Genomic DNA, 72,089 nt, shown 5'->3' with positions numbered 1-72,089 from the left:
GTACAAATTTTAATTTCACAAACGGAGCATTTAAACACATAATTTTTTTTCTTTCTTTCACCACAAGGGCCTCGTCCTTATATGACATCTACCGCATCTTGTAGCCCGATTTAAATATTTCACATAATATAAAATACAAGGATCTCATCCTCAACTCTGTACCACAAGTAATATGCACATCGTGCCAAATTGGAACATTCCATTTTCTTCTTTTGAATAATTTTCCGTTTAACAAAATCACAACACATAATGATAGACATAGCCATCTCCATCAAATCTCCCAACAGGAGTATTCACATAAGCAGGTTTCAGAATTACGAAGCTCACTCATAAGTGGAGTACAATAGGAGGACTTGCCTCGATACTTAGAACCGAATCAAGTTAAGATAATTGTTGCTTTATAATAATTCAAGACCGTACGTGTAATGACACCATCTGGTGTTGCGACCTAAGCCATACCATAGAAAATATATCAACGGGTTGGGTCTCCACCTCTAGGAGTCTCACCTTCACCTCTAACATCCTGACCCCTACCTCTGTCTGGTCATTTAAGTGGAGTAGTAACTGCAATGGGGCGCGTAGCCTGAGTGCTTTTAAAAATTACGTTTCTCCCAAGTCTAGGACAATTTTCCCATGATGTGCGTAGTACTACCACATTCATAACAATCCCTTTGAGGGTTCAGCTGCTCATACTGAGTCTATGCTAGATAACTGGAATAACTATTATACGAAGCTCGTGTGGGTAGTGCATTAAAAGAACTTACTGGAGCATCCTGAGTAATCAAATATATTGACTGTGCTGGCCGGCTACCCGAACCCCTATCATAATGATTTGTAGTTGTAGAGTAGAATCTGCTGAATCCTTTAAAACCTTGAGACCTATTGGTCTCCTTAGCTTCCTCTTTTCCTCATCCAGAACACATTCTAACATTATGGCAATTTATACCACTAGCCGAGATGAAGCATCAACTTGTAGCTTCCCGAGTTATACAAAATTTCAAAATAATAATTGAGTCATTTAATGAGTCTGTGGACTCTCTCTCTGGCTATAGGAACTAAGGTAGGAGTATGACGGCTAACTTATTGAACCTGATGACCTATTATGACACCGTCATGGTGACGTGACACAACCGTTCGGACCCCATATACCATATATTACAGAGAATTCGGGAGACAACCTCCTTCAAAGAAACATTTTTGAGAACTAAGCCATGTAGGTGGTGTTGCACTGGCTAGTCTGCCCTCTTCATAGGCTTGCCACAAACACCGGCGGTTAATTTCTTCTTTTTCTATGTTGACTCAACACTGCTGAGCTAACCTATTTATTCATATACGCTTCGATTCTTCTTTGGGGTAACTCTTTCCCCTAATTATGCACAATAATCACAAAAGTATAGCTCCATCAAGATAAATCTTGGTACGAACTAAATAGTCCAGACGATCGCCAACCACTGTACTTTCTCTGAAGCACCCCAAAATCTTCAACCTTGACTTCCACACTGAGCAAACCTTCTGTAAATGTAAAGCTATTTTTTTTCTAACTCCTTTGAAACTGAAGTATTGGAATATTAAGGAGGCAGACATACCACAAGTCCTAACCTTATTCCCTGCATGTCTCAGGCCTTAAATATGTGTAAATTATTGGGGAGCCTTTCAGTACCATATATATATATATTTCAGGTCAAGATTGATATAACATATGACCATTCCATCCATTCATTGATAGTAGACATCCCCATTTGGTGCAAAGTCATGGGTCACAACGTCCAATAATCCACAATGTTGACCTTTGTAACTCATATAAATCAACCAGACGCCAAGGACCATTGCACCCCTGCATGATTCACTAGTTAATCTCCTCAATGCGTCTACATCTTCAGACAGAACCATAACGGGTCTAGTAAATACGTAATCTTTCCACCACCTCTTGGCAGAACCCGTCATCTGAAACATAGTAAAATCAACCCCCATTGCTTTCAACTATTCCCGTGTTCTACGATACTTCGTAGCAGCGGTCGAGAAAGTCATGTTGGTCCTCAAAAGGTGTACCACTGAAATGGACTGGAAATAACTTGGTAAACTTGTCCAATCTCAGCAAAGCCTCAAAAGACAAGGCATGCCTGTTATCGACCCGTGCTGCAATAACTCGTTGAGCTGCCCCAACTGGATTAGATTAAGCTAAATCCTTCATAAGCTAATGCAACACAACCCATCTAACTCCTGAAACCATTTGCAAATCTTGCATTCACCCTCATAACAGTCAAGCCCACTCTTATAAGAGATCCAAACTCAAGTTGCAACACGTATATTTCACTGGTAAAAGAGGACTGCCAACCAACAACATAAGGATCACACAAACTTCAGAACGTCCCACAGGAGATAATCCACTTGCTTAGCCTCTAACTGGTATCTCTCTATACTCTTCCATAATCATAAATATTACACAATCACTTAACCCCACTCTGAGTCTGAACTTATAACACAACATGAAGATTTACTCCGCTCCACTACTAAACTGTATGAGAGGTCCTTCAACACACCCACAGCTCGAGGCCATATGCCAACTCAAGACAGAAGTCAAACACCTAATAATTCTTGCTACATCCTCAGCAAACTCTTCCCGTCATATTTGAATAATTTGAACACATCTCGCAATCAAATCATAATCACCCCTAGTCATCTAGTCACAAATCCCACCAGTAAGGACACAAATGGACATATAAGTCCCAAATGCACGTGCTCACACAATCGAAATCTTAGTACTCAAGCCACAGACAAAACCTGGCCTCAAGTCCTCCAGACTGGCCCAACATCATACATAGAAATCATATCTCGCACCTCATCCAGGGAATCACAAGCTGTCGATGCACAGCAGATACCGAGCGCTCATGTGCGCACACAAATGCGTGGAAGGAATTCAAGGAATTACGCTTCAAGTTTAATCAATGTCGCACGATAAGAATTCAAGAATGTGGAATTTATTAAAGGGATCTACAGCCTCTCGAAGATAAGTACAGAAATCTCCGTACCGATCCGCAAGACTCTAGTAAACCTGCTCATGACTCGTGAGACCTATGTAACCTAGTGCTTTGATACCAACTTGTCACGACCCAAAATCTCACTTGTCGTGATGGCGCATATCGTGGTACTAGGCAAGCCTCAACTCAACATCTCAACACAATAGAACTTTTAAATAAAGGCGGTAGCAGTTAATATTAAATAAAATCTTTTAGAATAGAATATAACTCCAAAAGTACTAAACAATCCATCCCCAAAATCCGGTGTCACTGAGTGCATAAGCATCTAAATGGTAACAACATCCGACTGATAAAACACTGTTTGGAAATATAGAACATTACGACATGAAAGGAAAGGAGAGTCAAGGTCAGCGAACGCCATGCAGCTACCTCAATAGTCTCCTGAGTCTGACTCCTCAATTAGCAACCGCCGTGACCAGAAGTGCCTAGATCTGTACACAAGGTATAGAGGGTAACGTGAGTACACCAACTCAGTAAGTAACAGAAATAAATAAGGAACTAAGAAGTAGTGACGAGCTATGCAAATACAGTTATCTCAATAACTTTCAAATAAGAATAGTCATACTTTCAATTTAACAGTTTAAGTCACATCAGTACGTACTCAATAAACCAGATATCAAATTTGACTGAGAAGTAAATAATATCTTCCAATAATTTTCAAAACAGTGATATGACATCTGTGATGCAACAATAATGAAATGTATTTTCTCAGAATAACAGTCACTCTGTCCTCCCATTCACTCCAACCTTACAATCACTCATTCCTCACGTTCACTCATTCCTCCCAGTCGCTCAACACTCGGCACTCGCACTCAGCACTCGCACTCAGTAGGTACATGTGCTCACTGGGGGTATGTACAGACTTCGGAGGGGCTCCTTCAGCCCAAGCGCTATAACAAGCCACCTCGTAGCATAAATCACTCAGGCCCTCGGCCTCACTCAATCATAAATCAGAAACAACATGTTGCGGCGTACAACCCAATCCCATAAATATCCTCACAGATCAGGCCCTCGGCCTCACTCAGTCATAAATTAGTAACAACATGCTGTGGCGTGTAGCCGGATCCCATAAATATCCTTACAAATCAGGCCCTTGGCCTCACTCAGTCATCAATCAGTAACAACATATTGCGGCGTATGATAAGTCGGGATTTTAACGTATTTTATCCCCCTACTTACCTATGCTGTGATTATAAACTGCTACAAAATAGTCCCAAAATGCTCAAAAATTGTGCTTGATTGTAGGTTTGAGCGAGAAATTGACAAAATGTCAAATATCGGCTCAAAAAGGAGTGAAACCTGCTCCAGTATCAAGACCAAGTGAATGGAGGAAAAATGGGCCTAGTGCGGACCGTGCAAAAGCATCGCGACCGCACTAGGAAGTTTAGAGAAGGGAACAATTAGGCTAAGAGCTATGCGGCCGCGGTACCATTTACGCGGTCCGCGTTCAGGCTTCGCGGCCGAGGTACCATTTACACGGTCCGCAGAGCAGAGGTTTAGAGAAATGCACTTTTGGTCACACTGTCCACGGTCGCGCCTGCGCGGACCGCGCCAGTAGCCATCGCGACAGCGGTACCCTTCCACGCGATCCGCGTCCCCCAGTTCAAGTTATCAAACAGTTGAAATCCATGAGCCAGTACGGCCACGGTCCATTTTATGCGGCCCGCACTGACCCCGTAGGGGTATTTTTGTCCAGTTTTTCCAGCCTAGTATAAATAGAACATTTTACTATTTTTTAGGGATCTCTTTTATCGGTGAACTTCAGATGATAGCCGCGCTCGGTGTTGTAGCTATATTTGGCATATTTTGCTTTACATTAACCATAGATTATTGTAGTTTTTTCTAGTAATCAATTATTATGTTTAGTTCTTCATCTATTTCTTCAATTTCTGTATTTAGCATGAGTAGCTAAACCCATTAGCTAGGGTTGTGGCTCAACCCTAGTGTGGGTAATTGATGAGTGTTGTCATCTAGGGTTAGATTTATATTGGGTGTTTGCTATTTGGGTTGATTTTATGTTTTTCTTCAAGAATTGGTGGTTGCAAACACTGATTCAAGCTTAGTGGGTTTAACTCTTCTTGAGAAAGAGAATCTATGATCCCAAAATTGACCCAACAAGGAATTGGGATGGACCCATGAGAAATGGTAGTCCCAATTAATGGGTTAAATCTCGAGAGAGTAATCACCCTACTTGAACCTTAGTTGCATGGTCTCATTGGCCTACCCAATTAGTCTCGAGAGAGTCAATTAGGCAAAATCACTCTCTCTACCGAGAGGTGTGAGAGTGGGTGCAATTGTGCAACGGTTATAGCATAATCCCCAAATATGTCAATCTGTCCTTAGTAACATCTACCCGTCAATTAGCCACCTAGGTGATGCTACGACCCTAGTGCCCTTCTTCCCATTAATTATAACTTAGCAATATCCTCTTAGCATAATTTAGCTTTAATCCTTAATTTTATAATAGTAGTTATAAATATAAAAACTCGAAAAATGTTTGAAGTGACATTAGAAGCACAACCGCAAATCTAGGTTAGACAGAAAATACAACTCCACTATTAGCTCCCTGTGGAAATTCGATCCCGGACCTCTATTCGGGTAAAAGCTATTGCGACCTGCTCTTCCTACCATAGCGTAGTGTTGAGTTGGCAGCAATCACTTTTTGGCGCCGTTGCCGGGGACTTACGGTGTTGACTATCTGTTTAGTTAGTTTTGTGTTTTGTTTCCCTTTCCTTCTTGTTTACTAATTTTGTTTGTGTTGATCAATCAGGTACAATGGCTCTTAATGCAAATGACCCTCTCGGTAATGTGATAGCGGGGGAGGAGGTAGAGGATCTAGAACAAGATGAGGTCTTACCTCAAGTCCACGGAGAGGCCGAAATGCCAATGTAAATGCAAATGAGAACAACAACATTCCAGACCCTCCTCCGCAACCGCCGAGAGTGGCTCCCAGAGTTCTACCAAATCAAGGATACGCCAGTGCTATTGTTCCTCCCCGAATCCGGGCGGGGAACTTTCAAATCACAAATGTTATGCTGACCTTGCTCGAGCAACGAGGTTATTTCACGGGTGCCTCCGATCAAAATGCCTACAAGCACTTGAAGGGGTTCGTGGATACTTGTTGGGGTAGCAAGCAGACAAACGTGTCCGAGGATGCGTTGAGATTGAGGCTTTTCCCGTTCTCTCTTCGGGGTAAAGCATTGGATTGGTTAGAAAGTCTCCCCAATCATTCTATTACAACATGGGATGAATTGGCGGACAAATTTATTGCCAAGTTCTTTTCTCCAAGTCATATGGCAGCTCTTCGAGATGAAATTCTAGCTTTCAAGCAAGAGCCGGCGGAACATTTGCACGAGATATGGGAAAGATATAGAACAATGGTGAAAGAGTGCCCTAATAACGATATGACCAAGGCTATGATTCAACAAACCTTTTATCAGGGCATCAACACCATGAATCAATGCATTGTGAACCAATTGGCCGGAGGGAACTTTATGAAACTTTCTTACCTAGAGGCATGCGATGTACTTGATGAAATGGACGACACCTCTTCGGTATGGCAAAGCCGAGCAAATGTGCCCCAAGGTGACCCCACGGTCATCCATTTCCACAAGGAATTGCACGATCATGGCCAAGCCATCTCCGAGCTTACAACAACTATGAATCAATTAGCAAAGGCTCAATTGCAACAAGTCCAAAACCCGTGTCAAGTCAATGCAATGGAAGGTGTTTCTATGTTGTAAAGGAGGCAAAGAGGACAACAACTTCAAGGTAATTGTGAACAATATGAAAACAACAATGATGGTGGTGGTTATTCAAATGAGTGCTATGATGATCAAAGCGAAGAGGTCCAATATGTCAATAACTACCAAGGGAATAGAGGCAAATCTTCGAATCAACAATGGCGTCCTCAAGGAAATTGGGGCAATCAACAACAAGGCGGAGGTAATTGGAATAACAACAACCAAAACAACAATTGGGGTAATCAAAGCAACCAAGGGAATTGGAATGGTAATAACAATAATTGGGGCAACAAAAACAATCAAGGAGGGTGGAACAATAGCGGGAACCAAGACAACCGGGGGCAAGGCTTTCAAAGGCCCCCCATGCACCAACAATCGAACAATCCACCCCCTTTCCTTCTCAAGGTCTGAGTTCGTCCGGAAGTGATATGGGGAGAATTGAAAGCATGTTCGAGCAAATAATGAAAAAGAACCAAGATTCTGAGGCCCAATTAGCTTCGCATAACACATCTATCCGGAACTTGGACGTGCAATTAGGCCAAATATCTCAAGCATTGAATACCCGTCCCAAGGGTACTCTACCAAGTGATACGGTGGTGAACCCGAAGGGTGGAATAATAATCATGTGATGGCGGTTACAACAAGAAGTGGGAGGCGGTGATGTGAATGCCTCAATGCAAAAGCAAGTTATGGATGAAGATGTTGAGTTTTGGGATGATGATGTACCTTTGATTGTTGATGATGTGGTTAATCAAAATGTGAACAATGATGTGCATATTGATATTGATGATGAAGCCGAGGTAGAGACTCAAGATGCCGTGAACCCGTCTCAGGAACACGTGATTGTCATGCCCGAGCCGGTTGTACAAAAGGCCAAGGCACCTTTGCCTAGGGCACCTCCACCTTATCCTCAATGGTTAGCAAAGTAAAAGAGTGACAATCAATTCAAAAATTTCATTGACATGATGAAGAGCCTCACAATCAATGTCCCTTTGGTTGAGGCACTTGAGCAAATGTCGAGGTATGTGAAGTTCATGAAAGATTTGTTACAAAGAAGAGGTCGATAGAGTGTGAAACAATTAAGATGACCATCAAGTGAGTGCCATTGTGCATTCAACGCCACCCAAGCTTGAGGATCCCGGAGCTTTTACTATCCCGTGTACTATTGGAAGTGCGGATTTTACCAAGGCCCTTTGTGACTCGGGGGCTAGCATTAATTTGATGCCATACTCAGTCTTCAAGACCTTGGGAATTGGTCAACCTTTACCTACCTCAATGAGACTTCAAATGACGGATCGATCGATGAAGCGACCTTTGGGCATAATTGATGATGTTTTTGTCCGTGTTGATAAATTCATATTGCCAGCCAACTTTGTCATATTAGATTGTGAGGTGGACTTTAAAGTGCCGATTATTCTTGGGAGACCTTTCCTAGCTACGGGGAAGGCATTGGTTGATGTTGAAGCGGGTGAGTTGACATTCCGAGTGGGAGATAAGAAGGTGGTATTCCATGTTTGCAAATCAATGAAACAAAACAATAGCACGGAGGTGTGTTCATTTGTGGACATTGTCACAACTGTGATAGTGGATGACACAAGTTCCATGATCCATGTCGAAGATCCCCTTGAGGTCGTGCTTCTTTATATGGATGTCAATGATGATGCTAGTAGAGTGGAGTGTGTGAATGCGTTGCATGGTATGGGTTCATATTCTTATGAGCCTAGAAGGCTATCTCTAGATCTTGAAAACCGCAAAACTCCACCAACAAAGCCATCGATTGAGGAGCCACCGATGTTGGAGTTGAAGCCACTTCCTCCACACCTCAGGTATGAATTCTTGGGTTCAAATTCTACTTTACCTGTTATTCTTTCTTCTTGCCTTACTAACATGCAGGTTGAGGCCACCTTGGCAGTTCTTCAAAAGCGAAAAAGGGCAATCGGATGGACTCTAGCTGATATTCAAGGTATAAGCCCCACCTTTTGCATGCATAAAATCATATTGGAGGAGGATACGAGGCCTTCACTTGAGCATTAAAGAAGACTAAATGAGGCTATGCAAGAAGTAGTAAAGAAAGAGGTTATCAAGTGGCTAGATGTTGGGGTTGTTTATCCTATTTCTGACAGTTCGTGGACTTCTCCGGTGCAGTGTGTGCCGAAGAAGGGTGGTATGACCAATGACAACAATGAGATCATTCCCACTAGAACGGTCACTGGGTGGAGATTTGTATGGATTACAGCAAGCTGAACAAGGTGACTAGAAAAGATCATTTCTCATTGCCATTCCTTGACCAAATGCTTGATCGTCTTGCGGGCCGGGCTTTCTATTGCTTTCTGGATGGTTACTCGGGGTACAATCAAATTCTAATTGCCTCGGAGGACCAAGAGAAGACCACCTTTACATGTCCGTATGGCACATTCGCTTTCTCTAGAATGCCATTTGGATTGTGTAATGCTCCGGCGACCTTCCAACGTTGCATGATGGCTATTTTCACCGACATGGTGGAGGATATCTTAGAGGTCTTCATGGATGATTTCAGCGTGGTTGGGGATTCTTTTGAGGAATGCTTGGTAAACTTGGATAGAGTGTTGGCTCAGTGTGAAGATACCAACCTTGTTCTAAACTGGGAAAAGTGACATTTTATGGTAGAAGAAGGTATAGTATTGGGTCACAAGATTTCGAAGCGAGGAATTGAAGTTGATAAGGCCAAGATTGAGGTTATTTTGAGGCTCCCTTCCCCTACTTCTGTCAAAGGGGTGAGGAGTTTCTTTCGGCACGCGGGTTTCTACCGAAGGTTCATAAAGGATTTTTCTAAAGTGGCACATCCATTGTGCAAATTGCTAGAGAAAGATGCAAAGTTCTTGTTCGATGAGAGTTGTATGCAAGCATTCGAGCTTCTCAAGCTCAAGTTGACTTCTACCACTATCATTACCGCACAAAATTGGAGCTTGCCTTTTGAGCTCATGTGTGATGCTAGTGATGTTGCAGTTGGGGCTGTTCTGGGCCAAAGAGTCAACAAGATGTTTTATCCGGTGTACTATGCAAGCAAAACCATGAATGAGGCTCAAAGAAATTATACAGTCACCGAGAAAGAATTGTTGGCTATTGTGTTTATTGTGGAATAGTTTCGACCTTAGCTTATGGGGGCTAAAGTTATAGTGCACACCGATCACACCGCCCTTAGGTATTTGATGACCAAGAAAGACTCCAAGGCGAGATTGATCAGATGGGTGTTACTTCTTCAAGAGTTTGATTTAGAAATTGTTGACCAGAAGGGTAGTGAGAATCAAGTGGCGGACCACTTGTCCCGTTTGGAGGAGGAGGGGAGGCCTTGTAACGGCCTTGAGATTAATGATTCATTTCCCGACGACCAACTCCTTGCGGTATCAATGAATGGGATGCCATGGTTTGCCGATGTTGCCAATTACCTTGTGACCGGAATAATCCCGTGTGAGCTCTCTTCTAACCAAAGGAAAAAACTCAAGCGGGATAGTTTAGATTTCTATTGGGATGAGCCATACTTGTTCAAGATTTGCATGGATGGTGTGATTCGTAGATGTGTCCCGGAGGAGGAGCAATTGAGTATCCTAGAGGCTTGCCATTCTTCACCCTATGGTGGCCATTATGGCGGGGCGAGGACGGCCTCAAAGGTACTTAATTGCGGATTTTATTGGCCTACCTTGTTTAAAGATGCCGGTGATGTGGTCAAAAGATGTGATGAATGCCAATGAGCCGGCGGAATTTCAAAAAGGGATGAGATTCCCCTTAATACGATTCTCGAGGTAGATATTTTTTATGTTTGGGGCATCGACTTCATGAGTCCTTTTGTGAGCTCTTGTGGAAATACTTACATTCTTGTGGCGGTAGATTATGTCTCCAAGTGGGTTGAAGCCGTGGCTTTGCCCAACAATGAAGCCCGGAGTGTGGTAGCATTTTTGAAAAAGAGTATTTTCACAAGGTTTGGCACTCCTCGTGTTATCATCAGTGATGGGGGATCTCACTTTTGCAACAAGGCTTTCAACACGTTGCTCTCTCAGTACGGTGTCAATCATAAGGTTTCACCTCCCTATCATCCTCAAGCTAGTGGCCAAGTGGAAGTCTCCAACAGAGAAATTAAGAGTATCTTGTCTAAAACGGTCAATGCTAATAGGACCGATTGGTCGAAAAAGTTGGATGATGCTCTTTGGGCTTATCGGACGGCTTACAAAACGCCGATTGGTATGTCTCCGTATTGGTTGGTGTTTGGGAAAGCTTGCCATCTTCCGGTGGAATTAGAGCACAAGGCCATGTGGGCCTTGAAGAAGTTGAACTTAGAATGGGATGTTGCTGCAAATCTGAGGGTTGAACAACTTAATGAGCTCGATGAGTTTAGATTCTATGCTTACTCCAGCTCGTCCTTGTACAAGGACAAAATGAAGTACCTTCACGACAAATATGCTCGGGGGCAAGGAGTTCAAAGTTGGGAATATGTTTCTCTTGTTTAATTCCCGGTTACGTCTATTTCCGGGTAAGCTCAAGTCAAAGTGGAGTGGGCCATTTGAAGTTGTGTTCGTGACCCCATTTGGTGCTCTTGATCTCAGGAACAAGAATGACGAAATGTTCAGAGTCAATGGGCATCGTGTCAAGCATTATTTGGAAAAGTTCGATGACAGCCACGTGGTGGCACTCATTCATCTGAAGTGATGTGGTGGTAGCATATGTCGTGTCGCGACGTTAAATCAGGCGCTTCTTGGGAGGCAACCCATGTCTTTTTTTTTCTCTTTCTCTTTGATTTTCTTTGTAGCTTAGGATTTTAAACTAATTGTTTATGAGATGTTGCAGGGATTGTGTAGAAGCAGTGCAAAACAAAGTAGAAAAATTGCAGTCTCTGAAATTTGCCAGTGCGGCCGCGGTGCACTTTGTGTGGTCCGCACTGGCATGAGCTGTATAAGATATTTTTAGAAGTTTTCCAACGCGACCGCGGTACTAGTTACACGGCCCGCGATGGGCCTCCACGGCCGTGGTGTGCTTTTGCGCGATCCGCGGAAGGCTATCTGTTGATGCTCAACTTGACGATACCCAGCGCAGTCCGCGGTCACTTTCGCGCGGCCGTGCTGGTAGGTGAGTATGGGGGCCCCAGCCTTTTCTATAAATAGAACCCACGGGCCTCATTTTACACTTTTCGAACTTTGAATCCTCAGAGACATAAAACTACTGTTCATACTATCCCTACTCGTAATTCTTGATTGCTTGGATTAATTGAACATAATCTTCACACACCTGGTAAATATTTCCTACATTTTGATTGATTTAATTCATATTTTCATCTTATTGGCTTGCCAAGTAATATTAGCTTCTTCTTTCTTCTCATAATTTCTTCCTTTTTATTTAATTATTAGCGTAGAGTAGTGTTTATTGCTGGGTTTATGTTCTTGTCATGCCTAATAGATGGGTAAATTGAGTAGGGACAAATTAGGTGAAAAATTTGAACTAAATTTAGCAAAGAATGAAACCCTACTTAAATGTCTGTAAAATATTGACCCAGCGCGGCCCGCGGTCGCCTTAGCGCGGTCCGCGGTGCCCTAACGCGGTCCGCGTGACACTTCCATGCGGTCCGCGGTGCTTAATTGACTAAGAAAATACCTGTGCCCAGCGTAGCCGCGGTAACTTTTGTGCGGTCTGCGACACCCCCAACGTGACCGCATACCCATTTTACGCGGACCGCGGTGCTTAGATTCAGAGAAGTTTTTTTATGGGGCTTTGTTCAGTGCGGCCCGCGATCATCTTAGTGCGGTCCGCGGTGCCTCCAACGCGGCCGCACTCTTGATGGTGCGGTCCGCGGTGCCTAGTTCTGCAGCAGTGTTTACAACAATTTTTTTTGCTGTCTGCAACTTTAGTTCATTCACCTGCTTCACTGCATGTGCTTAAACTAACAATGTTAGAAGCGTTTGCTTGCATACAATGGTAAAACAACGAGGAAGAGGTGCCAAACAACCCGACCGAGGTGACCCCTCCCGGGGAGGAAAATGGAAACAAGTTAAACTCACTCCTCGACCTAAACTGAAAAAAGGAAACAAGTTGTTATAGATGATGACCAATCGGGGAGTAAGTAAGTACCCTCTCAAGACCTCTCTTCTGACTCGGGGCCAGATCCCTCAGTCCCAGCTTCACATAATGCCCAAGCTCCACAACGTGTACCTTCTGATTCATCTGATAGCTCAGCAGTAGGCAGCAGTGAATACTCCACCTCCCCCACAGCTTCAGTATCTGGGGAGAGTGAATAAGGTGGGACTAATAGTGATAATGAGGTACCGAACAGTGGTGTGCCCCAGGTTGGGGGTGTTGAATGAACTAGAAAACCTGAAGTTTGGGAAGATCGATTTGTCAGCCAGGTGGCGTTCCACAAGTTTAGGGAATGGTGGCCATCACGAAAGTTGATTCTTGAGAGGAGCTTCATTGACAAGGACCTTCTACCCCTACACCCCAATGTGCATAGACAGTTTCAGGCTCGAGTGTGTTGGGAGTTCTTTAAAGACAATTGTGTGAAGGCGAATGAGCATATGGTCAATGATTTTTATAACAATGTGGCACATATCTTGAAGGGCACTAAGGTGACCAAAGTGAGAAACAAAAATGTGGTATTCACTGGGAAGGCACTGAATGAATACTTGGGGTTCAATGATGAAGATGAGTCCCTTTACAGTGAAAAGTTAGCAATGGGCGAGGAGGTTCGTCTGTGGTTAGCTTCATACCTGGCAATCCTGGGTACGGTTCTAGAATGGTTACAAGCAGGGGCCAAAATACTTCAGAGAACGTTCAAATTCGAGGCTAGATGGTGGTTGACCTTTGTGTGCAGTCGGCTCGACCCAACTACATGATCAAACTATTCCACTTGCTCGGGCGGTTCTTGTTGCTTCTATTATGGCAGGATATCCTATCAACATGGGCAATGTGATGTCCCGCATCATTTCTTGCAGTAGGGGTTGAGCATGACCGGAACTACCCTTTTCCCAGTACCCTCACTATGTATTTCCGGGACTTGGAGGTGGAGAAGAAACCGTTTGACGTCAAGGTCAAACCTGTGGCTCCGTTCTCCTGGTACAGTTTGAAGGGGCCAGACAACCCCAAGGACAAAAATTACAAGTCGCCTGCTTCTACCCCAACTGGTCAGTCTAAGGAGCCAGTTGCGGTAGAGTCTTCTGTTGAGCCCTCCACAGAGCCTTCCACCATGCCTGCTGCCACCACTATTGATGATTTGCCTCCAGGACCCTCCTCTTCTACTGGCCCCAGTACTTCAGCTGGCTCGGGGGTTCCTTCATCCCAGACTCATCCTTTCACGGCCCATCAGTTGAGCCGGACACTAGCCAGTTTGAACAACTGGATGTTAGCTGTGACATCCAAGTTGTCTACATTGTCTGTTACAGTTGAGGCCCACTCAGCACCTTCCACTGCTCAGATTCCTTAGTCCATTGAGGATACACTGAAGATGCTCCTGGACAATCAGGAGAAGATTATGAGGACTCAGGACGCCTTGACTAAGGCAGTGGATTCACATGGCAAGGCTTTGATGGAGCTTGCCAAGGAGCACAAGAAGATGAGGAAGTCAAGGGCTTCCAAGGAGTCAGTGAAAGTGCTAAGGACTGATGTGGACAAGCTATTGGCAGACCAGATGCCTTTAGACTTGCTATTCGGGGATCTAGCCCCAACAGCAGCACCAGTGCCACAGCCACAGCAGGAGCAGAGCAGGCACCCAGGCCTCCAAGGAAGAAGAGGAAGCTCCCCAGTTCAGTTAGTGCAGTTATTGAGCTAGCAGACCCACAGGAAACCCCTTCCAGTGATGCACCTATCATCCAACCGGTCCAGGAGCAGGCCCCAGTCCCAGTAGCTGTGCAGTAGGAGATCGGGAACCAGTCTGAGGTTCCCGTACATACAGAGGACTTGGGGACCACTGATGATCCCATGCAGATAGACCAGGCCTAGGGAGCTCCTATATCCTTTACTTTGTTTTTTATGCTTATTTTGTTAGTTGGCATTGAGGACAATGCCAGCTTTTATTCGTGGGGGTGCGCCCTACTTTTATCTAGATGACTGTATATGTAGATTCTTAGTCTATATTTTGTTGATTTTCTATTTTGGGTTGTATATAACTTCACATTTAGCTACTTTTATCGTACTTTCTACTTTTTATTCTCTCTTTTGGTTTGTATATAAAGTTACATTTCTATATATATTCATCCCCCGTTGTATATTCTACTCCCCTATTGTACATATTCATTCTATTTTCTATTTTCGCAAAAACAATTTCGTTTTTAGCGTTGTAGTTAGGCTCGTATCCTCTTGTTTTGTTTTTGACGTTCCAATAAGCCCTTGGTTTTCTTAATGCCACGGTTCTTTCCAAGGGTAGAGTATTGTGCGAACCGGGTGGCTCTTCCTAATGATAGATGGCGTGACAACCTTCTTAAAGGTTTGAGTCTGTTTCTTTGATTTTTCTTTTGTTTTTGATAGTTGTAGTTAAGGGTACCTCAAGCAAAGTTTCACTTGGGCCTAGCACATTTGCCTTTGATCCTATGGTCAAAGACATAATGGTGTGTTCAGGATGGTGAAAGTCGTGGCTTTGAGACTCTTACGTTGACCAAACAATCATCATGTGCTCTTTTCGGATCATTGTGTGCTTGAATCGTAACTAAGGTCGTGGTGGGCCCTCGACTCGATGTCTTTAGCAATCCCCTAGCGTGTGTGGTGAGGAATCAAAATGTGAGTCCAAGTCCCGAGCCAATGGTCTAGAACTTGCCCTGAATGTTTGTTGAGGCGAAATCCTAGGTGAAATTTGACTTGAGAAGTGATTATAGGCTCTCCTTGATCCAAATGTTAAGTTGAACAATTCCATAGCCTACCAATGAGATGATCCCTAGTTAACCCTTTTGAGCCTTAAACCTTTTTCTTTCAAGAACCAATGCTACAAGCCTATACCTGTTCTAAATGATTACCCTCTCTTGGCACCCAAATCTTCCCTTGAGTAATGGCAAATGTCTAAGTTTGGGGGGAGAGACAAGAAAAGAAGCAAAGTGGTAAAAAGGTACAAAAGCAAAAGAAAAGGAAGGCAATGAAAAAGCAAGAAAAGAAAAAGACAAAAAGAAAGTCCAATGTGAACAGGAATAAAAAGGGATTCAAGGAAAACAAAAAGTGAAAAGGTGTGGAAAAAGTAGAAAAAAGGAGAAATTTTTTGAATTGCATAAGAAAGAGTGACAATGTGTCTCTCTAACCCCTTGTAAAAAAGTGAAATACTCAAAAGAGTCAAGAGAGTTGTGTCAAAATGAATCAAAAGAAGTGCTTAAGGGAAGATCGAACCAACTTGAATAAAAATATGTCATACCCTTACCCAAAAGCCTTCACAATGACTCCACAAAAGCCCTATTTGATCTTGAGTTGAAGGGAGCCTACATTAGTGGATACTTACATAAGGGGCAAGCATATGGTACTTAGAGCCGAACTTGTGACCTTCTTCTTGAGAGAGATGAGTGAAATTCCATTAACCTTGGTTTGTGTGTCAATATTTAAAAGGTGAGGTTCGCTTAGGGAGAGTTGAGGATGTGGGAGTTTGGGTTCCACAATGACCAAAGTAATTGAGAGAAGTTCTTTGATGAAATGTGTCAACTCTTGATGCTCTTGTGTCACACTTGATCCATAGTTTTCAAAGTTTAAATGTGTTAATGATGCATTCGTATTGAGGGCAATTGTTAGTCCCAATTGATGCTTGTTGAGGTTACTTTAGGATAGCTGGAATTACTTGGATTTTCCTTTAAGGGGTGGGTCTTATTTTGTTTTCTTGAGGACAAGCAAAGGTTTAAGTTTGGAGGAGTTAATAAGTCGGGATTTTAAAGTGTTTTATCCCCCTACTTACATATGCTGTGATTACAAATTGCTACAAAATAGTCCCAAAATGCTCACAAATTGTGCTTGATTGCAGGTTTGATCGACAAATTGACAAAAGGTCAAATCTCGGCTCAAAAAGGAGTAAAACCTGCTCCAGTATCAAGACCAAGTGAATGGAGGAAAAATGGGCCTAGTGCGGACCGCGCAAAAGCAACCGCGGCCGCACTAGGAAATTCAGAGAAGGGAACAATCAAGCTAAGAGCTATGCGGCCGCGGTACCATTTACGTGGTTTGCGTTCAGGATTCGTGACCGCAGTACTATTTACACGGTCCGCGGAGCAGAGGTTCAGAGAAATGCACTTTTGGTCACGCGGTTCGCGGTCACGCCTGCGAGGACCACGCCAGTTTCCATCGCGGCTGCGGTACCCTTCCACGCGGTCTGCATCCCCCAGTTCAAGTTATCAAACAGTTCAAGTCCAAGAGCCAGTGCGGCCGCGGTCCATTTTGTGCGGCCCGCACTGACCCCGCAGGGGTAATTTTTGTCCAGTTTTTCCAGCCTAGTATAAATAGAACATTTTACTATTTTTTAGGGATCTCTTTTATCGGTGAACTTCAGACGATAGTTGCGCTCGGTGTTGTAGCCATTTTTGGCATATTTTGCTTTACATTAACAATAGATTATTGTAGTTTCTTCTAGTAATCAATTATTATGTTTAGTTCTTCATCTATTTCTTCAATTTCTGTATTTAGCATGAGTAGCTAAACTCATTAGCTAAGGTTGTGGCTCAACCCTAGTGTGGGTAATTGATGGGTGTTGCCATCTAGGGTTAGATTGATATTGGGTATTTGCTATTTGGGTTGATTTTATGTTTTTCTTCAAGAATTGGTGGTTGCAAACACTGATTCAAGCTTAGTGGGTTTAACTCTTCTTGAGAAAGAGAGTCTATGACCCCAAAATTGACCCAACAAGGAATTGGGATGGACCCATGAGAAATGGTAGTCCCAATTAACGGGTTAAATCTCGAGAGAGTAATCACCCTACTTGAACCCTAGTTGCTTGGTCTCATTGGCCTACCCAATTGGTCTCGAGAGAGTCAATTGGGTAAAATCACTCTCTCTACCGAGAAGTGTGAGAGTGGGTACAATTGTGCAACGGTTATAGCATAATCCCCAAATATGTCAATCTGTCCTTAGTAACATCTACCCGTCAATTAGCCACCTAGGTGATGCTACGACCCTAGTGCCCTTCTTCCCATTAATTACAACTTAGCAATATCCTCTTAGCATAATTTAGCTTTAATCCTTAGTTTTATAATAGTAGTTATAAATATAAAAACTCGAAAAATGTTTGAAGTGACATTAGAAGCACAACCACAACTCTAGGCTAGACAGAAAATACAACTCCACTACTAGCTCCCTGTGGAAATTCGATCCCGTACCTCTATTCGGGTAAAAGCTATTGCGACCCGCTCTTCCTACCATAGCGTAGTGTCGAGTTGGCAGCAATCAGCGTGCAACCCGATCCCATAAATATCCTCACAGATCAGGCTCTCGGTCATCAATCTCTCCAGTCTCTCGGGCTCTAAAAAATCATATAAACAGCCCAAACAGAGGTAATGTCATGTATCAACAATGAACAGCAAGAGACGGAGGCATAATAAGCAAGAAAAGCTATGACGGAATACAAAACAACAATTAACAGCTAATTTAGTAAGTACACGACCTCGCAGGTCTCAACAGTGATCACATAAGGCCTAAACATGATTTCTAACATGAAGTACAGTCAATTTCTATGAAAGCAGAGGGAATATGTATTAAATAGTAGGCCAATTAATTCCACAGTCTCGCGAGACGGGCTAAGTCACAATCCCTATGGTGCACGCCCACACGCCCGTCACCTAGCATGTGTGTCACCTCCAAAATAGTCGTACGACCCAATATCCGGGGTTTCATACCCTCAGGACCAGATTTATAACCGTTATTTACCTCAATTCGCACAAAATCATACTCCGCAATGCCTTTTCCTCTCAAATAGACCTCCAAATGCCTCGAATCTAGCCACAATAATTCAATTCAGTCAATAAAAATTATAGGAATTAATTCCACATGGAATTCTACATTTTCCATTAAAAATCCGAAATTGCACTAAAAATTCGCCTGTGGGGACCACGTCTCGGAATTCGATGAAAGTTGTGAAATATGAAATCTCATCTAACCCCGAGTCTAACCATACCAAAATTACTAAATTTCGATAATATTTCGACCCTCAAATCCTCAAATCTATCCGAGAGGGTTTTCAAACTCTTCCAACTAAATTAACAGATTTTTTAATGCCAAAACTAGTAATAGATTCGGGTAATCTAACCAAAATTAAGTTAAGAACACTTACCCCTTTGTTTTCTCTGAAAATCTCCCAAAAATCGCCTCTCCCCGAGCTCTAATTTGGTAAAAATGGAAAATCGAACTTAACATTCTGTTCAGATTTTCCGCGGTTACTGTTCACGCGCGGGGTACTGTTCGCGGTACTGTTTACAGACACTGTTCATGGGTACTATTGACGGGTACTATTCACATGTTGTAGAAAAAATTAGCAACTGTCCAAAGAGAAAATTTCGACAGCTTTTTTTTATATCCGTTAACCTTCCGAAATCCACCCGAGGCCCTCGGGACCTCGACAAAATGCATCAACCAGTCCTAAAATATCATACAAACTTAGTCGAAACCTCATATCACATAAAATAACGCTAAAACCGCGAATCACAGCCCAATTCAAGCCTAATGAAACTAGAAACGTCCAACTTCTATATTCGATGCAAAAACCTATCAAATCAAATTCGATTGACTTCAAATTTTGCACACAAGTCATAAATTACATAACGAAGCTATGAAAATTTTCAGAACTGGATTCTGACCCCAATATCAAAAAGTCAACCCTCGGTCAAACTTTCCAAAAAATCTTCTATTTTCCAACTTTCGCCAAAATGCGCCGAATTATCCTACAGACTTCCAAATCCAAATCCGAACATGTGCCTAAGTCCAAAATCACCATACGAAACTATTGGAATAATCAAAATTCCATTCCGGGGTCTTTTTCTCAAAAGTCAAATCTCCGGTCAAACTTAAGAAATCTTTAGCCTTAGATTTCTAGATTTTGTTAAATGGTGATAATTTGATCTAGGGACCTCCGAATTTGATTTCGGGTATATGACCAAGTCCCAAATCACGATACGGAACTGACGGAATGGTCAAAACTTTTATCCGAGTTCGTTTGCTCAAAATGTTGACCGAAGTCAACTCAATTGAGTTTTAAAGCTCTAGTTCACAATTAAATCCATTTTTCACATATAAACATTCCGGAAAAACAAATAAAAGCCCTTAGATCATGCTAGACCAAATGTTCCAACTCCTACTTCGTCTAGTTCGCAATTATCTAAAAGAACTGCGGGCATAAAAGCCCTTAGTTCTTGGACGGAGTTCACGGGTCAAGGTGATAATATTGGTGATAGTTCACAACTAAATGAGATTCAAGTTTATTTGTGGCAGGGACTTAAATCAGAGAATCCCAATGGCTCCTTCGATGTTTTGGAATGGTGGAAGGACAAACAAAATACTATCCGGTTCTTTCAAGAATGGCTCGAGATATTTTAAGTGTTCAAGCTTCAATAGTGGCACCGGAGAGCGCTTTCAATCAAGCGAGACTCCAAATCGGCGATCATAGAGCGTCTATGAGGGAGAGCTTGGAAAAATCAGTACTCTTCAGAGATTGGATCCGTTCGGAAAGAAGAAATTTTGGACTTGCAGAATCACATCCGGATATAGATGAAGCTTATGAAGAAATGCTAGCGGAACTTGCGCAGGATGCTGCTTCGCCTGAAAGCGGTGATGAACAAACTTCTTTTCCTCAACCACCAACGGAAATTCCTCCGGACCTTGAAGAATTTATGAGATTTGTTAGAGATAATACATAGACTAATATGTAACTTGTATTTTGGCACATCTTTCTTATTTTTTTTCCCTTTTAATGGTGGTATTAGTACCTTGTTGTGCTCATTCCATTGAGGGGAGGAAGAGTAAGAAAGATATTGCAATTTTTTGTTAATGTCGTAATAATAAAAATTATAAGACATTCCCTTGAATATTTCTTTACAATTTATTTTGTGTTTAAATTTGATATAGTATATATATTATATATCTAATACATATAAACTATATATATATATATATATATATATATATATATATATATATATATATATATATATATAGTTTACAAGAAATTGCCTTAGATAAAAAAAATAACCCGGAACACTTAGGCCCGTTTAGGCCCGCGGGCCCGACCTATTTAGCCCGAGACCATGTGGGCCGGTTCCACCCATTTGGACCGTTAGGCCCGGGACCGCCAAAGCCCGGGACCATTTGGCCTCGCCCGTTTAGCCCATTTAGGCCCGGGCCCGGCCCAGAATATAGCCTTACTCCTGCTGCACCAACTATTTTTGTTGCTGTTTTTGGTGGAGATAATTTTAACTGCAAGCACGTTGTTGTTGACAAAGGAAAAGAAATTGCTACTAGAAGCAGCCTTGTGGAGGAGAACAACCGTAAAAGAAAATCAAGTAACAGGTATGATAAAAGAAATGGTTATAAACCCAAAACCAACAATCAAACCTTCAAGGAAAAAGGCAATTGCTTTGTGTGTGGCACACCTGGCCACTATGTTGCTCAATGCCGAAAAAGGGTTTGGAATGACAATCCCACTAAGGCTAAAGTAAATTTGACTGAAGCCAAAGTGGATGATATAATTGTTGCAGTTGTTTCCCAAGTGAACCTTGTGGCCAATGTGAAAGATTGGGTGTTAGATTCTGGAGCCACTAGGCACATAAGTGCTAACAAAAAAGACTTTGTGTCTTACACCCAAGTTGAGGAGGGAGAAGAAGTTGTCTATCTTGGTGACTCAAGAACTACTCAAGTTCTTGGAAAAGGCAAAGTTCTTCTCAAACTCACATCTGGCAAAACTTTGACATTAAATGACGTGTTGCATGTTCCTAGTATCCGAGCCAATTTGGTCTATGCGGGATTATTAGGAAAAGTGAGGGTGAAGGTTTCTTTTGAATCTGATAAGGTCGTGTTGACCAAGAATAATAATTTTGTTTGCAAGGGTTATTATAACCATGGCTTGTTTATACTCAATATTATCAATGAAAATGCTAGTACTTCTGCTTACTTGATTGATTCTTTTAATTTATGGCATGCTAGATTAGGACATGTTAATTTATCTTATATCAAAAAAATGCATTCTAAAGGTTTTATTTCAAATATTGATAAGTGTGAAGTTTGTGCAGAAGCTAAAAAAACTAAGAAATCATGTACTTCAGTATTTAGAGAATCTGAATTATTAAGTTTAATTCTTACTGATTTAGGAGACTTGAAACAAACTATGACTAGAGGAGGGAAAAAATATTATGTGACTTTTATAGACGATTTTTCTAGATATACAAAAGTTTATTTGTTGAGAAATAAAGATGAAGGTTTTGATAAGTTTTTAATTTATAAATCTGAAGTAGAAAATCAAAAAAGTTAGATCCGATAGAGGTGATGAATTTATTTTGTTGAATGATTATTATGAGAAAGAAGGCATAATTTACGAGATAACTCCGCCATATTCTCCACAATCAAATGGTGTAGCGGAAAGGAAAAATAAGACCTTAAAAGAAATAATGAATAGCATGATTGTTAGTTCTGGTGCTCCGGATAATCTTTGGGGTGAAGCCATTTTATCTGCTTGTCATTTACAAAATAGAATTCCTTATAAGAAAACGGGTAAAACTCCTTATGAATTGTGGAAAAGGTATCCACCTAATTTGAAATATTTGAAAGTGTGGGGATGCCTTGCTAAAGTTATGTTGCTTGATCCTAAGAAAAGAAAAATAGGATCTAAAACATCTGATTATATGTTTATTGGGTATGCTGAAAATAGTGCAACATACAAATTTTTAGTAGTCAAAAGTGATGTACTTGAAAACAATACTATTGTTGAAACAAAAAATGCTGAATTTTTTGAAAATATTTTTCCTTTAAAATTTGAGAAAATTTCTAATGCTCCTATTATTTCAAGTGATAATATTTCACATGTTCCAATTGCACAAAATGATTTTGGAAGTGAGGATTTAAGAAGAAGCAAAAGACTGAGGAAAGAAAAATCTTTTGGTAATGATTTTTATACTTATCTTGTGGATAATGATCCTTTAACATATTCTGAAGCTATTTCTTCGTATGATGCCTCATTTTGGAAAGAAGCTATTGATGTAGAATTAAATTCAATTTCACAAAATAAAACTTGGATTTTAGTTGATTTACCTCCGAGAGCTAAACCTATTGGTTGTAAATGGATTTTTAAGAAGAAACTCAATCCGGATGATTCCATTGATAAATACAAAGCTAGACTTGTTGCAAAAGGTTTTATCCAAAAGCAAAATGTTGATTATTTTGATACTTATGCTCCTGTAACTAGAATTTCCTCAATTCGTGTTTTACTTGCCTTGGCTTCTATTTATAAACTTTTTATTCACCAAATGAATGTTAAAACTGCATTTTTAAATGGTGATTTGGAAGAGAAAATTTACATGGAGCAACCTAAGGGTTGTATAGTATCTGGCCAAGAAAATAAAGTTTGTAAATTGCTAAAATCTTTATATGGTCTAAAGCAAGCACCTAAACAGTGGCATGAGAAATTTGATCAAGTATTGATTAATGATGGTTTTTCATCAATTGAAGTAGATAAATGTGTTTATACAAAATGTGTAGATGGTACATGTGTTATTATTTGCCTTTATATAGATGACATGCTTATTTTTAGTTCTAGTCTTGATTTGGTACATAAAACCAAATTTTTCTTGTCTTCTAATTTTGAGATGAAAGACATGGGAGAAGCTAGCATTATTTTAGGCATGAAAATTATAAGAGATGGCAATAGTTTGATGTTGACTCAAAAACATTATGTTGAAAGAATTCTTAAAAAAATTATTAATTTTGATGTGGTACCTGTAAGCACTCCTTATGATGCTAGTAGTCAATTAAAAAAGAATAAGGGAGATACTGTAGATCAAAATAAATATGCTCAAATTATTGGTAGCCTAATGCATTTGATGAATTTCACTAGACCTGATATTGCATATGATGTATGTAGATTGAGTAGATATACTCAAAATCCAAGTCATGATCATTGAATTGCATTAGTAAGAGTAATGAAATATTTGAGAGGTACCATGAATTTCTACTATACTAGAAGGATACAGTGATACTAACTGGATCTCTGATTCAGATGAAACAAAATCCACTAGTGGTTATGTGTTTACCCTCGGTGGGGGTGTTGTGGCATGGAAATCAACTAAACAAACAATAATAGCTAGATCTACCATGGAATCTGAGTTTGTGGCATTGGAATTGGCTGGCAATGAGGCCGAGTGGTTAAAGAACCTTTTGGCGAGTATTCCACTAGGAAATAAACCGACACCTTTTGTGTCGATGTATTGTGATTGCCAAGCTGCAATAGCCATTGCCAAAAATAAATCTTTTAATGGGAAGAGTAGACATATCCGATTGAGACATAATGTGATAAAGCAACTGCTGAGAGACGAAATTATTTCCATAGATTATGTGAAGTCAGAAGTAAATTTGGCCGATACTCTGACTAAACCTTTGGAAAGAAAATTAATATCTGAAACATCGAGGGGAATGTGACTTTTGCCAATTTGAGTTATATCAACTATGATGGTAACCCAACCTATGTGATTGGAGATCTCATGAAGTAGGTTCATATGGGTAATAATAAGTCATTAGTTGATCAAACGTGCACTATTAAATTATATCTCTTCTTATGGTGTATGTGTGTATATAGTGCAAGTCTGCAAGGAATGAGAGGTTGAGTTATTAAACTCTTAATCTATTAATCCATAGCCTTTTATAGGTAGTGTATTGTGCTGCAGAATACACTTGATGGATGTACCTATATGAGTGTGGAGTGGGGCCGCTCCTATGAAATTTGTGGCGAAATTTCTAGAGCGCTCATGAAAACCAGGCGCGCGCATGGCCTATTAGTACAAAACCGCGTCAAACAACAAAGTGTGTGTGGGTATAATGTGATAGATAAGACACTAAACTTACAAAAGAATTTTTGGTTCATAGAAGTTTAAACTTCACCAATTGTTCTGTAAGTTTAATCTTATTTTATCTAGGTCTGGTTCATAGTCCAAGAGACAACAGATTCGACGCATTATGCTCATTTGTGAAACCCAGCAAAATATTTTATTATTTTATTATTATTATTTTTTATATTCTTTTGAGATATGTGGGGGATTGATAGAAAAATACATTTGATATCTCAAAAAGAAATACTATAAAACTATGTCTGGATTTATTTTCTTGCTATTATATTAATGGGTCTTTATAATAATAATTATTTTAAATATATTTGTAAAAGAAATCAGTTTAATGTTAAATTAAGTTTGGGACAAATAATCTGACCAATGGATACTCATTAGTGTGAAGCGTTTCAATCTGACCTTTAAATTCAATAAAGTATTTCTTTCAATTCTTTAAGAGCCTTAATGGCCTTAAGTTTCTAACGGTTGCCAACAATCTGATTTCATAGTTATAATGTTTTGAAGCTTACATTTTTGAAAAGTTAAAAAGCCTTTATGGCTTGGACATGATTTTAACGGTTTTTGAAGCTTACGTTTCTGAAGTTTTTAAAAAGCCTTTATGGCTTGGACAGTTTCATATCAGAGTGTGCATTTTCTTTGCACTATATATACTTCTTCGGTTTTACATGGAAGAGTAGTGTGAAAATAGTAAAAACTTTTCTTCTTCTTTCTTTGTGCTGGATTTTCTTCTTATAAATCTTTGTTGTTTCTGCTCCTAGTTATACTAGAAGAGCTTGTTGAATCCTGGGGATACTTCTAATATTATTTATCTCGGTGTGGGCGAAATATCCTTAAGGACAATGTCTTTGACACGCCTCAAGCTAAACCTTTTATTCTCCATAATCATCCAATTTTTCCAACAATCTTAAGGATAATTCACATTGTTCTTTTGATTGTTTATTTAAAATTGATTGTATTGTATTGTTAAATCCATTGTTTCGGAACAACGAAAAGCCCCATTTTACGAAACAACCGATTTGGTGTGGTGCGATTGTTTCCTATTTTTTTTTTCAATTATACCCTTGGTTGTTACTTTATAATTCTATACTTTTGTATTCCTTCTGCTGTCGTCCAAATTTTGATTCGTAAACTTTGTTCTTTTTTCCCCTGTTCGTTCATCAGTTTCTATTCACTTGAATGACTTCCCGCATTGGCTGCAAGAATATAACTTTTACCATTTGAATGATAATTATAGAGTATTCTAAACTGTAAAATCATTAACTCACATTATGAGTTTTAGCTTGGAAGAAGCCAAATTACGTCAATGAGTGTTAATACTTAGGTTTGCTTCATATTTAGTGGAACTTACGAGCAATTGGGGTCCTTAAAAGGCATGGAAGCAGCAGAAAAATTTATTACATATCATTTCCTTTACTTTTCAGAGAGATTATATGTTCCCGTGCCTTTTAAAGAACAAATAACAGTAGATAATTTCAATATACTTTTGGTCAATCTATGTTCTTTGAACACCTTTTGCTAATTTTAGTTTACCATTTAATTTTATTAGAATTTGTATGAGTTTAATTGCATAATATATTTACACTACATAATTGGTGATAAATTAGCAGAAAATTTTTTAAAATTATTTTTATGAGTAATTTTTGATAAATTTAATATTTAAAACAATTAAGGGTATTTTGGTAAAGTTATCAGTCACAGTACAGTATAATACAGTCAAACTAAATACAAAAATGTGACTTAACAACAGCTAATGATGCAGTCTATCCAAACATTGTATCCATAAAATGATACAATACAGTACAATACAATATATTATAAAACGATGCGTCATAGTGATCCAAACAAAGTGTTAGGTAAACGGTGTAAGGTTAGATCAAATGAAGGACTTCATATGGAGGTTCCACGAAACTAGCCCAAATTATCTTCTGCTGTCTATATTCGAGCCAACTGACCTCTATGAAATCCAGACTTGGGCTGGATAAAAATTTTGGGTCCAACTGAAGCGCATATTTTTCTCTTTGAACTGATTAGTTTCTTTTTTAGGCCTATTTTTTCCTAACTTATTGAGAAGATAAACCCGTCTTTTATGGTCATGTTTCTATATTCGTTGTGAAAGTTCTATTTAAAGGGTAAAGTATTTCATATTATAAAAGCTTGTATTATCAAAGCTCGAACTCGAGATATTTGACGGTCACTTATATACTTCGACCATGTCAACTATTCTATAAAAAGAATGGAGTACCATTATTTAACTTAAAATTGAAATTAATAAATTGCGTGATCGCATTTGAATTACTTCTTTACGAACCGTTATTGGAGTAAATGGAATGAATATCAAATCCTCTAATTTTAGATTAATAAAAAATGGAGATTCAAGAAAACTAAAAGAAAGAAAATTAGGACGAATCAAAATCCGAAACGTGGTATACAACGAAGATTAGGACGAATCTGTGCTCAAAACTTCACTCAAAAAAGTATCTTCACTCCATTGTTTACTCTCAAATTATTGAAATTACTGTACGAAATCTTACCAAGTTTTGAAGTAGTTCCAAAGGAAAAATACAACAAATTTAAAACGGACATATCTATATGAAAATGAATATTGCTATCATAGTACCAGTCCTGAGAAAATATTAGTGAATATCAAATTAGAAGGGCAGTCAAGACGCAAGTATAACAAGAATACAAGGATAATCCATTTAACAAAATGATAGTCCAATATATTATTACGATATAAATCAGCTTAATTAGAATCATATGAAGGAATTTGAAGTTAAAGACCACAGGAGGACAACTCCAACAATTGCTTCTAGTCCAAACCATCTCTTTCCAATATGACAACCATCATTAGATTTAGGAGCACTTGCTGCACCAGCAGGGATACCCGTGGGACTAGATCCAACTGCTCAAATTTCAAAAAAAAAAAAAAAAAAAAAGAAGGGAAAATTGTCAAAGCTCCTTCCAAAGTTTTACACGATCAATATATCTTTAGTTAATTGCAGCAGGTAAGCTGTCTTATTTCTAGATTACTAATATCATTTTTCGAGTGCTTACTTGTAGTTTCTTGTAAAATAATTTGATAACAATTTTTAACATTGTTAGTTCATAGAAATTAAATTAAAAGCAAGAAGTTAAACTTAAAAAAAGAAAGGTGAAAGGATGTGTAATTTACCCGAAGGAATGGGACTATTTGCTTGTGGACTGCTAGCAATGCTACTTGAACCATTACTTATTTGATAGAACACTTGAGCATCTGGTGAATTTGGAGGCAAGTGGAGAAGAGCTGCATATCATTCCAAATTGTCAATTATCAAACAAATGAGTTAAGGATTAACTTTTTCAGTTTTCAGAAACAAATAATGAAAAAAATATTTTGAAAACTATTACTGTCCCTGTTAAGAAAGAATGGAGGAGTTCAAGGTACAAGGATAAAATTGGATATTTCTTTCTTAATCCATTTAAAATGAAAAATCCTCTTATTAGTGTACTTACCAGGGCATTGAGAAATGTTAGCAGGGGCTTGACAAACAGAAGGTAGGCTTAAAGCAAGTGTAACATTGAGATTAAGTCCTAAATCAGGATCATTTCTGTCCTTGATTAGCAAACAAAGACACTTCTTGCTGGCTTTTAACACTTGTTTCAAACCAGTGCAGCAATCTGGTGTAGGAGCTGGTGCATTAGCTGTAACATAAGGTAAACATGTTGCTAAACCAATCAATGATTGCGTACATTCTTCTTTGTCCTTCTCTGTGTCTGAATTTCCAAATACACATAACATGAAAAACAGCACTAATATGAACTGATATTTCATGTTGCTAAAGGGAACTGGGTATCTTGAATCCTTTTTTGGCCTTCTGGTATTTCAAATAGTGAAACAGACACACTCCCTTTGGCCCTTCATCTTAGCTTATATATATTGAACAAACTACCCGTAGAAAGTAGAAACAAGCAATAAAAATAGCCAGGTGTTTGGATGAAGATTAAGGAACTAGTTCTCAAATCTTTTGTAGTGGTTGAAAAGTGTTCACATAACTTTTTTAAACCTTTTCTCTTTTGTCCCCAAGAAATATTGCTGGCTTTTTTATGGAAGATTCCAAGAACCACTAAGTAGAAGAACTGAAAATATTGTCAAGAAACAAGAAGCTATATTTTTATTTTCAATATTTGAGGATGGGAATCTAGGTAGATACACAAAGTGGGCCACTTTACCAACCCACTATAGGATGTGAACCAATGAAACTTGGACCACTCCTTCATACTTAGCTGAATTTTTGAAGTTCCTTTTCGTGGTGTTATCATTGTTTTGTCTGGGCTCAGTTTAGCTATGACATCATATGAGCATGCTTATGATGTAAACTTCAACTCATTTTGTGGATCAAATTAAATTAGGTAATTAACTTGTTAAATCGTGTAGAATCTGTAGTGAAAATAGTACGGACTAGCCAGTTTTCGGATTGGTAATTGAAAAATAGCTAGAGTTTGTAAAATTATTGAAAAATAGCCACTATTTTGGTATAACATAGAAAGTTCCAGCATAATATACTGGAGATTGGTGCACCTGTGGATGAACTTCCAGCATAATATACTGGAGATTGGAGCACTTGTGTATGAACTTCCAGCATATTATGCTGAAACAATATATTATACTGGAACTCCAGTATATATGTTGGAAGTCCAGTATATTATACTGGAACTCTAGTATATTATGCTGGAATATTTTTCAGATTTTAAACAGTGTTTTCGTTCAAATTTATCTTTACATAAAAAATGGCTAAATTCAATTACTTTTAAAACTGTGGCTATTTTTAAATTATCACTTGTAAATCTGAATATTTTTTAATTTCACCCGAATCTGTAGTGCAAAAGTAGAGGCCGGGCTTTTTCACTTGTTTCGATAGAGAGACAATGCCACGGTCCAAGCCCATCTGGTAAAGAATTGTTCGTTTTGGCTCAACCTTTGGGATCTGAGGATTTTATTATTTGGGAATTTTTACCTATCTATACCATATATGAAACCTTATTACCGTCAATATTTAAAGTTTTATTTAATTACAAACCCGTATACTAAATTACCAATCTTATACCATACTTAATTAAGGGTCTAATTAATGGGCAGTTTTTATTCATTAATTAAAGGTATCCATATATCCCACGTTTCTCTCTCCCCTTAATTCCTAAGATCTGACCATATTCGTTTTCCCCCTCCCATTTCTTTCTCTTCTCCATTCCTTCTTCTTCTCAAAAAATACAGAGATGATACCCATTGAGTATATCATCTTCATCGTGGTAGATGTTTTTCGCCATCTGCCATATTTGTAGTATATTGTCTTCAGCAACACTAGCGACGACCCAGTCTTCACGTGGGTTCCATGAGAAGTCAGAAATTTTACTTGTATGGCCACCATGAATAAAAAGCAACTCCGGTGGCCCATCTTCTGTATCTTCTGTTGTTTTGTTCTTCATCAATCCTGAAAAAATTGATTTGTAGTTTATTTGTAGATAAAGAGAAAATTTTGTAGTCAACATTTTTTTTCAACATAGATTATAGTGTAATTGTACTATAAATGTAGTAATTTTGTAGATACCCTTCAAAACAATACTGCTTTATACATACGTAGACTGATTTGTAGATTTTTTGTAGAAAATTTGTAGATATCTACAAACTAGATACATTGAATTTTAATATCCCAATTCTCATTTCAATTGTAGCATAATTGGCATTTTCGACATAATTGTAGAAGATTTGTAGAAGTTTTAGTCCTCCCAATCTACAATTTATCTATAATTTATCTACAATTACAGGAAATATGTCTTCTTCTTCTTTTTCTTCGAGTTTCAATCTGAAATTTAGTCAAAACCAAGTCTAATCTTCACCAAAACCCCTCAAAATTGAGATATAAACTCCTAAACATATTCCGAATTATTTACAACACCCAATCCAAACAAATAATGATTTTTGAAAACCCAAATTTGAATTCAAAGCTTTCAAGCATTTTAGTGGATATCAATGGTGGAAAATATATGGAAGAACATATTTTTTCAACTTTGAGTTGTTGAAACTCGAAAATTTGAATTGTTCGTTCTTTTTTTTCTCGAGAATTTGAATTGTAGTTCTGGAAAAAAATACGCAGATGAGAAATCTCCTTTCCTTTTTTAAAAATTGAATTTAATGTAGAATCAATTAACACCAAGATTCTCTCCTTAATTTTAACGCGTTTTAGGGAATATTCTTCCCTTTTAATGCCTAATAGTCGAATGGTATATAAATTGTAGTTAAAGTGTGGATTGGGCGGGTAATTAACAAACTATGCACATTTAAGGTAATAAGGTTTCATATATGGTATAGTTAGGAAAAAATCTCTTTTATTTGTTTTTTGGGCTTTATTCTAAAAATGATGGAATTTTTACCTAGCTATTACTATTCTAGAAATTTATTTACCTGTATTTTTTTATATTTTGTAGTTTTTAAGAAGTATCTAGGTTTTTCTTACAAATTATATATATTGCTCCTTAAAATGCTCCCACCTCATTATTAGTGCATTTAATTAAGGAATCTAATTACATCCTTTCCTTTTTTTCCATTTCCTCTTCTCTCTCCTTTTTTACATCAAAATCTCTTAATCTACGCCAAAAATCTCCATCTTCTCTCTTTCCACCATTGCTGACAACTTTATATTATTAAAAGGTCGTCAACTGTATCGTTTTTTTACTAGGAGACGGGACAACACTGGAAATGAAGAAATATTTAAAAATTGTATGACAACTGTATGATAGTTTTGAATTTTATCAGATACATCAATTCTAATACATAATTGCATCATATTTGTATCATAATTGTACGTAATTTGTATCTATTACATTAATTTCCAAAATATACTTGATACAATACTAATAAATTAATATGCAATTATCATATATTTGTGATACAGATGGTGAAATTCATCACGAACTCACAACTACTCGTAATAATATATAATAAATATACAATTATCATACATTTGTAATATAATTTCTACAACAATTATAATACATATACAATTATAAAACAATCGCGATATATTTTTGAAAAATTGTGATACAATTATGTTCTTCATCTTCTTCAAGTTCAATCACAACTCTACTAAAAATCTGATATAACCGTATTATAATTATATTAGTATTGTATCGATTATTGTTTTGTGTATTGATGTATCATACACAAGTCACATACAATAAAGATTTTAGAAAGAAAAAAAATAAAATTCAAAACTTATCCACAACTTGATTCTAGAGCAATATTTTGAATTTCGTCTATATTATATCAATAAGAAATAGAGAGTTTTGGTGATTAGTAGGAAAGAGAGAAATTGGATTTGAAAATCTTTGGAAAAGAAAAGGAATCGGAATGGGGGGGGGGGTATAAAAATAAAAGAAAGATTTTGGGTGATTATTAAGAAAGAGAGAAAAAAAACAGAATCTAAAATGTAGGGGAGAGTTATTGGAAATGGGGGGGGGGAGGGTTGGTATCATTTAACTGACATGCTAAAATTAAGGGATCTTGAATTTTTTACCTTTTTATGATCTTGTATATAACTTGTAAATATAGCTATACAAAGTAATCAATAAAAAACCTAAATAAAGGTGATAAATAGGTAAAAATTGCACGGGGCGCCCTATTTGGTCGCCCCTATTTAACCTATACCCATTTTTTTAAAGTTTTAACTTGTACTCAATTTTTAAACAATTTCAGCTCCCTTTCTCCTCCTCCTTCTCCTCTATCCTTTCTTTTTCCAGAAGTAAGGTTCATCCCTATCTGCTTCTTCTTATTTCTCCAGTGAGTCCTATAAATTTTCAATCATTTTTTCCTTTCCGCCGACACCCTTTGCTGTAAAAGTTCTATCTTGGTTTTGCAACTTGAATCTTATGCACAATTTTGATGTGAAAATGGGACAAGAAAAATTGATTATTAATTTTATATTGTTGTTTGGTGAATTGGGTCTGGCGAAAATTGGAAATTTCAGTTGTCGATTGGATTGATAATGTGTTGATGTTTCTTGGTTCCTGTTAATGTTGCTTTAAGTTACTTCGTATGGGTACAACATGCCCCCTAGAGCTCTAGAGTTGAAGTTCGTCAGTTACAAACAAAAACTTCAGCTCTAGATCTGAAGTTCGTCAGCTACAAAAACAAAAAATTCAGCTCTAGAGCTGAAGTTCGTCAGCTACAAAAACAAAAACTTCAGCTCTAGAGCTGAAGTTCGCCAGTTACAAAATAAAAACTCCAGCTCTAGATCTGAAGTTCGCCAGTTAAAAAAATAAAAACTTCAACTCTAGAGCTGAAGTTCGCCAGTTACAGTTCGCCATTTACAAAAACAAAAACTTCAGCTCTAGAGCTGAAGTTCGCCAGTTACAAAAACAAAAACTTCAGCTCTAGAACTGAAGTTCGCCTCGCCAGTTATAAAAACAAAAACTTCAGCAATTACAAACAAAAACTTCAGCAAATAGAGAACAAAACTCCAGCTACTATGCTTAAGTTCAGCAATTACAAACAAAAACTTTAGCACACTTGGTTCAGCACAGTTGCTACTTCAGTCCCGTCTACTGGAATGTTGAAGTTTTGCGTGATTGTCTTTGCTACTTTAGCCCCGTATGCTGAAGTTACGCGAAAACGTGGGTATGCTTGCAATTTTTTTTGCAAAGCGGATCCAAGTTAAAACGTGACCGAAAAAGCAGGTATAGATACAAATACCCCATAAATAAATTTCTATTATAGTATAGTTAGGTAAAAATCCCTTAAAAGACATCATCGAGCCTTACTCATTTGACGTGGTGATAAAAGTATTACTAAATCGAAGAGGCATCATACCGTATAAAAATCCAAGATATGATGTTGTTTATAGGCTTATAATATTAGTTGAAGAAGAGGTAATACCATTTTAAATTTATATTCTATTCTTTACTTATTTACATGCCTTTATAAATAACATCAATTGCTAGTTAATCTTCAATATGGGACAATATCCGAGTAATGCTTTTAAATAATCATGTCAAAAAGTGGAAGAACTTCTTTAAAGCAAATACGAGTTGAGATTGTTACTTAGCTATACTATATTAAAAACTTATTTACCTATATTCTCTATGTTTTGCAGTTTTTAATAAGTATTAATCTCCATCTCCTCTCTTCACCATTGCCTACAACTTTATATTATTAAAAGATATTCAGAAATTGTATGATAACTATATTATAATTGTAGTTGAATTATATCAGATACATCAATGCCTAAAACATATATGTATCACAATTATATCTAACTTATATCTGGTACATTAATACCCAAAATAATACTTGATATGATACAAATAAATTAATATACAATTATCATATTTGTGATACAAATTGTGAAATTCGTCACGAATTCACAACTGCTCGTACCAATATACAATGAATATACAATTATCACACATTTGTAATACAATTCCTGCAACAATTATGATACATATACAATTATAATACAATCGCGATACATTTCTGAAAAATTGTGATATAATTATGATTTTCATCTTCCTCAAGTTTTAATCACAACTCTACACTAAAAATTTAATATAATAATATTATAATTGTATTAGTATTGTATCCAAAACTTACCCACAACTTGATTGTAGAGCAAAATTTTGAATTTCTTCTATATTGTATAAATAAGAAAGAGATTTTGGATGATTGAAAGAGAGAAATCGAATATCAAAAGCTTTGGAAGAAGAAAGAATAACTTTGGAAGAGGAGTGAGTAAGCGAGATTTTTGGGTTAGAAAGATTTTGGATATCAGTGGGTAAGGGAAAATTCTTACGGTGGGTAAGTATAAATTTGGATAATTATTAAATAAAGAGAGAAGATGTGTTTTTGCAATCCTTTGGAAAAGGAAGAGAATCTTAAATGTAGGGGGATTATGTATAACTGATACGCTATATTTAAGGTATGTTGCATTTCCTCTTTTTTTATGGTTTTGTATAAAACTAGTAAATATAAGTATATAAAGTAATTAATAAGGAACTTAAATCAAGATAATAAATAGATTTCTATTATAGTATAGCTAGGTAAAAATCTCGTAAGAGTTACTATTTTATGAATAGTCCATTAGATCATGTTAACTCTAACTACTCTTTAGTGGACAAGGACGTGAAATGACAACAACACCATTATAAGGAATCCGAGAACGTAACTCCCACCAAAATAATTCAAACAATTTTGTATCATCTGAAGAGGCGGAAAACTTTAGTGACCGCATCATCTTTTGGTAACGATTCGATCGGTCGTTATGCTTTTTAAGTCCATGTTTCTTTAATTAAAATTCTTCATATGTGTCTATTTTATGACTTATGGGGTGGTTGACTTGGGTTTGGAAGGGTTCGAGTTAAAATCGGAACACTTGGTTCCTTAATAGTGGCCTGAGATGGCCAAATTTGACTTGAGTCAACACTTTTAATAAACGACCTCGAAACCGAGATTTGATGGTTCTAATTGGTTTGTATGATAATTTTCGACATGGGCGTGTGTTCAGACCGAGTTTCGGATGATCCGGGAGTGTTTCAGTGCTTAATGATGAAAGTTGGTGTATTGAAGGTTTTCAAGTTCTTTAAATTTGGTTTGGAGTAAACTTTAGTGTTATCGAGGTTCGTTTGAGATTCCAAGCATGGAAATAGTTCCGTACAATAATTTATGACTCGTGCACAAAATTTGGTGTCATTCCGAGTAGTCTGAGTATGAATCAGCGTGTTCGGAGTAAGTTGAAAAGCTTGAAGTTCATAATTTGATTCAATTTGGTTTTGGGTGTGATATTGTTTTACACGTTCCGAGAGTTCGAGCGGGTCCATATTATCTTTATGGGCTTGTTGGTGCAGTTGGACGGGGTCCCGGATGGCTCGAGTGTATTTCGGACCGCCCAGAGCTAAGTCCAGAACTGCTACACTTGTTGGTTCCGGTTTCTTTCTTCACGAACGCGGAGATTGCCTCGTGTTCGCGATGAAGGAATGGGACTGGGGGAGGTTTTGATGCATTCACGAAGAGGAGCTCGCGATCGCGATGCTCTGGGCCACTATTCTTCACATTCGTATACTTGTGTCCGCATTCGCATAGAAGAACTGTGGGGGGGGGGGGTCGCTGGCCAATTGCCCTTCGCGTTCACGAAGGTAAGGCCACGTTTGCGAAGCTTTGGTCAGACAAGCCTTCGCGAACGCGGGCCTCTTTCGCGTTTGCGATATGCATCTGGGGCCTGGGCAGTTTGCCTTCGTGATCGCGAGATCTCTTCCACGATCGTGAAGAAAGAATGCCGGGGCAGAGACTTGTTTTTGAAAATAGGACTTAGGCCATTTTCTCTTATTTTCATTTCTTTTGGCCGATTTTGGAGCTCTTGGAAGGGGATTTTTCATCTAACTTTACATGTAAATTGTGGAAAATTATAGGATTTAGTTGAAAAATTTAGGTTTTGATAAAAATGGGATAAGACTATGAAAATGATTATGAAAGTGAGTAAAAATTATATATTTGGGTTAGTGAAGTTATGGGTAACTTTTATTTACAAAAATTTCGGAAATCCGGGCACGTGGGTCTAGGGTGAATTTTAGGAATCTTTCAATTTGGGTTAGGTAATTACTTTGATAGTTAAATTATAAATTTTTGAGCATATGTTGATTAATTTATACAATATTTGGCTAGTTTCGGATTGTGCAACACCAATTTGAGGCTTTAGTGTGAATTGTGGACCGGAAAAAGAACTTGAAAACGAGGTAAGTCTCTTACCTAATCTTGTAAGAGGAAATTTTTCTTGTAGGTGCTATAAATGATTGTTTGCTAATAATTATGGGTGCTACGTGCGCACGATGTGACGAGAGTCCGCATGTAGCTATAAAATTCATACTTATGTCCGGGTAATTTTAGGACTCTACCATGTAATACTTATATTATTTGTACTCAACTTGTTAGTTTAATTACTTGAATTATATTTGATATTGGATAAAGGATTTGTAAAGACTCAGCTTCATTACTTTGAGCTTTAGCAGGTTACTTGACCGTTAGTAGAAATTATGCCTCCGTGTGTATTATTCTTGTAGTAGCCGTTAATCGGTGTTCGTAGAGTATTCTCTCTTCCTTTGGATCGGGCAGAACGTCTCGACAGTATAATAGGTGCATCTATGGTTCGCACCGATCGACCCTCGGCAGTGTACACATTATTTTGTATCGGGTCGTACGACCTCGGCATAAATCGTGCGTGATATTGCTCGGAGTTCGACCATACTTGATATTTCTTCCATGACTTGAGAATTTATAATTATTTGATGGCTCTTATTTGTTGAAATTAGCATGTGATAGTTGGAGATTCTAAATGATATTTAGTTAAAGAACCACTTATTTATTGTTCATTAATTCGTTATTACTGTTGTATTCCATGCCTATTTATATTCATGCACTTTATTTATTGACCCTTAGTAAGCGTCGATGTCGACCCCTCGTCACTACTTCTTCGAGGTTAGACTAGATACTTACTGGGTACATGTTGTTTATGTATTCACGCTACACTTCTGCACTAATCGTGCCGGGTCTATGGCAGATGCATCTGCCGACCATACATGTGCGTACCCCCGCTACCCGAAGACTTAGCAGTGAGCTGCTCTTTATGCCCGTTCTGTAGCGCCCGGAGTCTCTTCTTGTTGCATTTACTTTTCTGTCTATCTTACTCCAGATAGTAATATAGGAGATTTTGTACATTCTACTAGTATGCTTGTGCACTTGTGACACCAGATTTTGGGAGATTCTAGCTGTAGACATGTGATTTTTGACCCTCCCCAAAAAATTTCATATTTTAGCACGTAAATATTTAATTTAGGCCCAATATAGCTATTTCAACTCATTTTTACTCTTTTACTTTATTTTACTACAAGGAAATGAAAATTACAAAAAAAAAATTTATTTTATGTACCTTTCATAAAGTAAAAAAATATACAAAAAATAGTACCTTAATTTTATCTTTATATAATCTTGAAAATACAAAAAAAAAATATGTAATAGTTTCATGTTTTAATATAGTTTAGTTTAATTAATTAGAATTTATTTTTGCATCATGTAGTATAATTATCTTATATTAAGGGAATTTAGCTATGATTTTAATTAATAATTTTTGGAGTCTTCTTAGCCCAAAATTGAAACACAAAAAAAAGTCATGGTCCAATCCAATTACCCTTAGCCCATTCTTCCCAACCCATTGTAAGCACGTGATTTTTGCCCTATATGAGAATTACTCCCAAAAATTCAAAAATAAAGTAATTTTTCTTGGTGTGCAATTTTGTGATATTTTGTGATATTTTTGAATAATTATTTGTATTTATCTGTGCATGTTTATTTGCTAAATTAATAAAAAATACAAAAATATGTCGCATTTTGCATATAGGATTTAATTCTACAATTGTTAGTAATTAAATTTGTTTTACAAAAATTAAAAATTACAAAAATAGGCATCGTTTGCATTTTTAGCATTTAATGTCCAAATATACAATTTTATGCTTAATTAATACTTAATTGTGCGTTAATTGTTATTGAGAATTAATTTGCGCTTTTATAACTTAATTTAGTTCTTAATAATAGTTTAAGTATTTTTATAATTTAGTTTTAGAAAAATAAAAGAAGAAAAGAGAGCGAAAATATAAAGAAAGTCGGAATTGGACCTCTTCTTCAATTTCAAGCCACAGGCCCAAAAAATGGCCCAATCTTCTCTACGACCCAGTCCATTTCGAACTGGGTCGACCCAGTCCATAACCCAAAAGACCCAAACCCCTTTTGTCTTACATTTTACAACACAAAACAAAAGAAAAAAGAAGAAAAAACCCTAAAAACTAAGGAAAGCATCCGCCCCCCCTATTCTCCTTCTTCTTCCTCACAACTCCAAAGCACAACCATGGCTGCCTTTTACCCCACCCCCTCTCATCCAAACACCATCAACAAACAGTTCGTCATGACCAAACGACCCCAAGAACCATAGCTACTGCTGTCCGCGTAGCTATCTCTGCGTCGTCACTTCATCTTCTTCGTCTTTCGTCAAGCTCGAGCTTGAGCTCGACATCCATGGCTGCCTAGTCGTGGTAGTTTGTTTCCGTCCCCTCCATCATGCTGTTGCTGCTTGTAACCATGGCTACTGTCTCGTCTTCTCCGGCGTCGAGTTTGAAGCTCGACACCCATGATAGTTGTTGCCTTAGTTTCGACATCCATCGCACATGGCTGCTGCTGTCCGTTCTCTGAAACCATGTCGTCGACCATCGCTGCTCCGGCTTGCTTCAGCTTCTCGTCGTGTTTAGCTACCCCCGACGCTGTTACTGCTGCTCCTTTCCTTCAGTCTTCTTCGTTTTGGTCGAGAGTTCGTTGTGTGTTTGGTCGTTGTTCGTCGTTCGTTTCAATCCGGTTAGTAGATTTTTGAATTTTATTTTTTGTCCGCATTTCGTTTTGATATTTTCGAATCTAAAATCGACAAAGGTTTGTTTTATTTATCGTTTGAATTAATTTTTAGTTCATGTTCATGTGTTGTTTGTTAAATTAATTTTCAGATTTTAAAATGGAAGTTTAATTAGTTGTTTTCATGTTTATTTCATGTTTGTATTATTGTTTAAGTATTTGTTAGTTTGATGTTTGTTAGATTCAAATTGAAATTTAATCAACTATTTCTTCAATTTGTTTCATGTGTTTATGTATTGTTAGAAATTGTTAATATTGTTAAGTTCAAGTTTAAGTTCATAATTGTTTCTTCGTCGATCTTGTTATTTGTTTAAAGAATTTAGTTGTATTAAAGGAATATATTGTTTTAATCGTTTAATCCGTCATGTTTGTTGTCTTAAAATAGAATCATTCATGTTCATACTTTGTTTGGATGATCTTGAATCCGAATTTTGTATAGTTTGATTTCTTGTTTACCATTTATGATTATTGCTTGAATTGTTCTCATAATCTTGTTTTAAGTTTAATATAAGAATTGTTTGTTATAATATTGTTAGAGTTGATTTTAAGTTCAATATGATTGAATTTAGAAATGTTCATACTTTGTTTGTTGTTGTTGTTAAATCCGAAAATAGGATTGTTGTTGCTAAAATATTGTTCAATCAAAATTTAGTTGTTCTTTGTTGTTCAATTCGTGTTCATGTGATTTGTTGTTGAAATGTTGTTAAAATCGTGTTCATGTGATATTGTTGTTATGATGTTCATCCATGTTCATATTGTTGTTTGAACATTGTTAGAAATTGATCATATTGTCTATATTTTGGTTATGTTTGATTAAATGATGTGTTATAGCTGATGGGTAATTTGGTAAATTTGTAGTACGTTCAGGGGTAGTTTGGTAATTTCAGTAAGGTCGGAAGGGGTAGTTTAGGAATTGTACATTTTGAAATTGTTTATTTGAAGCATGGGGGACAAAATGAAATGGGGTGGGTTGTGATATGATTATTTAATATAAAGGGGGGACAAGATTTAAATTAAAGGGGAATCTTGCATTATTTTAATTAAAGCATGGGGGACAAAATATAATGGGGTGGTGTGATATGTTTATTTAATGTAATGGGGATGAGTGGAAAGATAATGGGTTGGGTAGAGAAAAAGTATTGATTTAATTGATTAAAAGATTTATGGGATGGGATTATATATATGGGAAGTCTTGAAGACAAATGAGAAGGACCAAGAATACAGATAGAGAAAAAAAAAACGGACAGAGAATAGAAGAGAAAAAAAATTCCGAAAAATATTTAAGCTTTCAAAAATAAAAATAAAAGCTAAAAAATCTACTGCTTTCTTTCTTTGTTTGAAATTAGTATTAATGGTTGTTGTTTCATTTAAAGCTTAAAGCTTTTGTTTTTGGGATTACTACTCCACCGGTCTGTTACTGGGTTGTTACTATTGCTGGGCAGTTGTTGCTATTGTACTGTTATTATTGCTGCTGATTCTCATCATCATTTTCTTTTGCTTCCAATATCAGGTACATATTTGTAAATTCATGTCACGAAAAGCTTCAACATGACAAATTAATGAAGTTCGGGAATTATAATTCTGTTTTCCATTCATTCAAGTTCAGTAGTTAAAAATTTGGTTTTTGTTTCAGTTGATTAATATAGTAGTACGTTTGGCGTAATGAATATAAGATAATTGTTACCTCTTAAAATTCGTTTAAGTGTTGTAATAATATCATCTATTTTGGAATTTTCATTAAGTGAAGTCATGATTAAAATATCAAGGTAGCGAACATGGCATAAAATGGGCCATTAATTACATCCCGTAATATTGTTAGCTAAATGCAAAGTAGAATGGAAGTATCAATAAATTACATTATTAGTATATCTTGTAAAAAATCTGATTTTTTAGATTGATATAAGTTGTATGTTCATATATAGCATGATGATGAGTATATATATAATCATATGTGGAAGGTGAGTTGATACAATATTAGGAATGGTTCAAACGTATAACTATATTGCATGTGATGTAATTTTATTGAATCAATTTGTATAATAGTTCTCTTTCTTATCAACTTGACTCTTATCTTCCATTGCAAACATTAACCAAACCATTGCAACTTTGGACTAAAACAAATACATAAGAAGGACATAGGATTTATAAACGAATCGTGGCATTTTATGTAAAAGATATATAGAAGAAGAGTTCGCCTTAAATGAAACAATGAAAATTCTTCAGAAACTATTAATTTGTTTATCAAATTAATTCTTTTTCCATTTTTATATGCGATTCGATTTTTGGATATATTAATGTTGTATCCACGATAAAAAATGATAGTATTTTTAGTTACATGTTGTTTGTTTCTTTTTCTTATCATTAATTCTTTAAAATTTGAATGGCTTGGAGGAATATAATTCATATGCGTAAAATAAGATTTGCGGTGAACACATAATAACTTTTGATTGCTTTTTCAAGAAATATAGAGACGTCTAAATCAATGTTTCTCTATGGCTTTCATATAAAAATAAGTGGATATAATAAACAATTTGTAAACAAATTTATATTACCATCAAGAATATTTTTGTGATTAGGGATACGTTCGCGTAACCTAATTATATTTCTAAAGGCAATTCGGATTATGCGTTCGCGCAACTTCGATCGAATATTTAATAAAAGGGATTTCTCGGAAAATATCATTATTAATTTCATAAAAACCCGAGATGTGAGGTTCACTACTTAATTATACAAAAAGGGCGAATATTCTTGATTTTATTTAAAGCATAATTTCGAAAATAATTATTTTAATAAAAATATTATCTATATTATTGTGTACACGTGCGCGTGACACAACTCCACATGTTTTAAAAAAAAATATAATTTATAACACGAATATACGTACGCGTGATTCGATTCAAAGAAGGGACTTTAAATCTAAATAGAAGCGGTAACAATAAAATCATGCAATAAAAAATGTATTTAACAAATCAAAATAATCAAGCCGAATATAACAGTTGAGCGACCGTGCTAGAACCACGGAACTTGGGAATGCCTAACACCTTCTCCCGGGTTAACAGAATTCCTTATCCGGATTTCTGGTGCGCAGACTGTTAAATAGACAGAGTCATATTCTTTTCCTCGATTCGGGATTAAAATAGGTGACTTGGGACACCCTAAATCTCCTAAGTGGCGACTCTGAAATAAAGAAATAAATCCCGTTTCGACTGTCCTTTAATTGGAAAAAACTCTCTTGCACCCTCGCGGCGCGGTAAAAAGGAGGTGTGACAGCTCTGGCGACTCTGCTGGGGAAACTACTACCCAGAACCACTGGTTCAGGGTTTAGAAATTCGAGCTTAAAATAACTGTTATAGTTGGCTTTATTTATTATCTGATTTTTACATGTTTATGCTTAATATGCTAAATGATGCTTTTACCGCTTTAATATTATTTGAATTGTGTATAAAACTGCTACTTAATTAATACTTAATTGTGCGTTAATTGTTATTGGGAGTTAATTTGCGCTTTTATAACTTAATTTAGTTCTTAAAAATAGTTTAAGTATTTTTATAATTTAGTTTTAGAAAAATAAAAGAAGAAAAGAGAGCGAAAATATAAAGAAAGTCGGAATTGGATGTGAGATACGTAGGCAACCCTCATCGGGTCCAACCCTCCTTTTGCTAAAATAAGCCAAAAACCAATAAATAAATAAAAAACGTGTCAAAATTTTAATTTTGTCGTAAATAAGTCGGGCAGTGTCCAGCCTCCACTTTTTGCTAAAAAAAAATAAATAGCCAAAAAAAAAATATGTCTAATTTTAATTTTGTCAGAAAGAAGTCGGGTGACGCTGTTTTATCAAGACATAGCCGAATGTTCCCGAAAAGGACACCGGAAGGCTGACTTTGCATAACAGCCACTTTTTGGGTCATGTGTAGGATTTTGGTCCAGTTGACCCACACGGCCTTAAAAAAAAACAATCTTCGTCCCCGAGGCGCTGAAGGGCCGTGTTTGCAACACCCGGTTTTTATTGTAATTTGAAAAAAAAAACAAAGAGTCAGCGGTCAGGTGAATACCATTTGAATTTTTTTTAGTCAAAAATAAGTCAAGCCAGCTTCGACCGCGTCTTAAACGGTTCTTGCCGAAATAGCCTTAGAGTATCTTTCAGTTGTCGAAAGGTTATTTTCGTAAAAGAACAGACAAGTTTGTAAAGTGTCAAAATAATCCTCCCCGGCCTCAAAATTCATGTGAGATTTGGAAGGGGCCACATTTGCAAAAATAGCCGTTTGGTTGCATTTGTCAAACGTGGAAAGGAAGCTGGCCTTTTTTGTTTTGAGAGTATAAATCTTTTGATTAAAATATGTGGGTTGTTTGATTTTCAAGTTTGTAGGTAATCTTCAAACCATTGAAACCCAGTTTGTTTTAATATGAAAATTGAAAAAAAAATGATTAGTATTGTTCATCTTTTATTGGTCCGAACTACGCAAGGTCTGATTCATGTAAGAGCATGATACGTAGGCAATCTCTCAGATTCGACCACCACGATAAAAGATATATATAATAAATAAAAATGAATAACAATAAAAATTTCAAGAAGGCTGGGACGACACAAGCAGCCGAGCAAATGCATAATAGAAAGGGATTATTTGTCTAGGAGCATTGCATCTCAACGTGTGATTATATATGTGTTAAACTCTCAAAACTAACAAATTTATTCATTTTCAGAATTCAAGCAGTTAGTTTCTCTAAAGAGTATACTGGCATATTATCACTATCACACAAGATCAAAAGGACCAATACCCGAAAGTATGTCTATCCCAGATGTTGACACAGGTATGGAGATAGAAGAGATGGATGTCGGGAAAATGAAAGAAGAGATGTTTAAGCTCAAGCAGCAAATGGCTGAGATGTACCAAGCTTGGTCTACAGGACAGTTACCCCCATCTTACCCAAATAACCCTGCTCCATCAATGACTCAAACTCAGGATAATATCACCACTGAATTATCCCCAAGTTTCCCCATTTATCAGCACTACCGAGGCACCACCTCTCAGACACCACAGTCTCCACCTCCAAAACCAGTTCCGTACTTTCCTCCACCTATGACTCCTGTTTTCGTAGCACCTCCCCCTGCTACCTTTCACAAATCTCCTAGTGAGCCTACATTTCAGGCCCAAGACAACCAATATTACCCCCCGGAGCCCACCTTCAAAGCCTCCGAAATCAATTCAACTGCTCCTCGATTTGATCTCCCAACCGAAATTGACAAGCCAGCCAAAAATGCTGAACAAGAAGAGATGTTCAGGAAGGTCAAAAAATCTAGAACAATCGTTCCGAGACATGCGGGGATTAGGTGGGCAAGTCAGTGTAGCATATAAAGATTTATGCTTATTCCCTAATGTACAATTGCCAGTTGGCTTCAAGATGCCCAAATTTGACCTATACAGCGGGCACGGCGACCCAGTAGCCCACTTAAGGGGTTTCTGTAGCAAGATGCGAGGAACTGGGGGAAAGGATGAATTATTGATGGCATACTTCAGTCAAAGTCTAAGCGGATCAGCTTTGGAGTGGTATACACGCCAGGACCATGGAAGATGGTACACCTGGGATGACCTGGCACAGGCATTCGCATACCATTTCCAATACAATCTGGAAATCATCCCAGATCGATTATCTTTGACCAAATTTGAGAAGAAACACAATGAAAGTTTCAGAGAGTATGGTTTTCGGTGGAGAGAACAAGCATCAAGAGTGGATCCTCCTATGAAGGAGAGTGAAATGGTAGACTACTTCCTTCAAGCCTTGGAACCAACTTACTATGCCCATTTGGTTTCAGCGGTTGGGAAATCATTCAACGAGGTAGTGAAGATGGGAGGTATGGTGGAAGAAGGCCTCAAGACAAATAAAATTATGAGTTATTCAGCAATTAAGGCAGCTACTCAAGCTATTCAAAGCGGGGTAGGAGAAATCGGAAGAAAAAAGAGAGAGGAAGCAACGGTAGTTGATTCAGGAATTTGGTCGGGACCCAGAGGTTCACCGCCTTACTATAATCGACAACGACCTCGCCAATCAACTTACCACCAAAATTCATCCCAACACTACTATCACCCTTCAGAGCCCCATTCTTCCATTAACCAAGCCCAAACATACACTCAGCCTCCGGTTCGCTCGCAATGGCGCGCGCCGGCTCCCCAGAACACACATACACCACTGCAAAACACCTATTCACCACCAAGAGCCTACAAGAACCCTCTAGGAGCAGGTTTCCGGGGAAATCAGGCTTTCAGAAATGAAAAAATACAAAGAACATTCACTGAGTTGGGGGAAACCTATACTGCCGTGTTCCACAAATTAAGGTAGTTAGGCTTGTTGAGTCCTGTCGAGCCCAGATTGCCAAATCCCTTTCCCAAAAATATGGACCACTCGGTAAGCTGTGAGTATTGTTCGGGGGTCCCCGGACATGATACCGAGAAATGTTGGAAGTTGAAACATGCAGTACAAAATCTTATTGACACCAACAAGATTGAGGTTCAGACACCAGAGGCACCCAACATCAATCAGAACCCGTTGTCGGCACACCTTGAAACCCACATGATTGAGCTAATGCACGAAGGAGGGAAGCTAAAGAAACCCTCACAAACAGTGATGATGATTCGTGTCGGTTCAAAATAAATGTTAACCAGTGGGAAAATGGTGGTATAGTTGGAAAAGGTGGATAACAAGCCAGTTATGGTGTTGGGAAAAGGGTCCAATAAGGCAGATGTACAGTTTGTGGGGTTGAAAGCAAAAATCAACAATTGAATGGCTACTCCTCTTCCTATACGAAGGGAGTCTTGGTAGTGGGCTCTGATTTTCTTTTTTGTTGTCTGGATTATTCAGGGTTGTAATCCAAATCTTTCGTGTGCTCGCCAAAGTGTGAAACCTTGCTATCCCGTATTTTAATAAAGTGAAAGTTTTTTTTTTCTTCCCCTCATTCCTTATTTTTGTTTTAATTTTTCTTCTTATTTTTCTCTTCTGAACAGTTCTCTTTCTACTGGTTCTAATGACATAGCATGCACGACGGATCTTCAACCTAGTCTAAAAAAAGAAATCAATCAATCTGATTTCGAACTTATAGTACAAGATTGTGATGATAAGTCAGAATACGATAAGGATGAAGCCTTCAGAAAAATTAACTGAGAGTTGAGCCAAGTTGAAAAAAAAAAAAAAAAAGCCCAACTCAAACGACACGGAAGCTGTCAATCTAGGGGATGCGGATGACATCAGGGAAGCTAAGATAAGCATCCACATGGAACCAAACATCAGGGAAGAACTAATCAAAGCACTTACTGAATTCAAAACATTTTGCATGGTCATACGACGACATGCCGGGCTTAAGCACCAATCTAGTGGTTCAAAAATTGCCCACTGACCCGGCATTACCCCCGTCCAGCAAAATTCAGGAAGATCAAAACCAACGTGAGTGGGAAGATTAAGGAAGAAGTGACCAAACAGCTGAATACTAAGGTTATTCGGGCCGCTCGATATCCTGATTGGTGGGCTAATGTGGTACAATGTTAAAAAAAAAAAAAACGGAAAATCCGAGGTATGTGTTGATCATCGCAATCTAAACAGAGCAAGCCCGATGACGCTTTATGATCCACAGATATCGAAGGGAAATGCGTCGACATGGCTATCAATTCTGACGCAGTTAAGAGATATTATGATTTCTGGTAATTGTAATTGTTGTTTGTTTGTACTTAGCATTTATCAGAGAATGAAATGACGGAGGCAATTCTTTCTTCTATACAAACACTTTGACCTTTGCTTCCCCTTTTAAGCCTTATTTACTCTTTCATACCCCTCTTTTGGGAATCAGTAATGAAAACGGAAAAAGTAATGATAATAAGAACAAAAGAAAAGTCAAAAAAAAAAAACAAAGGAATGGGAACTATGTTTGACCTGATTCCTCAAAGAAGGATACGTAGGCGCCTCACGGCTCGGTCATAGTGTAACATAGTGTGCATAAGGTAACATATTGTGACAAAATAAAAATCCCCAAGCAAAAAAAACTGGGGCAGAAGTTGGCGCTTGTAATTTTGGCAAGAAAGTTTGATTCCAAGAGTTGTACTATTTTACCCCTAAAAATTATTTTTGAACTTTTGATACCCTCTTCTCATTTCAGCCATACACAAAAATCCCTATTGATGTCCAAAAAAGACCTCCCGATCAGTATCTGAGAAGTGCTAAGTCAATGCAAATGGAAGTCGGGAATAACACTCTGATCCCCAGCAAAGAAGAAGATCATCAGCTGGAACTGAATTGATAGCCGAAAGAATCCCCAACAGAGAGAGTCATATCGGCAACACTCCAATTCCCAGCTGAAAAATAAAATAAAATGAGAGAGTCTTATCGGTGAAAACCTTCACAGGAACCATAAGGCGATGAGAGTTGAGATAAATGAGAGAGTCTTATTAGTGAAAACCCCTCGAAGGGCACTATGAGGCGACAAAACAAGATTGGCGGGAAGGATCCGCAAAGAGTTGAGTGCCTGTTTATCCCCAGCAACATGAGGCCGTCTGGAAGGTTGATTGATACAAATAGACTGGGTTGATTAATCCGGAATGCACGACATGATCGTTGGAATCGGTTATATCATTCAGATAAGTTCTTTCCTTTCCTTTTCCCTAGCATTTGTTCAGAAAGACTTCTTCTTTTTTCTATTTTTTGAAATCATCACTTTTTCATTTCTTGGTTTAAAAGACTTGCCTTCCCAGCAGTTTGTTTTTGAAAGAATTTTCAGAGCTTACTACCAATTGCCAAAATGATGCAAAGCAAAATGCGAATAGGACACGCCAAAGATAAGGCGATAAAGAGAAAAGAAGTTGGTCGCAAGACCAAATGATGAAAGGGGCCTAGATCCCAATAAGACCAAATTTCCAGGGGAAGTTGGAGAAAAACAGGAAAACAACAGTTGAGAAAATTATGGACCTAATTCCAAGAGGGCCCCCGGCAGATCATCGAGATGTAGGATCATCCCCGAAAGATTTTCGACCAAGTTCCAAGAGGGTCGGACAACATAGAGTGGGGAAGGGAGAAAGGGAAAAACCATCCCAGTAGGAGTATCATAACCAACCACCGGGTTTTTAAACTAACAAATTTTGTTTGGTTTGAAACAGGTAAATGGAATGGCAGTGAAGACCATAAGGGAAAATGCAAACTGGGGCAGAAAATTTTCTTTTCAGTTAGAAAATTTTCTGGAAATCAGGTACCCATTTGGGGAAGAATAAAGATAGCACCAAGGAAGTGGTCTTTGAACCAGGGTTTCCCCCAACATAATAAGCTTCCAATGGAGGAAGTTGATCCCCAGCAGACAGAACAAAGAGATGACATTTGTGCTCAGAAAAGCGAAGAGTCATTATCCTCCCCAGCAGCTTCCAAAAGAATGAAGCATCGATTTGAAGGGATAAAATTCCCCAGCAGCGTTATCCTCAACAACGTTATCCCAAGAAAATAACACTTTTATCCCCAGCAGTGTTGAAAAAAAAAACCCAAAAACAAATTTGAAGGAGGGGAAGAAAGGAGACTCCCACAGTGGTACTATCCCCAGCAAGCAAGAACAAAGCAGAGCGGAGGATAAAAAAAAAATTGAAGAAATCAGGCGTCCACCTGGAGAATGAGGATGAGAAAAAGAAATCAGGCGTCCACCTGGAGAATGAGGACAAAGAATTGAAGAAATCAGGCGTCCACCTGGAGAATGAGGATGAGAATTAAAGAAATCAGGCGTCCACCTGGAAAATGAGGATGAGAAAAGAAGAAGTCAGGCGTCCACCTGGAGAATGAGGACAAAGAATTGAAGAAGTCAGGCGTCCACCTGGAGAATGAGGACAAAGAATTGAAGAAATCAGGCGTCCACCTGGAGAATGAGGATGAGAATTGAAAAAGTCAGGCGTCCACCTGGAGAATGAGGATGAGAATTAAAGAAATCAGGCGTCCACCTGGAGAATGAGGATGAGAATTGAAGAAATAAGAGAGAAAAACAGAATTCTGAAGAAAAACAGAATTTTCAGAAGAGAATTTCTAAGGGCAGAAATTTTCAGAGGGAAGATTTTAAGAGAGAAAAAAAACTGACAGAGAATAGAAGAGAGAAAAATTCCGAAAAATATTTAAGTTTTCAAAATAAAAATAAAACTAAAAAAAAATCTACTGCTTTCTTTCTTTGTTAGAAATTAGTATTAATGGTTATTGTTTCATTTAAAGCTTAAAGCTTTTGTTTTTGGGATTACTACTCCACTGGTCTGTTACTGGGTTGTTACTGTTGCTGGGCAGTTGTTGCTATTGTACTGTTATTATTGCTGCTGATTCTCATCATCATTTTCTTTTGCTTCCAATATCAGGTACATATCTGAAAATTCATGTCATGAAAAGCTTCAACATGGCAAGTAAATGAAGTTTGATTATAAGGATGTCTTCTACTCATTTAAATTTTATTAGTTTAAGTTTCAGTTTTGTTTTAGTTGGTTAATATAGTATTAAATCAATTGGTAGATTAGTTCTCTTTCTTAATAACAAATGGCTTAGTTATTTTAGGAACGCGATCAACTCATTTCTTTTAATATATGAAATAATGTCAATGATTTTTTACAAAATATAGAGTTAACGTTTGCAAATATTCGCATAGGCAGAATATAAGAATTGGTTTATTTATCTCAAACCCAATCTTCGTAAGCAAAATTAACCAAACAATTATAACTTTGGACTAAAAACAAGTATATGAGAAGGATATGGGATTTACAAGCACGAATTGCAACATTTTATGTCAAGGATATGTAGAAATAGAATTCGCATTAAATGTAACAATAAAAGTTCTGCAGAAACTATTAATTTGTTTATCAAATTAATTCTTTTTCCAGTTTTATATGCGATTCAATTTTTGGATATGTTAATGTTGTATCCACGATAAAAATGGTAGTATTTTTAGTTACATGTTTGTTTCTTTTTCATATCATTAATTCTTTAAAATTTGAATAGTTTTGAGGTATATAATTCATACGCGTAAAATAAGACTTGTAGCAACGCCTAATAAATTTTGAATTCTTTGTCAAGAAATTTGGTGGCATCCCAATCGGTAATTCTCCACGATTCTTACATTTAAAAATAGATAGATGCAATAAAAATTTATGGAAAATCTATACTACTATTAAGAATCTTTTGCGTGATTAGGGATGCGTTCGCGTAACCTGATTATATTTCTAAAAGCAATTCGGATTATGCGTTCGCGCAACTTCGAAAGAACATTTAATAAAAAGGGGGCTCTTCGGAGAATATCAATATTAATTTCATATAACTCGAGATGTGCGGTTCAATATTTAATTATACAAGAGCGACGAACGTTCATAATTTTATTTTAGCACAATTTCGAACTTAAGTTTTTTTTTATATAATAAAAAAATTTCGAAAAAAAAATAAAAATAAATAAATAATAATTATTATATTGTGTATACGTACGCGTGACACGATTTTCACGTTAAAAAATATTAATATATAAAACGAATACACGTACGCGTGATTCGATTCGAAGAAGGGTCTTTAATTATAAACAATTTAAATAGAAGCGGTAACAATAAAATCATGCAAATAAAAATGTATTTAATAAATCAAAATAATCAAGCCAAATATAACAGTTGAGCGACCGTGCTAGAACCACGGAACTCGGGAATGCCTAACACCTTCTCCCGGGTTAACAGAATTCCTTATCCGGATTTCTGGTTCGCAGAATAATAAACAGAGTCATATTCTCCTCGATTCAGGGATTAAAATTGGTGACTTGGGACGCCTTAAAATTCCCAGGTGGCGACTCTGAAACAAACAAACAAATCCCGTTTCGACTGTCCTTTAATTGGAGAAAATTCCCCACGCGCCCGCGCGGGTGCAAGGGAGTTTTTTCCAATTAAAGGACAGTCGAAACAGGATTTATTTCTTTATTTCAGAGTCGCCACTTGGGAGATTTAGGGTGTCCCAAGTCACCTATTTTAATCCCGAATCGAGGAAAATAATGACTCTGTATTACAGTCTGCGCACCAGAAATCCGGATAAGGAATTCTGTTAACCCGGGAGAAGGTGTTAGGCATTCCCGAGTTCCGTGGTTCTAGCACGGTCGCTCAACTGTTATATTCGGCTTGATTATTTTGATTTGCTAAATACATTTTTTATTGCATGATTTTATTGTTACCGCTTCTATTTAGATTTAAAGTCCCTTCTTTGAATCGAATCACGCGTACGTATATTCGTGTTATAAATTATATTTTTTAAAACATGCAGAGTTGTGTCACGCGCACGTGTACACAATAATATAGATAATATTTTTATTAAAATAATTATTTTCGAAATTATGCTTTAAATAAAATCAAGAATATTCGCCCTTTTTGTATAATTAAGTAGTGAACCTCAAATCTCGGGTTTTTATGAAATTAATAATGATATTCTCCGAGAAATCCCTTTTATTAAATATTCGATCGAAGTTGCGCGAACGCATAATCCGAATTGCCTTTAGAAATATAATTAGGTTACGCGAACGTATCCCTAATCACAAAAATATTCTTGATGGTAGTATAAATTTGTTTACAAATTGTTTATTATATCCACGTATTTTTATGTGAACATCATGAGAAATAAATATTCTTTTAGTCTCTAAATTCCTTAAAAAGAATTTACAATTTATTGGACGTTGGTCGCAATTTATGTTTTTCGCGTATGAATTAAATTCCTCAGACCATTCGAATTTGTGGAGTAAAAATAAATATGTGATTAATACTACCATTTAGTGAATACAATATTTGCCTACCCAAATAGACAACATGCAAATTATGTATAAAAATTGGGAAAGAATGGATGTAAGGAAGTGATATTTTTGAAGAATTTTCATTGTTCTATTTGAAGCGAATGCTAAAAAAATGTTATAATCTATAAACCTAATCACCTTCTACATTAATTGTTTTTTAATCCAAAATTATAATCGTTTGATTAATTTGTTTATGATGGTAGATAGGCATCAAGTTGATAAGAAAGGGAATTATTATACAAATCGATTGAATAAAATTGCCTTACATGCAACACAATTGTCCGTCTTAAAACATTCATAACACTCTAACATCGTAACGAGCTATATCAAATCACCTTCCATATATGATTATATATATACTCATCATCATGCCATATATGAACATACAACTTATATCAATCTAAACCAAAAATCAGATTTTTTACAAGATATACTAATAATGTAATTTCTTGATACTTCCATTCTACTTTACATTTAGCTAACAATATTACGGGATGTAATTAATGACCCATTTTATGTCATGTTCCCTACCTTGATAATTCAATCATGACTTCACTTAATGAAAATTCCGAAATAGGTGATATTATTACAACACTTATACGAACTTTAAGAGGTAACAATTATCTTATATTCATCACGACAAACGTACTACTATATTAATCAACTGAAACAAAACCAAATTTTAAACTAATGAACTTGAACGAATGGAAAACAGAATTATAATTCCCGAACTTCATTAATATATCATGTTGAATCTTTTCATGACATGAATTTACAGATATGTACCTGATATTGGAAGCAAGAAAATGAAGATGAGAATCAGCGGCAGTAATAACAGTACAACATCAACAACTGCCCAGCAACAGTAACAACCCAGTACAAACCGGTGGAGTAGTAATCCCAAAAACAAAAGCTTTAAGCTTTAAATGAAACAACAACCATTAATACTAATTTCAAACAAAGAAAGAAAGCAGTAGATTTTTTAGCTTTTATTTTTATTTTGAAAGCTTAAATAGACTGGGTTGATTAATCCGGAATGCGCGACATGATCGTTGGAATCGGTTATATCATTCAGATAAGTTCTTTTCTTTCCTTTTCCCTAGCATTTGTTCAGAAAGACTTCTTCTTTTTTCTATTTTTTGAAATCATCACTTTTTCATTTCTTGGTTTAAAAGACTTACCTTCCCAGCAGTTTGTTTTTGAAAAGGATTTTCAGAGCTTACTACAAGTTGCCAAAATGATGCAAAGCAAAATGCGAATAGGACACGCCAAAGATAAGGCGATAAAGAGAAAAGAAGTTGGTCGCAAGACCAAATGATGAAAGGGGCCTAGATCCCAATAGGACCAAATTTCCAGGGGAAGTTAGAGAAAAACAGGAAAACAACAGTTGAGAAAATATTGGACATAATTCCAAGAGGGCCCCCGACAGATCATCGAGATGTAGGAGCATCCCCAACAGATTTTCGACCAAGTTCCAAGAGGGTCGGGCAACATAGAGTGGGGAAGGGAGAAAGGGAAAAACCCATCCCAGTAGGAGTATCATAACCAACCACCGGGTTTTTAAACTAACAAATTTTGTTTGGTTTGAAACAGGTAAATGGAATGGCAGTGAAGACCATAAGGGAAAATGCAAACTGGGGTAGAAAATTTTCTTTTCAGTTAGAAAATTTTCTGGAAATCAGGTACCCATTTGGGGAAGAATAAAGATAGCACCAAGGAAGTGGTCTTTGAACCAGAGTTTTACCCCCAGCATAACAAGTTTTAATAAAAGAAGTTGTTCCCCAGCAGACAGAACAAAGGGATGACATTTGTGCTCATAAGAGCAAAAACCATTATCATCCCCAGCTGCTTCCAGAAGAATGATGCATCAATTTGAAGGGATAAAATTCCCCAGCAGCATTATCCTCAACAACGTTATCCCAAGAAGATAACACTTTTATCCCCAGGAGTGTTGAGAGAAAATAAATTCTGAAAAAAAAAAATTGAATTTGAAGGAGGGGAAGAAAGGAGACTCCCACAGTGGTACTATCCCCAGCAAGCAAGAACAAAGCAGAGCGGAGGATAAAAAAAAAATTGAAGAAGAAATCAGGCGTCCACCTGGAGAATGAGGATGAAGAATTAAAGAAGAAATCAGGCATCCACCTGGAGAATGAGGATGAAGAATCAAAGAAGCAATCAGGCGCCCACCTGGAGAACAAGGGAAAACAGTTGAATTATCAGAAGTCAGGCGTCCACCTGGAGAACAAGGAAGGACAGTTGAAATAGCAATCAGGCATCCACCTGGAGAACAAGGAAGAAGAGTTGAACTATCAGAAGTCAGGCGTCCACCTGGAGAACAAGGAAGGACAGTTGAAATAGCAATCAGGCATCCACCTGGAGAACAAGGAAGAAGAGTTGAAATATCAGAAGTCAGGCGTCCACCTGGAGAACAAAGAAAAGCACCAAAACTAGGGTAGAAAATTTTCTGCCATTGTAGAAAATTTTCTCGGAGGAACGAGGAAATTAATTCAAGTTTTAAGAGATAGCAAGACAACAAGATTTGGAGAAAAACAGTCGGAGGTAAGACAATTCCAAGATGTTGAAAATGGGATCATCCGCCCTCGAATAGGATATTTGGGTTCATCCGCCCTCGAATAGGATATTTTGGGTTCATCCGCCCTCGAATAGGATATTTTGGGTTCATCCGCCCTCGAATAGGATATTTGGGTTCATCCGCCCTCGAATAGGATATTTTGGGTTCATCCGCCCTCGAATAGGATATTTTGGGTTCATCCGCCCTCGAATAGGATATTTTGGGTTCATCCGCCCTCGAATAGGATATTTTGGGTTCATCCGCCCTCGAATAGGATATTTGGGTTCATCCGCCCTCGAATAGGATATTTTGGGTTCATCCGCCCTCGAATAAGATATTTTGGGTTCATCCGCCCTCGAATAGGATATTTTGGGTTCATCCGCCCTCGAATAGGATATTTTGGGTTCATCCGCCCTCGAATAGGATATTTTGGGTTCATCCGCCCTCGAATAGGATATTTTGGGTTCATCCGCCCTCGAATAAGATATTTTGGGTTCATCCGCCCTCGAATAGGATATTTTGGGTTCATCCGCCCTCGAATAGGATATTTTGGGTTCATCCGCCCTCGAATAGGATATTTTGGGTTCATCCGCCCTCGAATAGGATATTTTGGGTTCATCCGCCCTCGAATAGGATATTTTGGGTTCATCCGCCCTCGAACAGGATATTTTGGGTTCATCCGCCCTCGAACAGGATATTTTGGGTTCATCCGCCCTCGAACAGGATATTTTGGGTTCATCCGCCCTCGAATAGGATATTTTGGGTTCATCCGCCCTCGAATAGGATATTTTGGGTTCATCCGCCCTCGAATAGGATATTTTGGGTTCATCCGCCCTCGAATAGGATATTTTGGGTTCATCCGCCCTCGAATAGGATATTTGGGTTCATCCGCCCTCGAATAGGATATTTGGGTTCATCCGCCCTCGAATAGGATATTTTGGGTTCATCCGCCCTCGAATAGGATATTTTGGGTTCATCCGCCCTCGAATAGGATATTTTGGGTTCATCCGCCCTCGAATAGGATATTTTGGGTTCATCCGCCCTCGAATAGGATATTTTGGGTTCATCCGCCCTCAAATAGGATATTTTGGGTTCATCCGCCCTCGAATAGGATATATGGGTTCATCCGCCCTCGAATAGGATTTTATTTTTAAAAGTTGTTGAAATCTTGCCAACCTAAAGAAAGGAATGTCGATGTATTGGTTGAAGACAGGAGCCCGCTTGAAGAGAGGAATGACATTCATTTTTAAAGTTGTTGTTGAAGTTGGGAGTCCGCCCATAGAACAGAGGCATACATTTCAGTCTTTAATTTTCAAGTGTTGAAATTGGGAGCCCGCCCAGATAACAGAGGCATACATTTCAGTCTTTACATTTCAAGCATTGAAGTTGGGAGCCCGCCCAGATAACAGAGGCATACATTTCAAGTCTTTAATTTTCAAGTATTGAAGTTGGGAGCCCGCCCAGATAACAGAGGCATACATTTCAAGATCAAGTCAAAGAACAATAAAACAGGGGGTTACAATAGGAATCCCCAGCAGGAAACAATAAAATTCCCCGGCACCGGGAAGCAGAAGGTTGCAACAAGAGGTCACAGCACAAACTCAAGTGCATGTGTCAAAAGAAGAAAAGCACCGGAAAAAATGCAAGCAGACAAGAAAGCAAGGCAACAAGAAAAATTGCAGTATAGCTTAGCTTCTTGTTTACTTTTAAGCACGGTGTAACAAGGAGATCAGTAAGCAGTAGTAATAGCATGCAACAACAGTAACATTGCAGTCCAACGGTAGTCCCAGCTACCAAAATTTCCCGAACTACATTGACCTGATTCCTGTTTAGCCCAGGATATGTAGGAAACCTTTGAAGCAAAGGTTCGGTCAAATATTTTTCAAAAAAATGCTTCAACGGAGTACTCGAATGGGCAAAAATCGCTCGCTTTATCTTTGCACGAAAACCCTTCGTGTCTTCGGGCAAAGAGGGGCAACTGTAAGCACGTGATTTTTGCCCTATATGAGAATTACTCCCAAAAATTCAAAAATAAAGTAATTTTTCTTGGTGTGCAATTTTGTGATATTTTGTGATATTTTTGAATAATTATTTGTATTTATCTGTGCATGTTTATTTGCTAAATTAATAAAAAATACAAAAATATGTCGCATTTTGCATATAGGATTTAATTCTACAATTGTTAGTAATTAAATTTGTTTTACAAAAATTAAAAATTACAAAAATAGGCATCGTTTGCATTTTTAGCATTTAATGTCCAAATATACAATTTTATGCTTAATTAATACTTAATTGTGCGTTAATTGTTATTGGGAATTAATTTGCGCTTTTATAACTTAATTTAGTTCTTAATAATAGTTTAAGTATTTTTATAATTTAGTTTTAGAAAAATAAAAGAAGAAAAGAGAGCGAAAATATAAAGAAAGTCGGAATTGGACCTCTTCTTCAATTTCAAGCCACAGGCCCAAAAAATGGCCCAATCTTCTCTACGACCCAGTCCATTTCGAACTGGGTCGACCCAGTCCATAACCCAAAAGACCCAAACCCCTTTTGTCTTACATTTTACAACACAAAACAAAAGAAAAAAGAAGAAAAAACCCTAAAAACTAAGGAAAGCATCCGCCCCCCCCTATTCTCCTTCTTCTTCCTCACAACTCCAAAGCACAACCATGGCTGCCTTTTACCCCACCCCCTCTCATCCAAACACCATCAACAAACAGTTCGTCATGACCAAACGACCCCAAGAACCATAGCTACTGCTGTCCGCGTAGCTATCTCTGCGTCGTCACTTCATCTTCTTCGTCTTTCGTCAAGCTCGAGCTTGAGCTCGACATCCATGGCTGCCTAGTCGTGGTAGTTTGTTTCCGTCCCCTCCATCATGCTGCTGCTGCTCGTAACCATGGCTACTGTCTCGTCTTCTCCGGCGTCGAGTTTGAAGCTCGACACCCATGATAGTTGTTGCCTTAGTTTCGACATCCATCGCACATGGCTGCTGCTGTCCGTTCTCTGAAACCATGTCATCGACCATCGCTGCTCCAGCTTGCTTCAGCTTCTCGTCGTGTTTAGCTACCCCCGACGCTGTTACTGCTGCTCCTTTCCTTCCGTCTTCTTCGTTTTGGTCGAGAGTTCGTTGTTTGTTTGGTCGTTGTTCGTCGTTCGTTTCAATCCGGTTAGTAGATTTTTGAATTTTATTTTTTGTCCGCATTTCGTTTTGATATTTTCGAATCTAAAATCGACAAAGGTTTGTTTTATTTATCGTTTGAATTAATTTTTAGTTCATGTTCATGTGTTGTTTGTTAAATTAATTTTCAGATTTTAAAATGGAAGTTTAATTAGTTGTTTTCATGTTTATTTCATGTTTGTATTATTGTTTAAGTATTTGTTAGTTTGATGTTTGTTAGATTCAAATTGAAATTTAATCAACTATTTCTTCAATTTGTTTCATGTGTTTATGTATTGTTAGAAATTGTTAATATTGTTAAGTTCAAGTTTAAGTTCATAATTGTTTCTTCGTCGATCTTGTTATTTGTTTAAAGAATTTAGTTGTATTAAAGGAATATATATTTTTTAATCGTTTAATCCGTCATGTTTGTTGTCTTAAAATAGAATCATTCATGTTCATACTTTGTTTGGATGATCTTGAATCCGAATTTTGTATAGTTTGATTTCTTGTTTACCATTTATGATTATTGCTTGAATTGTTCTCATAATCTTGTTTTAAGTTTAATATAAGAATTGTTTGTTATAATGTTGTTAGAGTTGATTTTAAGTTCAATATGATTGAATTTAGAAATGTTCATACTTTGTTTGTTGTTGTTGTTAAATCCGAAAATAGGATTGTTGTTGCTAAAATATTGTTCAATCAAATTTTAGTTGTTCTTTGTTGTTCAATTCGTGTTCATGTGATTTGTTGTTGAAATGTTGTTAAAATCGTGTTCATGTGATATTGTTGTTATGATGTTCATCCATGTTCATATTGTTGTTTGAACATTGTTAGAAATTGATCATATTGTCTATATTTTGGTTATGTTTGATTAAATGATGTGTTATAGCTGATGAGTAATTTGGTAAATTTGTAGTACGTTCAGGGGTAGTTTGGTAATTTCAGTAAGGTCGGAAGGGGTAGTTTAGGAATTGTACATTTTGAAATTGTTTATTTGAAGCATGGGGGACAAAATGAAATGGGGTGGGTTGTGATATGATTATTTAATATAAAGGGGGGACAAGATTTAAATTAAAGGGGAATCTTGCATTATTTTAATTAAAGCATGGGGGACAAAATATAATGGGGTGGTGTGATATGTTTATTTAATGTAATGGGGATGAGTGGAAAGATAATGGGTTGGGTAGAGAAAAAGTATTGATTTAATTGATTAAAAGATTTATGAGATGAGATTATATATATGGGAAGTCTTGAAGACAAATGAGGGGACCAAGAATACAGATAGAGAAAAAAAAAACGGACAGAGAATAGAAGAGAAAAAAAATTCCGAAAAATATTTAAGCTTTCAAAAATAAAAATAAAAGCTAAAAAATCTACTGCTTTCTTTCTTTGTTTGAAATTAGTATTAATGGTTGTTGTTTCATTTAAAGCTTAAAGCTTTTGTTTTTGGGATTACTACTCCACCGGTCTGTTACTGGGTTGTTACTATTGCTGGGCAGTTGTTGCTATTGTACTGTTATTATTGCTGCTGATTCTCATCATCATTTTCTTTTGCTTCCAATATCAGGTACATATCTGTAAATTCATGTCACGAAAAGCTTCAACATGACAAATTAATGAAGTTCGGGAATTATAATTCTGTTTTCCATTCATTCAAGTTCAGTAGTTAAAAATTTGGTTTTTGTTTCAGTTGATTAATATAGTAGTACGTTTGGCGTAATGAATATAAGATAATTGTTACCTCTTAAAATTCGTTTAAGTGTTGTAATAATATCATCTATTTCGGAATTTTCATTAAGTGAAGTCATGATTAAAATATCAAGGTAGCGAACATGGCATAAAATGGGCCATTAATTACATCCCGTAATATTGTTAGCTAAATGCAAAGTAGAATGGAAGTATCAATAAATTACATTATTAGTATATCTTGTAAAAAATCTGATTTTTAGATTGATATAAGTTGTATGTTCATATATAGCATGATGATGAGTATATATATAATCATATGTGGAAGGTGAGTTGATACAATATTAGGAATGGTTCAAATGTATAACTATATTGCATGTGATGTAATTTTATTGAATCAATTTGTATAATAGTTCTCTTTCTTATCAACTTGACTCTTATCTTCCATTGCAAACATTAACCAAACCATTGCAACTTTGGACTAAAACAAATACATAAGAAGGACATAGGATTTATAAACGAATCGTGGCATTTTATGTAAAAGATATATAGAAGAAGAGTTCGCCTTAAATGAAACAATGAAAATTCTTCAGAAACTATTAATTTGTTTATCAAATTAATTCTTTTTCCATTTTTATATGCGATTCGATTTTTGGATATATTAATGTTGTATCCACGATAAAAAATGATAGTATTTTTTAGTTACCTGTTGTTTGTTTCTTTTTCATATCATTAATTCTTTAAAATTTGAATGGCTTGGAGGAATATAATTCATATGCGTAAAATAAGATTTGCGGTGAACACATAATAACTTTTGATTGCTTTTTCAAGAAATATAGAGACGTCTAAATCAATGTTTCTCTATGGCTTTCATATAAAAATAAGTGGATATAATAAACAATTTGTAAACAAATTTATATTACCATCAAGAATATTTTTGTGATTAGGGATACGTTCGCGTAACCTAATTATATTTCTAAAGGCAATTCGGATTATGCGTTCGCGCAACTTCGATCGAATATTTAATAAAAGGGATTTCTCGGAAAATATCATTATTAATTTCATAAAAACCCGAGATGTGAGGTTCACTACTTAATTATACAAAAAGGGCGAATATTCTTGATTTTATTTAAAGCATAATTTCGAAAATAATTATTTTAATAAAAATATTATCTATATTATTGTGTACACGTGCGCGTGACACAACTCCGCATGTTTTAAAAAAATATATAATTTATAACACGAATATACGTACGCGTGATTCGATTCAAAGAAGGGACTTTAAATCTAAATAGAAGCGGTAACAATAAAATCATGCAATAAAAAATGTATTTAACAAATCAAAATAATCAAGCCGAATATAACAGTTGAGCGACCGTGCTAGAACCACGGAACTTGGGAATGCCTAACACCTTCTCCCGGGTTAACAGAATTCCTTATCCGGATTTCTGGTGCGCAAACTGTTAAATAGACAGAGTCATATTCTTTTCCTCGATTCGGGATTAAAATAGGTGACTTGGGACACCCTAAATCTCCTAAGTGGCGACTCTGAAATAAAGAAATAAATCCCGTTTCGACTGTCCTTTAATTGGAAAAAACTCCCTTGCACCCTCGCGGCGCGGTAAAAAGGAGGTGTGACACCCATGAGCCCATTTATGTGCAAGATTTAATCCTAGCCTTCTATTTCCTCCTAATCCAATGACCATCATCCTTTCCCACTCCCATATAAAATATCCAATTATAGAAATCCTACCCCCAAGTTTCAATTCCAAAAATCTAGCTAACACAAAAAGACGGCAGCCTTACGATTCTGTTCGACTGTTCCTGCATCGGTTAAGCAACATATTGGTCATCGTGAGCTTGCAATCCAAACAGTTAAGAAAGGAATTCCATTTCTTCTTTCATTTGTTGGGATGTACGGAAAGGGATAAAAAATAGTGAATTAGTGTTGAAAGTAAAATTGAGCTTGAAATCAATTTGCAAAAGAACCAGAAAAGACAAAGGGAGTGCCACCACTTGACGTGTAGGAATTGTTAGCATATTTTGTTACACACACCCATTTTGATATATTTGTGCAAATAATTGTGTCTATCAACCTCAAATCGGCTTATCAGTGGATGTGATATATGTTCGAGCGGTCCGTTTGAGGTTTTTCGAGTGTTTTTTGGTGTCGATTCGAGGTTTCGGTTTATAATTTCGGTGTTTCAGTCCAAGGATTGTTGCTTTGTTTAGCCCGATTGACTTGCAATTTTCAGCATCGTTCATCAATAAAAGGTCCATTTCTCAATTTTTATTCTCATTTTTTGTATTATAATAGCTTGGTGCGTGTGTTGGTTGATTTGTGATTCTACGTTGTTTGAGTAGCATGTTTTAGTTTTTAATTAAATTGTTTTAATTAGTTTTTATTTCGATTGTAATGCATATAGTCTTGGGTTCTTGAATAAATGCTTTTAATTGGGTAGATGAAAAAATTGGAGTTGTCTTTTTGCAAGGAATAAGCATGTGCCATAAGGTGGATTTTGGACCATAAGGAATTTAGGTCAAGTAATAGATTATGTTAGCTGGCCTATTTGCTCCCCAATAATATCCTGTCCATAAATTTGGTATCACAACAATCTCAAAGATTAGGAAAATAATTAAAATGTGTAGCTGCTTTAGGCGCGCTATTTAATAATTTACCTTCTTAAACTCGAGTGCGCATTTATGTGACCCAAATCTAAATCTCAACAATGTTAGATAGAATATGTCGAGACCACGGGTGCATTTATGTGACGTGGTTCAAGACGTATTTTAAATGACGTTGCAATTTTTTCTTAAAATTAAATAAAGCGGTTAAAAAGTTAAAATTGCACATAGGTTAAAACATGTAATAAAATCAGATAATAAGCCAATTATAACAGTTGAGCGACCGTGCTAGAACCATGGAACTCGGGAATGCCTAACACCTTCTCCTGGGTTAACAGAATTCCTTACCCGGATTTCTGTGTTCGCGGACTGTTAAACAGAGTCAATCTTTTTCTCGATTCGGGATTCTAAACCGGTGACTTGGGACACCATAATCTCCCAAGTGGCGACTCTAAATTTTTAATTGCAATAATCCCGTTTTGATTGTCCTTTAATTGGAAAAACTCATTTACACATCCTTACGGGGGTGTAGGTAAAAAGGAGATGTGACACTCGTATATTTTATGATTTTGATTGTTAAATTCATTATTTTACTCTTTCGTTATTTTATGCTTTACATTACTACAATCACCTATTAATCGTTCTCTTATTAAATAACTAGATGGGCGTGCCCGTGCTAAGGTACGAGCATTTGTGCGAAATTATTGTGCACAAGATAGCTTTATTGTTTAGTTAGATTATGAAAAACTAAAAGAAAGCAGTATCACAAAGTTAAATATTAACATATCCTCTTAAGTGCTACACCGAGACTTCCAGCCCCAGGTTTCCCATTGAAGCATAGCATATTCCCTACCCTTTTGCCTTTTCTCTCCATTTGAAAGTAAGATTTTCAGTTCCTCATCTCTTTCTGCTTCAATGTCTCTCTTCCTGGTGAGTTTTTTTCTTCCTCCTCTTTCTTAATTTTTTGCTTAGTTTTTGGTTTTAGTAGTTTGATTTCTCTATAATTACTTTAATGGTACTAGGAAATGGATTCTTTGCATTTTTATCTGTTTTCTCAGCAATGCATGTGTTTAAGCACATGGAAAAACATAAAGCTAAAAAGCATAAACTTATATGCTAATATGATAAGGCTAGCAGATGCCATAATACAGCGCGTAGAGTAACAATTGCTGCAACGGTATTGTGCTTACAAAGGTGCATTTAGCTGACATGGCTAATAATATAAATCAGATTTAAGGTGCTAATATCAATCCATGTACTAATTCCAACCCTCAGTTGAGGAGAGAACCTTCAAAATTAACATACTTGTTATAGATACAACACACTATATGTATTTGAAGATATGTTGATGCAAAAGTATCCCCAATAAGTACTATGGTTTACACTGCAGAGCAGAACGCCTTCACAACTAATATAGGCATTCCACATCAAAATTAAAATAAAATAACACCAGAAATCAAATTACTAATTTACTCATCTAATCCACAGATTTTAGACATAGCCAATCCGAGAATTGAACTCATTCGACTGTCTGCTATATATCTGCGTAAATCATCTCGCTTCTGACTCATGCAAGGGCACCTTTAGTGGGATATAAGTACAATTAGATAAAAGTAGCACAATATTTTCTTTATTAAATGTGCACACGTACACCATATACCAATTTTCTGCAATTTTCCTTGGTTATGAAGTCTTACAGAGCAGAGAGATTTGTTGTCAACAGGAAGAATATGAGCAGGGCTTTGACCAAGTTTATCCACCAAAAGGAAGCTAGTTGTTTCTGCTTTTAGCTTCAAACTTCTTTATTTGTAAGCATATACAAGAATGCACTCCACTGGTAAATCACTTTGTAATAGAAAAGTAGATTTTCACGGAACTATGAAACGGTCTAACATACCGAGAACAATTTTGTCAACCCTCAAATTCCACTTCTTAACCATCATTTGTCACAATTATCATACAATGAACCTCAGACCGTTATCACTTACTCTAAATAATGGGAAGCAATAATTTTTTTGATAATATACCGTCAAACTTTGGCAATTTTATTAGGCAAAATACATAATTTACCCGTTGACCTTACACTCAAATCCCTGTTACACACTTTTCTTCCACAGACAATCTTTTACACACTCAACCTTTGTAGAGTGTGTTTAAGACACCTTCTTTGACCAAGACCTAGCATGTGTAAAATACCAAGATAGAGGCGCGTCTACCAGCTAAAATACTGTCTAAATACTTATTTAATTCCACTCCCTCATCTTCCCCACCCTCCCTCTATCTCTATCTTGTTTTTTCGCCGGCCAACCTCCACCTCCAGCCCTTCTCTTCTTTTTTCATCCTTTTTTTTTCTAAACCTTTATTTGTTCAGAACTCTCTGTCCCTTCTTCATTTTCCTCATCAACACCACCACACACCATTTTCCTCCATTGAAGCATCTTTTTTTATTTTTATTTTTGTTTAAGTGTAACTGATATTTTAGATTTGAAATACTCTCGCCTTACTATTAAAATTATTTAATTGGGATTTATGCTATTAATTTGGAACTCAAATGGGTTCTTGAAATTGAGCAAAAATTTACAAGCTTAGAGTATAACAATCCAAATTATAAGGGGCTTATACTCGTTCTTTTCTTCTCTCTTTTTGTTTGAATATGAAAATATTATTTCTATGGTGGTGGATTTGGGTGAGAAGGAGTCTTGAGATCTTTTGCTCGAAAATAGTGGGTGGTTGTTTTGTTTTTTGTGGCAGCCATGAATTTTGAGAATGGAATGAAAATTTATTGTTTTTGGGTGAAAATGAAAGTTTTTTTTGGTGTTTATCACTTTGGTAGTTGAAAATTCAAGGTTTCTGGCTTTGCTTTGACAGGATTTTCCGACGACTAAGATGAAGAAGATGAAGTATCGTTTTTAAGTGTTTTGCTTTTATTTTAAATTGATGACACGTGTCAGAATCTTATTGTTGTGGTATACACTTGTTGAGAAAAAGTGGTCAAAATTCTAAAGTTGTGTGTATTAGACACACTTTTAAAAGGTTGAGTGTGTAATATTACTTTTCTCACAGAAAATGTGTAACAGGGATTTGATCGATAGTTCATGTGTCAACTTATGTATTTAGCCATTTAATTATGAAAAGCATCTTGTCCCAAATCGGCAGGCATCTGGAGTTCTATTTCTTGCTTGCGTAATTAATGTTTTTCTTCTAGCTCACATAACTACAACATCAGGCTCATCTGATCTTCTATTAAACAGATCCAAATAACGCAAAGTAAGTGGAACAAACAAAAAATTCATGTTTTCAGTTCAAACAGCTACCTGCAACAGCAACTGAGATTTAATAATAGTAGCATAAAATATTCAGGAACTTAATGGGAAAAGCTCGCTCTAAATTCGACACAGTCACAGAGCTTTAGCTCAATAACAAACTATTTATTCTTATTCAATCTAAAGAAGGCAGAACAATGTAGAAATAGACCTTCCAAATAGATCTCAAAAAGACTAAAATGGGACTTATTAAGGCAAGCTCAATATGGAATAATAGCAACAATAACTAAAATAACTATTGAACTTGTTGAGACAATATTAATTTCAGTCCCTATTAAACCAAGTAATATACATATTTTTATGGGACTTTTACCTAGCTATACTCTATTAGAAAATTATTTACCAATGTTATATATGTTTTGTAGTTTTTAATAAGTATCTAGGTTTTTCTTACAAATATTGTAGATTGCTCCTTAAAAGACTCTCACCTCATTATTAGTGCCTTCAATTAAGGGATTCAATTATATACTTTCTTTTTATTCCCTCTCATCTTCTCTCTCCTTTTTTTTTTACAAAAAAATCCCTTAATCTACGCCCAGAATCTCCATCTTCTCTCTTCCTACTATTACCGACAACTTTATATTATTAAATCATCAATTGCATTGTTCTTTTGCTGGGAGACCGGACAACACTGAAAATAAAAAAATATTCAGCAATTGTATGATAATTGTATTTGAATTGTATCAGATATATCAATACGTAAAACATAATTGTATCATACTTGTATCACAATTGTATCTAACTTGTAGATGGTACACATTAATATCCAAAATAATACCTGGTACAATACTAATAAATTAATATATAATTATCATATATTTGTGATACAAACTGTGAAATTCGTCACGAACTCACAACAACTCATAATTAAGATACAAATTTGATATAACCTTGAAAGAATTCTTACACAATTATGATACAACTTAAAATCGACTCTAAACTTAAACTGATACAATATCGTATTATACTTGTATTAGTATTATATCATGTATTTTTTTTTGGTAAAAATTGTGATACAATCGTGATACAATTCTAAATTATAATACAACTGATCTTCATTTTTTTCAAGTTTCAATTTAAAATATCCACCTAAAACCAACTCTAAACTTAAATTATGATACAATATTGTATTTTAATAGTATTAATATTGTATCAGAATTATCTTAGGTATTGATGTATCAAATACAACTCAGATACAATTATGATACATTTATCATACAATCGTAATACAATTCCGAAACTTCTTCTTCCTTGAGTTTCAATCTGAAATTCAACCTAAAACTAACTTTAAATTTAACCAATCTCCCTTCAAATTGAGAGATAAACTCTAAAGGATATTTTCAATCGTTTTCAAGAACACCCAATCCAAAGAAATCACAAATTCATAAAATCTGAATATCTAATTCAAAGTTTCGAAGCTTTTTAATGGTATGTCAATGGCAAACCTCTCTACTTGCAATTTCAGAGATTATGTCGCTGGATTTGTCAATAGTTGAAGCTTTTTAATGGTTGTTGGTGGAATTAATTCAGAGAAATATATGATGCTACAATTTTAGAGAGATAATAATTTGATTTGTATGAGAGAAAGAGGGGGGAGGGAGAGAGAGAGATTGGTTGATTTGTATGAAAGAGAGAATGACTTTAAAAAATTTTGAAATTGGGAAGAAAATCGTGATTGTAGGAGGCTAATTAAGCTGATAGATAAGGATGAGAGATACGTTACCAATTAATTCCTATATTTAAGGAATCTTTCTTTTATGATATTTTGTACATAAATAATAAATATAGATACACAATGTAATTTTTAAGGAACCTAAAGAAAAGTGATTAATAAGTTTCTAATTTAGTATAACTAGGTAAAAATCCCTATTTTTACATCATGCAGCTAGGAAAGAGAGACCCGTAAAATCTCAAACTACAAGACCCCATATAAGTGTTGCTTTGTGTTTGAAGTTAATAAATGCCATAAAAATATATACATTGGGTTGAGCTACAAGGCCCAATATAAGTGTTGCACCGTCCTTTTAGTTTTAAATGTCATAAAGGTACACACCTAAGCCCTTGAATTTGAGCTTCATCAAGCCACCATCTTCTTATGTTCATGACTTTGTCATTGGCTGAATAATTCAACTTGATGCTTTGCTATATTCATGTTGTCTTGCACAAAAGAATTGCAGCTTTCGGTTCTGAAAATACTGATTGATACAGTGAGTTATCCGCCCTTGTATTTTCAATGCTCATCTTGAACTGTGATGACCCAAAAGGTCATCTCTCGTTTTAAAAGTCAAATCTATGTTCTGAGGTCTTAAAAACTTCCTTTTGTCTCTCCTTGATTTGTGTGCGCAGTTCGAGCGTATATCCAGAAAGCCTTTATGTGAAAATATGAGAAAATGCTAAATTTTACCTTTAAAATTGAATTAAGTTGATTTCGGTCAACATTTTGAGTAAACGGACCCGGACCCGGTAGAAAAATATGGGATTTGGGCGTATGCCCGGAATTGAATTCCGAGGTCCCTAGCCCAAGAAATAAATTTTTAAAGAAAAATGTTTAACTGAAAATATAAAGATTTTTGGAAATTGAATAACATTCGATCTTGTTGGTATCGGGCCCGTATTTTGGTTTCGGAGCCCGGTACATGATTAATATGGTATTTGAGTCATGTTTGTGAAATTTGGTGAGAAACAAAATTTATATGACGTGATTCGGACCCTCGGTCGTGAAAATAGAAACTTTAAGTGTTCTTGAGTTTTTCCTTGATTTTGATGCTAAATTTGTAGTTCTAGGTGTTATTTTGGAGATTTGATTGCGCGCAAGTCCGTATGATATTTTTAGACTTGTATGCATGTTTTGTTTGAAATCCCGAGGGCTCGGGTGAGTTTTGGATAGGCCACAGGGTGATTTACACTTAGGAATTCCAGCTGTATTGTTGCTTCTGGTAATCTGGTACCTTGTGCTTTGCGTTCGCGAAGCAACTCTCGCGAACGCGAAGTGCATCTTAGGCTGGGGAGGGAATTGTTCTTCGCGAATGCGAAGCCATGGTCGTGGATGCGAAACACTGGGGGGATGCTCTTCGCGAACGTGACCGGCATCTCGCGAACGCGTAGAGTAAAAAGGAGGTGGGCTGGGAGTCTCTGAGTTGTTCTTCGCGAACGCGGTCCAAGGCCCGGGAACGCGATGTTCAGGGAGGAAAGACCATCGCGAACAACTCTTCGTGAACCCGAAGGTCCTTTTGGGTGCAATGCTTCGTGAACGCGACAGGCCCTTCGCGAACGCGAAGAAGGTGTGTCCAGTGTTTTAAAAACAGAATCAAAAAACGGGAATTTGCCATTCTTTCATATTTTCAAAACCAAGGAAGCTTAGAGGCGATTTTCAAGAAATAAGTTCTTCCCCAAAGTATTGGTATATGATTCTAAACCACTTTCTTTCAATTACCCATTGTATTTCATTAATTTTCATCCTAAAATCTAGGGTTTTCATGGTAGAAATTGGGGATTTGGGTAGAATTAGGGTTTTTTGTATAATTGAGATTTAGACCTCGTTTTGGGATCGGATTTTGAAACTAATTACATATTTGGTCTCGTGGGTGAATGGGTTTTGGTCCGAACCTCGAGTTTTAACCAAGTGGGCCATGTGTCAGATTTTGACTTTTTGAGGAAAATTTTGGGAAAATTAAATTTATGCATTGTAGTTGATTCCCTTAGCAATAATTGTTGATATTAAGCTAATTGTGGCTAGATACGAGGGGATTGGAGGTGGAATCTAAAGGGAAAGCGGTATTTGAGGCTTGATTTTGGTTGTGTAATCGAGGTAAGTGTTTGATCTAACCTTAGCTTGAGGGAATAAGTGTTGTTGTCTTACTTGGTACGTGTTTAATTGTTGAGTACGACGTATAGGTATGGTGATGAGTATCTATACGTTGTTGTTGGGTCATATCATGCAAATGAGCATTATACTTGTAACATTGTGTCTTTTATCACGTATTGTTCATGCTTAAGTTGGTTACTCTTCATGTCGAACAAGTTTGGTTATATTTTCTTGTTATTGGGTAATTGTTGAGTGTTGACTCAAGCTGAGATTTACATTGTGAATTTAACTGTTGAAACGAGATTGGTTATAGCTGATTCCCTTGCCAGTATGTTATTGTTTCTATTGTTTGGGTAAGAAAGAGTGATAAAGCACGAAGGGTGATGCCGTGCACATTTATATTTATATTGATGCATATGGTGAGGAAGAGTAATAAAGCACGAAAGGTGATGCCGTGCACATTTCTATTATTGATTGCATGGTGAGGATTGAGAGTAAAAGCACGAAGGGTGATACCGTGCATTTTCTGTTTGCTGCAATTATTTGTTATTATTGGTTCAAGTGCATTAATTGTTTAATTTCCGTTACTATTCTGATTCCTTATTCTGGTACCCCTAGCATGTTGCCCCTTCACGTTAATTTTTGTTTAGCTCTAATATTGTTATTCTGTTAGTATGTTGTTTAACTGCACAGATTTATGTTGGTTGTCGTGTCCTAGCCTCGTTACTACTTCGCCGAGTTTAGGCTCGACACTTACCAGTACATTAGATCGGTTGTACTGGTACTGCAATTTCTGTGCAGATCTCAGTGTCGGACCTCGTGAGTAGAGTTTGGGTGGTTGCCTTCAGTCCATTGGAGACCCAAGGTAGTCCTGCAGATCCGCAGGCCCTAGCGTCCCCTTCTATCTTATTTATTTTCTGTTTTATCTACTTTCGAGAGAGATGTATATTTCTTTATTCAGACCCTGGTTTGTAGTATTCGTAGACTGTCCGTGAGTTGTGACACCAGTTCTGGGTGGAGTTTTATTACGGTTTTGTTATTTGTATTAAGATAATCTGTTAAATGCTGTTCTTCCGCATTTATTCCACTGATTTACTTTTGTTAACTTATAAATTGTTAAAAGATAAAGGAAAAAGGTAAAATATTCTGTAACGTTGGCTTGCCTAGTTGTCACACCTCCTTTTTCTACCCGAAAGGGGGTATAATTGAGTTTTTTCAATTAAAGTGACAATAATCGAAACATGATTGTTTATTCAAATTCAGAGTCGCCACTTGGGATAATTTATGGTGTCCCAAGTCACCGGTTTAAAATCCCGAACCGAGAAAGTTTGACTCTGTTTTTCAGTCAGCGAAACACAAAAATTCGGGTAAGAAATTCTGTTAACCCGGGAGAAGGTGTTAGGCATTCCCGGGTTCCGTGGTTTTATCACAGTCGCTTTAATCATACTTGGCTCAATTAAGTTGTCTAATTACTTATTTTTAAACCTATATGCATCTACCCTCTTAACCGCTTTTATTTGCTTAATTACTCTTAATGATGGAATTATCTTAAAAACGAGTCACGCGTACGTGTGCTCATTTCATTTGGCGCGTCAAAAATCATGTCACGCGTAGGTGTCGACAATTAATCACGCTTAATTAATATTAAGAAAGTTTGGTCGAAGTTGCGCGAACGCATACCCCGATTTTGTTTTTAGGATTGTACACAATCACGATGATAATTTTAAAACGTGTCTAAAAGCATTTTACAATTTTCAAAGATTATTTATAAGCCATATTCAAGTCAAATTGCCTTAATAATCCCTCCTTCCCATCATAATCATCTGAAAATTTTGATATAAGAAAGGTATTACAAGAAAATAAAAGGAAAGTGGGGAGGAGAAGATATAAAAATCAGAAGTTTGCTATATTCTTAATATGTTCAGTTCTAATTTCTAAAATAAGTGAAGATTTGTGGGCAGTGTCCAAAGATTGTGAGTATTTCCTTAGTTTCTCTACAAGTAAAAAAACTAAGATGCAAATAGCAACTAGTGTCATATAAAAATGCCGCAAGCGTCAATCTCTGGTAACACCAAACAAAGAACACCTACAATCACACTACTTATACAAAAAATTCTAAGAGAGTCTGCATTTTAGTGATAATTCACCAGTACGATCAAAAATTGTAGTAGCAATTTGTAACGACCCGACCGGTCGTTTTGAGCTTTTGCACTTCGTTCGCCAGTTCTCGGGCATGACTTGACCCGTGTGGTGTATTATGACTTATGTAAATCGTTGGTATTGAGTTTCAGGTTAATCGGAATGAATTTGGAAGAGTTCTCAGTTTGAAGCCTTAAATTTGAAAGGTTTGACCAAGAATTGACTTGTTTGTATATGATCTCGGATCGGAATTGTTATGATTTGGTTAGCTCCGTTAGGTGATATGGGACTTAGGGGCGTGATCGGAATGTATTTTGGAGGTCCGTGGAAGGTTTAGGCTTGAATTGGCGAAATTGAGATTTCGGCGTTTTTCGGTTGATAGGCGAGATTTTGATATAGAGGTCAAAATGGAATTCCGAGAGTGACAGTAGTTTCGTTGTGTCATTTGGGAGGTGTGTGCAAAATTTCAGGTCATTCGAACGAGATTTGATAGACTTTTTGATCGAAAACATAATTTAAGAATTCTTGGAGTTCTTAGGCTTGAATCCCATGTTAAATTGGTGATTTGATATTGTTATGAGCGTGCCGAAATTTTGAACAAGTTTGAACGATGTCATGGGATGTGTTGGTACAATTGGTTTAAAGTTCCGGGATGTTTTAGGCCGAAAATCATAGCTGTAGCAGGTCCAGAAGGGTTGCAGGCCTCGGAACCTACCCGCGCAGT

The 72,089-nt window shown here is 36.9% G+C and overlaps 1 protein-coding gene and 1 long non-coding RNA gene across 2 annotated transcripts; one reads left to right on the top strand and one right to left on the bottom strand.

Moving 5' to 3' along the window:
- Positions 1-27,463: 27,463 nt before the first annotated feature.
- LOC107812909 (non-specific lipid transfer protein GPI-anchored 14) lies at positions 27,464-28,816 on the bottom strand. The gene is made up of 3 exons (XM_075257346.1): positions 28,279-28,816; positions 27,959-28,069; positions 27,464-27,688 (listed from the first exon to the last, which is right to left on the bottom strand). Exons 1-3 carry the CDS (start codon positions 28,595-28,597, stop codon positions 27,540-27,542), a joined length of 579 nt encoding a protein of 192 aa, XP_075113447.1. The 5' UTR covers positions 28,598-28,816; the 3' UTR covers positions 27,464-27,539.
- A 9,852-nt stretch (positions 28,817-38,668) lies between these two features.
- Positions 38,669-41,315, top strand: LOC142182551 (uncharacterized). Its single transcript, XR_012711359.1, has 2 exons — positions 38,669-39,205; positions 40,767-41,315. It is a non-coding gene; the product is annotated as an uncharacterized LOC142182551 (long non-coding RNA).
- The last annotated feature ends 30,774 nt before the right edge of the window (positions 41,316-72,089 follow it).

Source organism: Nicotiana tabacum, chromosome 7 (genome assembly GCF_000715075.1).
Source record: "Nicotiana tabacum cultivar K326 chromosome 7, ASM71507v2, whole genome shotgun sequence".
NCBI lineage: Eukaryota > Viridiplantae > Streptophyta > Magnoliopsida > Solanales > Solanaceae > Nicotiana > Nicotiana tabacum.
Note: the sequence above shows the minus strand (reverse complement) of the source record. Positions and strands in the feature narration are given on the sequence as shown.

What these genes read in the sequence shown, in the direction of transcription:
- LOC107812909 (XM_075257346.1), bottom strand. Translation starts at nt 28,597, where the DNA reads ATGAAATATCAGTTCATATTAGTGCTGTTTTTCATGTTATGTGTATTT. An exon ending in TAACATTTCTCAATGCCCTG is followed by an intron (nt 28,070 to 28,278) that starts GTAAGTACACTA and finishes AATGATATGCAG; the next exon opens with CTCTTCTCCACTTGCCTCCA. An exon ending in AAATAGTCCCATTCCTTCGG is followed by an intron (nt 27,689 to 27,958) that starts GTAAATTACACA and finishes AAATTTGAGCAG; the next exon opens with TTGGATCTAGTCCCACGGGT.